The sequence below is a fragment of the Trichoderma aggressivum genome (assembly GCF_033847375.1).
Source record: "Trichoderma aggressivum f. europaeum strain CBS 100526 chromosome Unknown scaffold_036, whole genome shotgun sequence".
Taxonomy (NCBI): domain Eukaryota; kingdom Fungi; phylum Ascomycota; class Sordariomycetes; order Hypocreales; family Hypocreaceae; genus Trichoderma; species Trichoderma aggressivum.
Window position 1 is genome coordinate 258 of NW_026946402.1, and position 67935 is coordinate 68192.

Consider the following 67935-nt stretch of genomic DNA (forward strand, 5'->3'; position numbering starts at 1 on the left):
CGGGTATGGAGAGATGGGAAGTAGGAGAAAGAGAGTTTGGCGGACGAGATGATATATAGGTACTTCTCAAGCTACTATACACCGTGTGTTAGTGGAACAAACCATCTCCATCCTGCTAACAGCCCAGCTCAACAACTGTTTCGCCCCCCCTTGCCCGGAGCGGGGGCCATTAAGTCATTGTGGCCCCTCTTCCCTCCTCCTTAGCCGCAAAGTTCCCAAAGTTCCCAGCAGCATTTGCCGGGCCTCTCTGCCTTTGTCACCATCGCATAATTAAAGCCTGAGGTCACCAACAGTCCGAAATCCTGCCCGGCCGCTGTTTTGCCGGGGTCCAAGCATACAGGCAGGTATCGACGGCCTCGCCATCGAAAAAACGTGGCCAAGGGTCACAGTCACCCGTTTCTCTTTCCACGGCCCTTATTCGCCTCTTTCGCCTCCACCGAAACCCCCGGCGGGAACTTTGGGGAACCTTTTGGCTGGGCGCCATTTGGCAGTTCAAGCAACGCTGTTTGTGTGTGTGTTTCCGGGCTCCCAGCGTTGGTCCAGTACAAGTATGGAGGTGATTACGGCGCAGCTCGCGGGTTGCTCCGTTGCTGTAAGGCTATGCGAGGCCCTTGTAGCCTATCTGTTGCCGGATCAGCATCCGGCCTCGCCCGGCCACGCTCGTTTTTGTTTTGTTAATAAGCCATACATAATAAGAGCCAGCTGACCAACGGGGCGTTTGCCAAGTTCTCGTTCCGCCCCATTTCCATGGCCTTCGAACAGAGAGGTGGCCGTCATTTCTTCAGAAATATTACGCGGAAATGGTGGGTTAAGAGCGCACATCACGGGTTGCGATTTCGGCATATTCCGATGGTTTCGGTTCCATCACCGCGGGATGCTGATCATTACATCCTAGCTTTAGTAGGTGCTGCCGTCACTTACACGCGCGCGTATACACACACATATACCTCGAATGCTCGTGGACGGAGAATTTCCTCATTCGTCGTTCCCGCGACAACAAAATCTTCAATTTTTCACCTCCATCTCTTCTACAGAGATTAATAACGGGGAATACAGTTTCTCGCTTTATGCCGTGTAAAACTATGAAAAATGACCTTTTCCTTTCCTACCCAGACCAAAGCCTGCACTCTTTTAGTCCTCAGTGATATCACCATACTCCCACATGCCTAGCCTGTCCTGCTTCGCCTGGCTCTCAATCTCTCGCAGGCGCTTCAGGTATGATTCAAAGGCCTTGCTGCGCTCCCACGACTTGAGCTTCTTGGGGACCATGCCGTACCCGCTCGACACAATCTCCTTATTGATGGAGTCGTTGGGGCCGGGCAGAGAGCCGTCTGCCTTGGTGTCGTACAGAGTGATGTAGCTGACATTCTCCTTGTTGTCGACAAAGTCAAAGTTGCCGACCAGTCGCTTGTTCTCAGTCAGCTCGTAAATGAAGTCGATGGCCTCCTTGAAGTAGTCGGCGCCGGTGGGCAGCTGGACAAATGACAGCGATGCGTCAATGGCTTGGGCCTTGAGTCTCTGGACACCGAACTGGCCCTGGTCTAGGCTTCGCAGATTGGACCACGCCACCTTCTCGCTGTTGCCATAGTCCACGTAGATAACCTCGGACACCTTGGCTGTGCGGTCGTTGCCTCGGACTCGGGCACGGTACCATTGCCCATCGGCAGAGAACTTGGCGGACACGAACTCGCCAGTCTTGGGGGCGTCCGTCAGGGGCTTGTTGTTCTTGGAGTCGATGTGGAATTTTCGGAAGTCGCTCATCAGAGACTCCAGAGCCGCTGTGCCCTTTCCAATCTCCTGAATCTTGAGCTTTCCGTTGGCATCAATGTTTGTGATGATGACGTCTCGGTAATCGGCCGGCTTCTTGTCCAGCGTGACTTCCGCCTCGGGAGCGTCTGCCTCGGCCTCCTCATCGACTTGCTCGTCTTGTGAAGGGTCATAGTCGTGCCACAGGCCCTTTCTGGCCTCCTTTGCCTTCTTCTCGGCTGAGAATAGCTCGGCAGAGTTGCCCGACTTCTCAGCAGAGTAGGCGTGCACTGAAGACAAGCCTTCTTCGACGAGGACCTTGGCAAAGTTCTCACGGCCAATGTACAAATCACCAATGAATCCACCGACCTTGTCCATGTCGTGGATATCCACCTCGCAGTCTCGCTGGTTGCATCGTCGGTTGGCCAGGTCGAGAGCCTCCTTGCCAAACGGCTCGCCGCCTTGTCCATCGGCGCGAGGGGCTCTGGGGCCACGAATGCCGCCCAGAACCAGTGTCAGCTTGACGTTCTCGCGAGGAATCAGAATGGTGAATCGGGAACCAGCCTTGCAGAAGTCAACAATGGCGGGCACCTTCTTCTGTCGCTGTAGGGTGGCAAGCATAATCTTTGCCTTTTGTGTGTTTTCTGAGAGATCCAGGTACTGCTTAGCCTTTTGAGGCTTTCCAGACCACATGCCCTTCTTCTCCTCCTTGGCCTTTTCCTGAGCCGCAAGCAGCTCGTCGTAGTTGGAGGCTCTGTCGGTGTCTTCTTTTCTGTGCCTGATAACAGAGGCCAATCCAGCCTCCACCAGCGCAAGGCCGATGTTCTTCCCCTTCTCGGTGACTGTGGCCACGTCTCTGGCGTCGAAGCCCTCAGTAGCGGGCTTAGTTCCGTCAACGCTTACCTTGACGTGCTTGCCAATAAGCTTTGATCGCACAAATTCCTTGGACTCGTCTCTGAAGGGGCTCTCGGAAGGCTCATTGGTACGAGGACCTCGAATGCTGCTGAAGCTGATTCTCTTTTCTGCACTGTCGGCCTTTGCCTTGACCATGATCGTATCGCCGCTAACAACCTTGGTAACGGTCATCTCCTGGTTTCCGGCTTCCGCCTTGACCACATGGTGCTTGTGCAGGCGGATTTTCTTGGACTGAGCTTGCTTCTCGGCAGCTCTCAGAGGAGCCATCTTCGCTCCCAGCATGGTTGAGTGGAAGTCGTTACACCTGGCCAGTCCCTCCTGGAGCAGAAATTCAGCAATGTTGCCTCGGGGGTGGATGACGTTGGCGACGAGTTGTCCCTGGGCGCTGGCGCCGACAATCTCAACCTTGACCTGTCGCTGGAGTAGCCTTGACTCGACGAATGCCTTGGCCTCGTTTCCAAACTCCTCGGCAGGCTGTGTGGCACCGGTGGAAGGAAGCGTACGCTCGGTGGACGGAGTTCGAATACCGGCAACAAGGGTAAGGGGCTGCACATGCTTCTTCTCCGAGAGCAGCAGTCGGACCAACAGGCGATCACCGCTCAACACCCTCTCGACGATGCCATCCACAGTCTTGCCTTTCCACTGTGTCAAGAACTCGGGGCCACCCAGGTCGTTCTGTACCTCTATGGTGCCGTTGACGCCTGACCAGAGCCCCTTAGAGGCACCCTTGGCCTCGGACTCGAGAGCACGAAGCTTCTCGAGTTTCTCAAGAAGCTCTTCCGACTCCTCTTTGCGGCCAGCATCCTCGCGGACCTTCAGCCAGCCAGCCTTGATGAGCTCATCAGGAAGGAGAGTTCCGTCCTGGAGTTGGGCAGAACCAAACTCCCTGCCGGTCGTGGGAATCGTATAGAGGACTGTGCATTGGACTGGCTTTCCGACGACCAGGTTTCGGAGATATTCACGAGATTGGAATGCGAATGGCTCGTCTCCCTCTCGCTTCAGGTGGGGAGCTGATACATAGGCAAGGGAAAAGGTGCGTTCGGCCGCGGGGTTGTTGGGGCTGGTCAGGATCAAGGTGTCGCCGCTCAAGACACTCTTGACGTTGCCGATAAAAGTCTTCGACATGATGGGCCGGTAAGGGGGAGACAAGGGGAGACCTGATTGGATCGATTCTGGTTAGCAAAGGGGTGCTGCCTTGGAGAGAAACAGCTTGTATGCAATTCAGGTGCTATTCTGGGTGTGGAGTGTGTATTTTGAGAAGGGACGAGATAGTGGGGTGACAATTGCCACGTGTAAGTGAAGTTCACAAGTGATTGAGTTGACAATGCATGTACACGACCCTTTGTGATCTTTGAAGAAACACAAGTAGCTTGGGAGTTGTCACCGCCATGCGGAGAAAGAGGGACAATGGCGAGGAGCAACAAGCGGACGGGGGTTGGAGCATCTTGGGCGTCAAACGTACCTGAGCGGAAGACCAAAAAAGAGATGGGAGGATATCTGAGGGTCTACCAAGCTGAAATCGAGCTTGGAGGGATGAATTGAGTAACAAAGGAGCAAATTGCAGAGCTGATGGAGGAAGCAACTTGAAGATGTCGTGTGCCTTTTGGAAAGGTGTCAAGACTCTTAGTACCGAGTACCTGCTGCTGTGTCAGGTTGCCGGCCAACGATGCGGTAGCTCGAGTTAGTCCGGCCTTGCTCCAGGTGGCTTCATTGTGGGGTCTTTGGAGTCCAGGGGATCTTTTGCTGGTGGACAGCGCTGGAGGGCCCCGAAACAGGCAATTAAGCGAAAACGGAGCGCGGGGCTGGCGCAACGTGTTGGGACTGGAGGGGCAGCGGAATTAAGCCCAAGGCTAGAGGTAGCTCTGGGTAACAAAGCTGGCGACTTGGAGGCAAACGAGCAAAGACCATGGCCAGAATCTACCTGTCCAGTACCTTGATATGGAGGTTACACAGCATTTGGAGAATATAACGCGGGCTGGCATCTTTTGAAATGGCGGCGATGAACCACTGCAGCCATCCGCGAGCTAGAAAGCAGCAGCCCGAGGCAAGATCCAGTTCGATGTGATGTAATTGCGCTTATGGGCATTACCCCTCCATCGGCACCAGACTCGCGATGGAGCTTGTGTACACGATCCAGGAACGCTTCTCGCAGGCTCTTTTCAATTTCTTGAATTGTTTATTTGGCTGTTTACTACTATATGACTATAACTACCTAGAGCACATGTCGACCCGAGCTGCATACATTCAGTCGCTCTTTAGATTTGTTTCAATCTGCAAGGAGCTTGGGTCAAGCATAGCTACAGTGCTTTTTGACGAACTTAAGCAGAGATGCCGATAACACCTAAGTAACACCCGCGTTAGTATTCGGACAGTCCTTGAACCACATCCAATGGATTACGTACCGCAAGCAGGGCGAGGGCCAGCGTTGCCAGTCTTGAGGGACTCCTCGTTGTCACCCTTGCCGAGATCGTCGGTGCCGGCGTGGACGACAACGGTGCGCTAAGCAGTGGATGATTAGCAGACTTTCGCGGGACAATACTGAAAGGACGCTCTCTTACGCCAATGACGCTGTTGGGGCCAATCAGCTGGACAAGAGAGTCGGTGATGGTACCCTTGGCGTTACCCTGAGCATCGGTCTCGATGTTACCGAGGTCACCAACGTGACGGGCCTCATCAGAAGGAGAGCCGTGAGTCTTGTTGAAGGGGTTGACTGTCGGGTTGGTTTGGCGAGTCAGCAAAGCCGGTCTGATTTGAAGGAAGACACTCCGCTTCGGGGCAACTTACAGTGAGGGCCGGCAGAGGTGCAGCCGTTGGTGTTGTCACCAAAGGTGTGGATGTGGAAGCCACGCTTTGCGTTGGCGTCGTTGCCGGTGATGTCGTAGGTGATGGTGGTAGGGGCACCCTCCGAGGCCTGCTCGAAGATGACGGTGCCGGAGACCTTGGCGTCTCCTCGGAGGACAGTGACTGCAGCGAGCGATCAGATTAGCCAGATGCGTCGTTGACGGCACGAATAGCTGGGCTATCAAGGGACACGCCAGCTTCTCAATGGACGAGAGCCAGGGCCGCCGTTGTCCATCAAGGTTGCGGCGCGGCCCGCGCTCCATCGAGGCCGTTTGAGCACAAAAACCCCCTCAAACGAGCGCAGGAGGAGGCGAGGCACGGCATGGCGCCCCCCCTTGACTAGCGACAGCTATTTACCTATATATATTCGGGGCAAGGCGCTGGCTGGCTTTTGAGAGCTGGGCGGGCTTGGGTGATGTCTTACCGGCTTTGACCATTTTGGCGGTGGTGTTTACAATTGCTTCGTTTCAACGGAGAGCTACTGATGACGATGATGAAGAGGTGGAGAGGACAGAGTTTTGGAGAGGAACGGACCAGCGAAAAAGGCAGCTTTTGGCCGCTCCGGAGTTACGAAATCAAGCTCGTTCCAGGGTGGGGGGAGGTGCTCCGAGTCCGAGGCACTTCCTTTGTCTGCCGTTTGCATTCTACTGCGAACTACTACTGGCGCTGCTAACAATTCCGGGACCCGTCACAAGTCCCATATTGCTACTGAAGTGTCCAGTAAAGGCGTACGGAATTGGTGAGGGGGAAGTATTTGGAGCTTCTCGGGAAGCTCTGGCAGCTCCGTTTCTGCCCCGCCTGCGGATTGGCGTCATCCTGACTTGCAGACGGTGTCACTCCAAAGCCGAACCGCTAGACTAACAAATGCAAAGCCCGCTGACAAATGACGACACGGCGAGCGATTCCGCAATGCGCCCGATTTTGAGCATCATTATTAACGGCGGGTAATCATGGCCGAGGGCAGCGGTTCCGATAAAGGAAGCAGAAGCGCAAATACTGGACGCAGATGGGCGTCTGTCGAATCAACATTTGATGTCAACCCCTCCCTCCCTCCACTTATCCTGATTGGACGAGAGCCAAGGGAAATACTGTAAACGTACGGGCGGTTTATTAACATCCATACAGCACGGAGTGCATAAAACTACGTTTCAGCTGCAGCTTTACTGCCCAAAGTTCACAATTGTATTGAATGCAATGCTTATATTCATTCAATCAGATACTCGCCCCGCTATGCTTTACGTCTCGAATCACGACACCACTCTTCTCATCTCGGGGCCGTATCAGACAAGGAAAACTCTCGGGATGACTCGTCAATCCACCGGTCAACTCAACCACTGGTATGATTTCAGCGCCGCTCGCGTCCTTTTCCCTCTCGATACTCATGGTGCTCAACATAACTGCGACCACAAGCCATATCGTAGCCTCTGCAAAATGTTGACCAACACATACCCTTCTGCCAAAGCCAAACTGCCCATTCGGTAGCGGCTCTCCTCGGCCACCTTCCTCCAAGGAAAAGTAGCGATCTGGGTCAAAGTCATCGGGATTTTTATAAACTGCCTCGTCGTAGGCCATGGCACGAGTATTGGCATAGACAAATGAGCCGGCAGGTATGAGATAGCCGCGATAGAGATCATCTTTAAGTGACCGATGAGGAACACCCATTGGGCTCACAGGAGACCATCGAAAGGTCTCCTGGACGATGAAGTCGATGTATTGCAGATTGGGTCTATCGTCAAATGTAGGCAGTCGATTTCTTCCCACCACTTGATCCAGTAAGCGCCGGGCTTTGCTTTGGACCTCGGGATGTAACACCATGCTGAGTATAAACACGACCAATGTGCTCCAGGTGGTATCTTGGGCGGCTGCAAATACAGCAGCGCCGGCACCCTTTACGTCTTCCTCGGATACATCAGGAGCCCGGCCCTGCTGTACTTGGCTTTCCCGTTGGTCTATCATCTCTTGCACTAGAGATTGTGCTCGAGTCCTTGAAGCCATGATGGTCTCGTATGGTTTATCGCGCAAGTTGGCAATGGCAAATCTCCATTGGTTGGCAAATTTGAGAGATCGATCATGAAGGAAACTCGGCAGATGCCTGAACAATGGAAAGAAATCGACTGGCGTCCCGGCCGGAGCTCCTCCATGACCCAATGCATAGCTCGCGTCCTCCGCAAGTTGAATAAAGGGGTCCGTATCCGTCTCAATCTTGATACCAAATCCTACCCCAAGAGCAATGGCCGTAGAAAACCGTCGAAGAACCATTTCCCATTCTGCTGGCTTGTCCATGACTCCTCTGAGCAATGCCATTGCCTCTCGCTCTTGCAAATAGCGGTATTGTCCAATGTTGCTTTTTTGAAAGCTCCTTTGCAGAATACGACGGTGCAACCTGAATGAAGAGCCCCATCTGAGGAAAGTGAGCGTTTTATGCCATCCCATGACTTCAAAAAGAACAAATCGAGGGCGGTCGCAGTAGTTGGCTCCACGCTTATCGAGAAGGTCGGTGGCTGCTTGGACGGAGTTGAGGACAATGACCGGCTGACCCAAAACATTGAACGATAGGATATCGGATTTGTACTCTTGGGATAGTTTCATATAGAAGTATTCTGGATAGGCGGTAGGTATAATGCGCAGATGGCCTAGAAACAATTCTCCTGGAGGTCCCGGGGGTAATGGGCCGAGTTGTTTCCTCATTTGATATGCCATGATTTTGCCAGCAATAAAGATGAGGAGTAATATTAAGGAAGCCAGGCCGAGAGGGCTGTTTAATAATAATTTCGTAACCGCCATTATGGTTTGCAAGAGTTCTCCCTGAGAGATATAGCCGTAATGCGAGGAAATGCAAGCATAACCTAGCCCGCCGTTTTGTCTTACAGGTCGTATTTGGAGATAGGGTTAAAGATTGTAATAAGCTTAATTAGAGCCTGGTAAAACGAGATTCAACGCATTGTTCCTTCTTGAGAGACCATGAGAGATTGATGTAGAAACAGAAAGAGAATATCAGAGCTACATAGGTTCGTTTTTGTATCCAACTAAAGCCCGGATCTTCGTGACAATTGACGTGGCAATCCGTGAGAGGCGGAAGTTGCTATACGTGTTACCTATTAGAGGTCTGAGACAAGACGCAACGTCTTGACAAGTAGTTCCCGTGGTCATGCATAGGAAACGCTGCACTCAAGACAAATAAAACCGGCAGTGGTTCCATCAAAAAACAACCCTAGAACCAGACACCGCTTCTTGGTGTTCTCTAATGTTATACTGTCTTTATGGCATGCTGCCCGGCCATTCGCCAAGATCTGGCAGCACAGATGTCATAATGGAAGCTCAAGAGGCAATGTATACAATTACTGGTATAGGAAACAGATGAGTAATTCGCAGTCTGTATCATTGAATTCTTTGGTCGAGATCCAACTGACGAAAGAGGTGGAATCGGAACCCGGCATCGCCCCGTTTTTCCTTGCCTGCGGTAAGCTGATATAGCGGGCCATGCATCCCATCATAATGAGCATAGAAGATAGTCACGAAAACGTTGATAACGGTTCGCGAGGATGTGATTTATAGAATATGACCAGACCATACGAAATTGTTCTTGCAAAAGATGACTTCTATATTCTCCTGTCGAATGCCATAGGGAGACTGATATCTACGGCGTACATCGGCACGGAGCGGTCCGGGTGGGGCTGGAACTGGAAGCCACTGTCTCTGCTGGGGAGAATCATTGCACACGCAAGATATTGAAGTTATAGTAGTAATTCAGCTGCTGTTTTGCCTACGAATACACACACATCGCACAAGTGCACAGTGATTTACATCCACTTCGCAGAGCGATACATACCTGGGTGTCAAAGCCCGCCAGCTGGTGGATGATTAGACCTGGAGGCGCTGTATGACATCAGCAGGCTGTGTGACGGGCTGTGAACATGATTCCGTCGAGGCAAACTGTGTTGCCTACATAGCATGCGTCCATTGCTTAATCCCGAATGAGACGTCGGTGACGCAGGTAGCATTGTTGGCTACACAAGCGTTTACTTACGGTATGCATCTTGGCCGTGAGGGCATGGTGTTGTCGCAAGATATACCCGTGATGCTGAGATAGTGTCTGAGTCTGCAGGGGTACGGCAGGTGAGTGATGGGGAGAATATAGTACGGAGTGGTCACGAAGCAAACAAGTTCTAGTACTTGACTTGGGTTCAAATGACCCGGAGCACTATCGTTATCGAAAATTAACCACCGGCCCTCTTTGTTGAGTTTTTTCACCGAGGTTTTCTGGGGGGTCACTCAGGGTAGCATAGCATCCTCGTATTGCTTGGGCACCCTCCATCCCAAGAGGTCACGGACCCTGTAATGGCGTGTTCCTGTTTCAACCAAGTTTCGACGCCATATTACTAGATTGGAGAGGGAGGGAGGCCTTCTGCTGTTGGGGCCACGAGCCATTGGTCCGGTCCAATGCTCCCGCAGAGGCTCACCCTGTCGTATTGTATATGTAGTAATAGCGAATATGGGACTACTAATGTTGTTCTTCTCTTAAGCCATGATGAGTATAATCTCGGCGCTACAGGATACATGTAGGCACGAGTACGCATTTCTTGGCGCAATACGCACTGTCCTGCTTGCTGGATGTGCCTGAATGTGTACAAGTGACAGCGGTGCTGATCCTCATCAGCCGCCACTTTCGGGCCCTTACTTGCTCGTATATACGAAGTACCTGGTGCCTCGTACCCCATGGCAAGGCGCTGGTGATACAGTGCCAATTAAACACATCCGGTGCTCCCCCTCCAAAACTTCAGAGGCAGCCAGATACTGGCTCGGCGATCCGAGGCCTGAGAGCGACACTTCGTATCCAGTCAACGTGTTTCCTCTCTTCTTTTGCAGAGAAAGCGCGCTCCACGTGTTTCCATTGCTGCAAACCGCGGTTTCCATCGTCGAAATGCCCTCGTCCGCTTTATAGCAAGGTGCCCGTAAGCGATATTTAATTTTAGTCGATCCGTGGATGTGCGATTACCGGCAGCGACACCAGCCGGGGGGGCTCCGGCGTAGGGTCATACAGTATTTAGCTATCCATGGAAGTGTTGAGGTTGCTGCTTCTCCAGGGACTATCTATACCAGCAGACTCTGTACGAGTACACATAATTCGCTAGCTTCAAGTGCCCGTAAGCTTTTTATAGAAGAAGAAGAACAAGGGCCCCATTCCTGGTCTGGTGTGCAAATGCATGTCAAAGACGCTACGCTACGCTCCATGCAACCAAGAGCGACTCTTCACCCAGGTTTCACATTGATCCAATCGATTTTATAGCGCCTCCAGCGTTCTCCAGCCGGTCCCAGGCCCCGTGGTTCCCAGGCTTGGCAGCTGTCTCCAGCGCACAACCACCCCCAAGGCGTTTTGCTGTCAATGTAAGCCTCCTCTTTTGAGGCTTCATCGAAGCGCCATCTTCCCGCAACACGGCTGACTGGCGTCGACGGGTTCCTCTCTGTGTCAGGGCCTATTTTTGATTTCTTCCCAATCCTCGCGCCCTGCGATCGGCATTGCGAGAAGAAGCTCCAGCGCCGTGGCTAGTGGCTTTGGCTTCTCATTCGCATTAGCACAGCCAACAGAGCAGAACCTCTTGCGACTCAGCCCAGCTTCGCGCAAACTCCACCTGTCGGGCTGTCCTGTCAGCCTTTCGGAGACAACGGAGGGGAATTCGTTCGAGCAGCCTAGTCGTCTGCTGCTGCTTTGCATTTGATGCCGCTCCTTGCTCGCTCTGCCACGTTATCGCGATAAAGTTGACCCGTGAGGCTCGTCTGGTCTGGTCTCGTCTCGGACAGCCCACCCCCTCCAAAAAAAATCAAGGCGTCAGCTGCTGCTGAGCTCCCGTGTCGCCGAACGCTTCCCTCGACTCACCACCAACAATGTCCTTTCGAAACCACGAAGGTGGCCGGTACGGGCAAGTCCCGCCAGTCCAATATCCAGTGGCAGGCCAGCAGCCAGCGGAGCAGCACGGCATGACCCGCCAAGCCAGCTTCAACTCGGGCGACGATGGCACCTACTATGAGGGCCACGGCCATAACCATTACAACCCGGCCATAACGCACCGGCCCGCGCCCAGCGAAGATGATCTCTTCATATCGAGCCCGACCAACTACCCGCCCGGCCGGTCACCGTCTGGCTCTGGCAGCGCCCTGTCTGGATACACTCACCAGTACCAACAGGAACAGCCGCCGCCCACGCCTTCGCACGCTGCGTACAACCCCCAGACGTTTGCCCAGCCTTCCAACTTCCATCGTTCTCAGTCGACCAATATACCACTACATCAACAGACCATGTCGTCGCGATACTCTGCGTCTTCGTCGAGCTCGAACAACACCTATGCCAGCCCCCCGTCGAACAACTACGCCCCTCAGACATACAACCCCGCCGCCTATGCTTCCGCGGCGCCACAGCGACATCCCACGTATCACGGATACAACAACAGCCATGATCAGTCCTATGGCGCCGGAGCTGGGCAGGTATCGCCGTCCTTCCCGCCTCAGTCTCCTGGCGTGCCATATCCTACGCACTCTCCAACAAGAGCGGCCTCATACCAACAGACCATGCCTACAAGTCCATCTTCATTCGCTACTCAGTCACAGTCCTCGGTATATGCCTCTCCGGGCTACGGTGCTGGATACGGTTCCAACGGTGGCAGCCCGAGCCCCGCAGCTTTCTCTTCCAACTCTCAGGCTCCGTATCCCACGACCTCCCACATGCCGGCATACCCCACGAATGATGGCGGTGCCTACTTTAATAACAGGCCCGGTCGGTCGGACTCACAAGGCTCCTCCTTGGCGTCGCCATATATGCAACCTCTTGGATCTCCCGGGATAACGAGACACCCGACAAATGCCCCTCTGCCGAATCGACCTATGGCTGACCTGCCCGAGGAAGCAACCCCATGGGATGCCAATGGCCGGCCACTGCCTCAACCTCATTACCGCGACGATGAACCCTATGACCAGGAGAGTATCATGCAAGAAATCGAAGCTGAACTAGGAAGGGGAGATGGCCGGTCGGAGCCTCGGCCACTCCCTTCGCCACTCGCTTCCAATGGCCAGATGACTCTTGCCCACCACCCATCAAGCAGGATGGCGGCCCAACCCGTGTATGAGGATGGGAATGACTCTGATGATCTGGAGGGAGCTGCTGGCGTCCTGGCAATGCAGCAGGCTGAGCTAGAAGAAAGACGGTTCAGTGGAAGTACCTTCATATATAATGATGCGCCCACCATTGCACACCCCCCACAATCCAACCCGCTTCCCCCGCCACCCGAAGAGCAAGATAATAGCAGCGATAGTGACTTTGGGGGATTCATGGACCTTGGGGGCCTCAGTGGTGGTTATGCGGGCACACTTACGTACGGCAACGATATTGGAAACTACACAGGCTCTTCCTTCTCACAAGAATCATCACGGCCTCTACCAACGCCGGGTCAAGCCCGACCTGCGCAGGTGGACTATGGAGACACAGGTGGCCTACAGGCACCTCGTGCCAAGCGGCTCAGTTTCGACGAAGGCGACGAGAGAGTCTCCATTCATTCACACCTCAGTGGAACCGACTCCCCGTCAAAGGATGACTACGAAGACCTATTTTATCACCCTGGCCTGTCGAACCGACCGCTACCATCCCTCCCTCCAGCTCCGGGATCTGACACCAGTTCCATGACTTCTGGGCAACTTACCAGCCGCCCCGGCTATCATTCCTACTCTCGAAGTCAGCAGCTTGATAATCCAGAGAACTTTTATGCCAATGCCAATAACTCTAGTATTTCGCATCAGCCCGAGCGATCAGTTTCCCTGGCGGGATACAGTCACACCCCACAGGTGCAAGCACCTGCAAGATCAAGGACTGATGCTGCTGAAGAGCGGAGGAAGATGGCTAGGCAACAACAGACGACCCCCGGAATGCCAATTACCGAGCACGATGCTGGCATGAATCCTCCCGCGGGAGGCTTTGACAGCATTACCCTGCCCAGCGGTGGTAGAAAGAAGAAGTTTATCCCATCGAAACTTACGCCGACAGATTTCAAACGATGCCCCGAACCCTGGGCGCTTAGTGGCATCGAGGCTTGGATCCGTGAGATGGCTGAAGGAGAGCTTGACCTGAGAGAGAAGCTTGTCGAGGAGGCGCTGACCATGTTGTTTACGTACAAAGTTCCGACCATGAACGTCGCTGATGCTGAAGCTCTGAGCACCGCCATACTGTCTCAGATGCTCAAGTCCGGCGTCCTTTTGCCAGACGAAGAATGGATCAAGTTCGGAAATGGTCACATCTCGGGAGTTTTCTTCCAGTTGGCTGGGTCTGGATGCTACGCGCCCAAGTTGCATGATATCGAGATCAGTGGCCGTTGCTATTCCAGCCATTGTATGCGTACTCTCAAAAAGGTGGATCTTGAAGGCTTGACGGAGAAACCGGCGGACGACTGGCACGTCTTTTATAAGCTGACCAAAGAAGACATCGATTCTCGGTCAAAGAAGGAGGTGGAACGCCAAAACATCTTGCACGAAATTGTCACTGGTGAGGAGTCCTATATCAAGCAGCTGAAGATCTTCCGTATGCTGTACAGAGACGAGTTGCGCAATAAGCAACCGCCTATTCTTAACCCCGACAAGCGCGACAAGTTTCTCACAGCAGTCTTTGGAAAGCTTGATACGGTATTACGCATCAACAAAGATCATCTTCTGGCGCAGCTCAAGTATCGTCAGCAGGAGCAGGGCCCCTGGATCGTCGGCTTCAGCGACATCTTCCGGGAGTGGATTCGGAAGGCCAAGACTGACTACATTGAGTATGCGACCCAATACCCTCGTGCTGCGTACATGATACGCAGGGAGGCTGGCAAAAATCTCTTGTTCAAGAAGTTCTTGGAAGACAAACAGAAAGACAAGGCAGGTCTGAAGCAAGATTGGACTCACTTCCTCATCACTCCGCTGCAGCGTCTCCAACGTTATATCCTCCTGCTGGAAACAGTGGAACGGAAAATGGCGGGAGAGAGCGAAGAGATGACGATTCTCAAGAGAGCCATTGAAGAGATTCGTGTGGTTACTTTGGAATGTGATGGCAAGGTCGCCGAGACGAACAAGAGGGTGGAAATGACGGAGCTCGACAGGATGCTCATATTACGGCCGGGATTCCAGGCTTTGCTGAACCTTGACCATCTCGGCAGGGTTCTTATAATACAGGGTGACTTGCAGCGGTTGAGCTCAAGCGGCATCAAATGGGTGGACACTCATGCCTTGTTGTTTGACCACTATCTCATTTTGGCCAAGGTGGTGGTCTCTAGAGATGGCAGAGGAGAGAAGAAGTATGATGTTTCCAGAGAAGTAAGTTTGCCCGCCCCCCCCCTCCTTTTCCAACTTTGAAGACGAAAATGCTCATCGCAGTAGCCTATACCAATGCCTCTTTTATTCCTGGAAAGCATGAACGACGATCCCGTTATCAAACAGAAGGGAATCACAGCTCCTCTGGCCAGGACAACAGCCGTCGGACCAGCTGCTGGATCGACCACTCAGCTCAGCTCCCGGCCAGGCCTGGAGCACACTGCGACAAACTCTACGACTGGCTCAGCAACGACGCTCACGCCAACACAATCCAATGATGTTGAGGGCAACATTCTTTACCCCTTCAAGATTAAGCATCTAGGTCATGAAGTGTACACGTTGTATGCGTCATCCGCTCGGGATCGGGCAGACTGGTGCTCAAAGATTGTTGAGGCGAAAACGGAACACGCCAAGGGGTTGTTCTCTCAGAATGCGGAGCCTTTTAGGCTTCGTGTTCTTGCCGACGCTGCATTCCACTACGACATCAGCTCTCCTCATGCAAGGTCTGCCGGCGTTCCGGTTGTCAAGGGCACACCGCTCGACCGGGCAATCGAGGAACTAGAAGGCGTTCTTGGTTCTGCACAGGGCGTCGCTCCCGTATGCCGTGCCCAAGTGAATTGCGCTACGGCCTTTTCGGCGTTTGGCAAGGCTGTTATTGCAATAGGAACTGACTATGGCATCTACATCGCCGACCCTTCGAACCCGCGAGGATGGACTCGAGTAAGTAGATCCGAAATTTTGTTTATTCCAACGAGATGAGTACTAACAATGAGAAACAGACGGTCCAAATCGCTAGGGTCACGCAAATCGCCGTCTTGGAAGAGTTCAACGTGTGCGTTGTGATTGCAGACAAGTCATTAATCTCCTATCCGTTGGATGTAATCGCCCCGGTTTCAGAATACGCTCCGCCGGTCAATGATAACCCCAGACGAGCTCCCCAGAGGCTGGCGAAGGATGTTACATACTTTGCAACGGCCAGGATGAAGGACCGGACCCTGCTCTTCCACAAACGAAAGGAAGGCTTGCACACCATGTTCAAGGTCCTCGAACCCATCCTTCAGAAATCTTCGGAAAAGAAGTCGCGATTTTTTGGTAGAGGCAAGGGTGCCTCCGGAAGTGCCGAGTCATTCCGTGACTTTGACGAGTTCTTCTTCCCCACGGAGTGTTTCTCCTTGAGTCTTTTCCAGACCTATGTCGCCGTGTCCACAGCCAAGGGTATCGAGATGTTGACGCTCGACAAGAAACAACCCATCTCCATCCCGGATCTCAAAGCACCGGCAATTGCTAATATTGCCAATCGTATCCGAGAACAGCACCCATTGGGCATGTTCCGGTTGAACGAGAACGAATTCATCCTAACGTATGAAGATTGCGCTGTGTATGTCGACAAACACGGTGACGTCAGTAGGACTCTCATCATGGAATACACGGGCAAGCAGAAGAAGGCCAAGGGCGCAACCATGTACGGACAGTACCTGATTCTGTACAACGATGACTACGTCGAGGTTCGAAATGCCGACAACGGGCGGTTGCGGCAGATCATTGCTGGGCGGGACGTGCGACTGATCGACTTTGGGGTCCGCGGCCCGACTGGAGACAACGCGGCCCAGGCGTCGCAAGTGTATGGACACAATGGCGGGCTGTCCACGGCGGGTGACGTTTCTAAGGGAACCGTCAAGATCGCCATGTCGCACCCGGAGCTGTCTGGAAGACAGATCATTCTGGAGATGCTTCTCAATGACGGACACGTCGAGTAATGAGATACGCGCGGTTAATGGACATGCAGAGGGACGCTGTACGGATGGAACCATGTCGACGTCCCCTGTTCTTTAGCCCGTGAAGAACCAGCATGGTTGGTTTTCATGGCAGCATTATTTGCCTTGTTCTTCGGGCTTCTTTCGGTGTTGTCCCACCCCCTTTGGCAGGATGCGGTTGACAGAGGGGTTAAAGAGGGCTGCCCACCATCCGAATGATGGGATGTTGGCCGGAACCTCTTTTTTTTTTTTTTAATACAGGCTTCTTCTACAGTTTTTTCTTTATCCATTCCCCGCGGGGGTTCAGGATCATTAGATTCATGACCCCTCCCTCTTATTTTACTCTTTTTCTTTTTCTCTTTTCTCTTTTTGCGTGGCGCTGGTGGGAAGACGGTTTATGGGGTGGAAGAAGCACGTCTGTTGAGAGAAGGACGAGGCTTCTGAATGGTCATTTCCTCTTCTTCATATCTTTTTCTTTGATACAAAATGTAGGAGATCTGTCTAGGTAATAGTCTGCTGGGAGAGTCGTGCCTTATACCACTATACATCTTTGGAATATATGAGCAGTTTGTCATGACTTTGTCACATCTCGAGGATAATTTACGAGCTTCTCGGAGAACTTGCACATGGAAATCACTGTCGGATAGGGCATGTGTAATTGCTTCTAGCGCCCTACGCAGCTATCCGATCCAAAAAAAAAAAAAAAAAGTTGTCAAAGAACAAAGTAAAATCCCGATGTTGCCAATCGGTGAGAACACAATAAAGAAAAAGCCCTCCTCTAGGCGATAAAAGCAAAGCACGTACAAGCAACCCTTATAACATTGCCCCTCGGAAAATAGCGCAGGTAAGCCTGCTCTGCTCCCCTCTATGTTGTTTTCGTTGGTCGAGAAACTCTTTGCGTGATGGTGACTATCAAGCTCGAGACTTTGTTTTTCATGATATCGCGAAATGATGTATTAGGTATACCAACCATGCTTTCCCCCTCCACTCTCAGTATTCATCTCTCAGGTTCAAAAACACCCCTCCATCTTTAAGCCTTGGCCTTGGCCTCGACGGCAACCTCTTCGCCATCCTTCTTGGACATGTTGTGCATGGTAATACGAGAGATTTGCGCAATTCCGACCAGAGCGAGGAAGAAGTTGACGGCAGCAAGCCTATACCAGTGAAGGAATTGTGTCAGTGATCTATTCCGCATCATATTCCCCTCTTCGGAGAAGGGAGAAGGGCGAGCATCGGAGATTAGGACAAACTTACAGCACGTTCTTGGGCTTGATGATCAAGCACCATCGCGTCCAGATGAGACCGGTGCACATGAGGGAGAAGTTTTGCGCAAAGGACAGCTTCTCGGCAGGACGGGCCAGATCGGAGATGCCAGCCAAGACGAGAGCCCACTGCGGGAGTGCTTCAAGTCAGCAACCACATTTCGGTCGGCCACGGACATAAGGGGTTTATGTATGGGCACGTCCAAACAACACAAAAGCAAGTGCACGTAAACGGACGACAAGATGATATCGCTGCAGAGCAACAACAATAACCGGATGACAAAAAGGGCAAACGGAAAGACAAGTAACAGATTTCCTTGCTCACCTTCATGACGGGGGCCCAGAAGTGCACCGTCCTGATGCCGACCTCGCTCTCCCACGCCTTCTTGAACCAGCTGGTCGACTGCTGCTGCTGCTCCGACGCCGTGCTCTGCCACCGCTTGCCCTGCTGGCGGAACTGGTTGCGGAACATTTGCTGCGCCTGGCTGTTGAAGAAGGGCGAAGGGCCGGCGGCGCCCTGGCGGAAGAGCGGCCGGGCGGCGCGCAGGATGTTGCTCGTTGGGGCCATGGCTTTCGGTTCTGCTGGTGTTCGTTATCTCGAGTCAGCTTTCTTTCTTTCCTTTCCTCCTTGATCTTGATGACTGCTTGGCCATCTTCTTGTGTTCGGAATGAAAAGGACAAAGTAACTCTTTCTGCAAAATGAAGCAAAAACTCACGGTGAATGTGTCGGTGACAAATGAATCAACGAGGGAAATCCTGCGCGTAAGCCGAGAGAGTTGCAGCAAGCCAGAAAGATGAAAAGAGAGCAGAGCCGAACGGACGTGTTTCTGGTTCCCCAGCAGCTCCGAACAATGGCGACCGGGATTCACCCGGCCGCAGCGACACCGGACTTTACTTTATGCACCCGAACGCAAAGCATTTATGTACATACGCCAGAAATTGTGCATTGACTAGAAAAAAGTTATGCAACAAACCGTGCACAACGTTACCAAAGCAGCTACACTACATACTACATACTCTCTCTATCAAACTGCCATCTTGAACGCAGCGCTTCCAAGAAACAATTCATTCCCAAAACCTCCCACCTCCTCCCCAATTCAACGCCTCCCCCCCCCCCCCCCCAAAAAAAAAAATGTCCGCCAAGTTCGCCTTCGCAAAGTCCCTCAAGGAGGTGCGCTTCCTCTTCTGCCAAACCTCCGAGCAGAGCGCCGCTGTCCGGTACGCATATAAACCCTCCCGAAAACTCCCTCCCCAGCCAAAACACCTTCATTCGGCGACAACCACGACAGTTGCAAGCGAATTCCTTGGCCAGATTCCATAATATAGCTGTTCAATTGCTGCTATATAAGCAGCTAGCTAGCCAGCTCAAGCTTCACAACCAAGAGCGCATTTTACACTTTACACATACACACGCCCTCATGGTGGGGGGGAGAGAAGATAACAGAAGAAAGCATTCATTATACAAAAGACTGACCGGAAGCTTTCACATTCTAGATCTTTCCTCACAAAACAATACCCCGCCATCAAGCAGGCAAACCCAAACACCCCGATCCTCCTCCGCGAAGCCGCCGGCACCCTCCCCAAAGTCTACGCCAGATTCGGTACGTTCGTCGCAATACTTTCCCCCCTTCCAGCGCCAGAAAGACGGGCTCGATATAGAAACAAATGGAAGGAAAGGGGAACAATGGAACCATCTGCTAACGATGGACGTTACTCTAGATTTCGGTACCGAAAAGTCACAGTCTTTGGAAGGTCTGTCAGACAAGCAGATCGAGGATACCGTTTCAGGGCTGGTGACAAAGGCATAAATGTGACAAAACACTGTATATATATATATATATAAAAGAAGAGCTTGTCTGCATAGCTTTGAATGCGTTCGAGGAAGAGAGAAACAAAGATATCAAATGGCGTAACGGTATATGCGCTACCGTGTATGAGTCCAAATGCATAGATGAAAACTATACCAAATATCTCAATGCAGTTCACCAAGGAAAACGTGTCTATCGATAATACATCTCACAATATGTACAAAACACTGTACATGAGAACGCTAGCAATGGAGTCAGACAAGAACTTTGAACAAAGGTGCGAATAGAGTTAAATATCAAAATGTATATGCATCTAAAGCTAAACAAGGCTTCCTAATGCTAATAACACAACACAAGCCACACACTCTAATATATGATTATATGCTAAAGAGCATGCAAGGAAAACCAAAAGATATAAACGCGCTCCCTATTATTAACAAAGAAAATACTCCTTTCGTATCCTCCAAATACGTATCGTTACTCAAGAGTAGCAGATCTCACTCGAGACACGGGCAATGCTGGCCAATCCTGTGTATCGAGGCCAACATTCTTCTTTCCACCGTCCTTTGGAGGCGATGTAGTATTCGAATTTGTCAATCTGACGTTTTCGCGCTCCCGTTGATGCTTGTCTTTGGACCAGTCACGCTGGATTTCATTGCGATTGTTCTCCTGTTGCTTGGTCGGACTCTCAAAGCCATCAGCTCCTTTGGGGCCTTGGTTGAGCTTTTCTCTCAGCTGCGGCGCCTTTGACGGCGAGTTGTTTGTTGTCGCTGGTCTTCGCATAATCTTAAACTTAGAGGGGGGCTGCATTTTCTCGAGAGAAACCTCTGCCAATCCCGCTCGAGAAGAGGCTGCTCTAGGAGAATACGAAACGGCCTCAGTGCTTGCTCCTGTCGTAGTGGGTTTGCGAGGAGACACAAAAGCTGTTGCCAGTGGATTCAGGCGACTCTTCTTGGAAGCATCAGCTTCACCTGCGGGTGTTACCGAACTGGTTGCAATCGCACCCTTGATGTCAGTTGTTGGCGTCGGGCCACCAGCAGCATCTCTCGATTGTGTCGATACGAGCCTGCCGGTTGTCGATGCTTCAAACGTCTTTGAAGTAATGGAGGGGTACTTGTTCTTCCGCTTTTTCGGAATCTTCAAAGAGCCGCCCGCATTGCTCCTGAAATCCAGTCGACCGCGCGGTAGAGTATCATAAGGATACTGAGTTCTATTGCCCGTCATTGTCTGCTCCCTAGGCCCCCCTAGCGGTTCAGTTGATAATTCATCAATCTTTTCAGAAAATTGAAGAGAGTGGGAAGTGGGCCCAGCAGTTGCAGAGCTTGGTATGAGCGTATCATGGCTCGTTTGAAGCTTTTCTTTCGCAGGCACAGCAGATGTCCCCAAGTCGGACGGCGACACCTCCTGGCTGCCAGTTTCCTTTTGCAAGTCAGCCTGCAGTGCTGAAGCCAGGCGCTTCTTGGCCTTTTTGTTCTTGTTCCACTTCGTTTTCGGTTTGCTTTGGTTGTTTGCCTCAGTACTTGCTTTGCCATCATCAGTGGTCAACACCATCCCGGGAGTCGTCAGAGTATCCTCAACTAACTGCTCTGGCGCCCGATGGATTGACTCGGATGGTTCTAGTTTAGAAGAAGAAGAAGAATCTTCATTCCTGAGAGCAATTCTCGGCTGTTCATTGGGCGCGCAAAGCCTTTGTTCAAGGTTAGACCCTTCATCTTTCACAAGCTTCTGAACTACATCTTCAACTGCCTCAGTCGATTCCTCAACTCTTTCCACTGACTCATCGAGTGTGATTTTGTCCACTCCTGAAATATTTGATGCCTCCAGCTGAGCCCTCTCATCTACACATGATGCAGGAACTCTCGTATTCTTCATCACATCATTTGAGACCTCCTTCTGAGTTTTTTGTGACATGGGCGGTTGACCGGATGTGACAGACGTTCCTAACTTCTTGGATTTCCGTAGATCCAATGGCATAGGAATCCTAATCCAGGCCTGTTTTCGCTCTCTGATTTCATCTTCTGTGAAGATGTTCTCGGAGATTTTGGTTGTTGGTGACAAATCTGCGCCCACCTTTGGGACAGAATTCTGTGCCTTCTTAAAGTGACTTGAGACTGATGGTTGATCTTTCTCCGTCTTTGCATCATTCTTCACCCCTGTTTCAGTGGTGCTAGTGTTTGTTGGGCATGGAATGCCCACCTGTTCGGATGTATGCGTCTCTTTAGCTTGTCCTTGCTGGTCCTTGGGCGTGGAACTGCCATCTCCTGTGTCTGAATGAGGCGCGGCGGACGAGCTCGCTTTGCACTCTTCTACTGAAGCGCCAGCTAGCATCACAGGACTGCTTGGTAACGCAACTCGAGCCTTCTTAGACAAAGAGCGTCTACCATCTTCGCCTCCCAGAACCTTTTCACTGCATTTACTGTCTTCTCCGCCAGCATATGCTTGAGGCAGCGGCTTTGATTGCGAAACCGTCTCTTTTTTCTTGGCCTTTTTTGTTTGCACGGAGAGTGCAGCTCGAGTGGACGCTTGTTCAGGCTCATAGGGCTCCTCATCCTTCACCGATGTTGCCCGGCCGCGGTTATCAGTAGACTGCAGGGCCTCCCTTGGCTGGTCGGTACCTGGTCTACTGGCAGTCTCAACAGGCAATGTAGTCTCCTGAGCTACAGTTGGATCTGATCCTATTTCACAGGGCAAAATTTCAGTGCCCTTGCAGCTTGACGAGTTTGCAATCTGACCTCGTTCTGGTGTACGCGTAGGTGTAGCCGACGACGAAGGACCAGGACCTGCTGGATGAGCGTTACCAACGTTCATGCTTGATGGAGTTGATGCGTCCCACGCTGGCTGCTGGTGAGTAATTGGTAATGGCGGAAGCCTCCTTGTTTGTTGGTGTTGGTGATTATTCACCCATTTGGATCGATGAGCAGGCCGAATGATTATTCTGATGCCTTTCTCTGCAAGCGTGCCTGCACCAAATGCGAGAGCTTGCGGCACGGATGGCTCCTTTGCGAATCTATTGCAGGATTAGTATAAAATAGCAGATAGCAGGGATGATAAAGATACCTACCGCACGATAAACGCATCTTTGTTTTGAGATGGAGCTGGGTAAACCTCTTCCACTTGACCGAACCTGCTGCCAATACCAAACTTGAGGGTCGTTTGGACGTCTATATTCGGCGCGAAGGTGTCGTGGAAAACCCTCACCCATATACTCCTATTGCGTTCATTGCAGCCACTGCAAGGGCAATGAGTATATTCCACACCATGCGAGCCTCCGGGATTAAGGCACCAAGAGGCCTGTCGAGTTCTATCCGGTTGGGCGCTTCGTCGCCACGATTTATTCAAGTAGGGCTCGCGCGGGGTAGGATGGTGGTCCAAATGAGCCTGCTGTCCCGAGTTCCACCCATGAGTCTTTTGAGCAGACGATCCCCGACGCTGTCCTACTTTATTGTAGGGTTGGCTGTCATTTCCGTAGTCATTATGCATCGAGGATGTTGAGGAGCCATGCAACATTTCAGACCGAGTTGATTGGGCAAGCTGAACACTTGCATCAGACCCATTGGTAGCAGTACTACACAACTTGGAAGCTGCCACAGCACCAGAATGCGTCCCATTAACTAGCTGTTGGAGAGGCATAACTTGAGAGCTTCCAGAAATGTCTCTATATGGAGTAGAATGAGGCACCGGCCTATTGGCAGTAGCGTAGAAATGGCCGCTCTGATTTGGGAACCCATTTTTCGATGAAGGGTGCGGAATGAAAGCTTTCTCCGGCTGCATATAAAAAGGAGTCGGCTCCGGCGACGCTTTCACGGGGGCCGCGAGATTTTGTCTCGTGAAGTCGTCCGGCGAATTACCAATGGGATGTCTTTGATCTTGCGGCAACCTGTGAAATCTTTGGGAAGAATGCCATTGCCTTGTCATGATTGTAGGGTCGTTAAAAGGCCCATCTGTGCCGTAAACTTGATTATTTTCAAGTCTCGCGGCTTCATGTAGTGGAAATTGGCCTTCGCTTTCCGGATGGATTCTACTCTCTAGTTGTCGAACGTTTCCTGAGTACTAATCAGGTCGCTCGATAGCTCGAGGTTGGTAGAGATGGTTCCTGGCGGATGCGAAGATTACTCTCTTATCAAACGGTTGGTCGACCGATGTATCTTGCTTATTGTGCTCTAGCTCGGCGACTTCTCTGATGAGTTTGTTCACCGTGCTCTCTCCGCCTGCTTTCTCGGAGGGCAACGGGTGGTCCGAGGAGATCTTGTTGGAAGTTGATAAAGATGCTGACTCGGAACTTCGTCTCGCTTCTGTGACAGAAGCATCTCCATTACCAGAAGCCGGCAAAACCGTGTTGTGCTTTGAATCTAGACCGGAGCCTAAAGCTGCAGGTGATGACGTTTCTGGCATCGACGCAATTCTTCGAGGATCACTCTGATCCTGAAACTCACTAGCTTTCTTCTTCTCGGCTTTGTTGATGGAGCTTTGCAGTTGTTTCGGCAAATTGCTACCATTGACGATGACCACACCAGATTTGGTGGATTGTCGCGATGGTACAGCGGCCTCGGCAGACTTCTGCAAAGCTTGAAGAGCTTGTATAGGTCCACTAGGCGATTCCATAAGTGGGAAACAATGCTGTGGGAGAAAGTAGTGCTTCCCATTTTCCACAATGCAGGGAGCTGGCATATTCGGCACCGAAGAACCGCGATGGGGTTCAGACAGAGGAGGAGGAGGCAGGCCATTGTTATCAAAAACTCGCTGGCCGGCTGGGAACAAGTTAGCTCTCGAGGTCACCTGGATTCTATCGTCAAGGAACTTACTAAGCCAGTTTTCAATGCTGTTTGTCCGACATGCCGTCATCAAGTCTGCAGGCTCTTCAGCTTGCTTTTTCTCCTTGTTGGAGAGAAGAAAGCTGCGACGACCTCTCAACGCGCTTGCGATCAGCGGCACCACGTCATCGTGTATCAATCCCAGAGAGTCATGGTCTTGATCATCGAGAATGCGGAAGATGGGGCCGTGAGATTCTTGCCACTTGGCCAACTTGTCCTGGTTTTGCTCTCGCTTGAGCCACTCATCCGCCCAATGACCGATGTGAGCAGCTACTTCTCGCCTCACATCGACAGATATGAGCGTATTTTCATCCCAGAGCGTGTTGACGACGTTCCAGAGATTCATGCAGCCATTATGGTAGAGGTCGTGGGCGTCGAAGAATGTCCACAAGTCGTCCCAACAGTGTGGCTGCTGCATGTTCTTCAGCTCGTTCCAAAAGACCTTGCGGAGCGAGTTGCAAATGCCTTGGATTTCGTCTTTAGACCACAGGTGAATGCGACGCTGGGGCAAGATATGATCCAGCTTTCGAAACGGTCGGCTTCCATTCGAGGTTGAAATGAAAGCCCTTGCCTTGGCCGGCACATTGGTATAGAATCCAACAGGAAGATGGTCCTCCAAATACGTCTGAGCTACTCCCTGCGAATGCACCCCATGCATCATCTTGTATGTGACGGGAATTCCATATGGATAATATTTAGCAAATGCTGCGCGGTCTCCGTGTGGATAGTTCTCGGCATGGACACGAGGGAATCCAGGTGCGTAGAGAACAGAATGGGGAGCCGGTTGTAGATTCATCTTGATATTTTCAGCCATGATGGAGGCTCTTGACAACATTAGAGTCAGTACGAAAGTTGAAAGGACTTCTGAAACGATAGTAAAATCGAGATCCAAAACAACAACAAGGCAAAAGAAGGTGGGATGGATCAACAGAGCGAGGGGACGCGAGCATCAAAAGGTTGCTCGCACGTAAGAGAGCAAGGCGCTCAAACAAAACGCCAAGTATGAAATCCAAAAAAACGTGATGAAGAAGATAGAGAGGGATTGTGATGATTGGGGGAGGAAATAAACAGTTGCGGATGAGATTGCGAGATTGCGTACCTCAAGTGCAAGCCCTCCTTGTGGTCGAGGAAGGTGCAACTAGGCCAACGAGCGACTGTCCTCGCTTGATTCCGAAATATCGAGATGGCGATTGAAGGGAGGCAAAATCCAAGTTGAAGAGGTAATTGGTAAGAATTACAGCGGTAATTCTGTTGGCGTATCCAACGATCGATATTCTGCCTTGGCGAGAATGAGGCTGCTATGGAGAGGAGAGAAGGTGAAGAGAGGGAAGGGTTTTGCTTTCGTTTGATTTTGTGTGTTTTAAGTGAATGTGCTGTGCGCAGTGGTTACTAATGATTTCATCCGATCTTTCAAGGGCAAACGGAAGAGAAATTGCGGACGAGGTGAATCGGCTTGGCAGGCCATCAGAACCTATTTGACAACTGGGTGACAGCTGTTGGCGACAGAGCTCCGTTCAGCGTACGCAGACGGCACACTCCGTTGAACAAGTGCCTGCCAAGTGTTCAGCCAAGTATTCAAGCAAGCGTTCATTCGAGACTCTCATCCATGTCATTTCCCCTATAGATGTTATACACGACTAGGTAGGTAGGTGGCAGTGCTGCTCAAAGGAAATATACAACAAGCAGCTTGTTGCGTTGATGCCTGTCGGCCGAAGCGCAAAGTCCACAGTTTCAGAGGCTTTACGAGGTGAGGCAGCATCAAGTTCAGCAAATATCACTCGTTGATACAGTATCGAATTGCTGTGCAGCACAGGGCTTCGAGAATCCAAAGGAAACCACCAGAATGTAAGAAGATGTAAAGAGCAGTCTTGTTTTTTTCCCTCCCCTCTTCACTACCGTCTATAATGCCCAAATGTCCATGGTAAGAGTGGGGTATACATTCATAAAAGATACAGAGCCAAAAGCTGTTTATACATGATTTGCTATGGTGCTCACTTTTGAGCATTGACGAGCTTCAAGATCTCGGACTCGTTGTCTCCTGCAATCGCCTTGCCATTGCTCCAGTCAACAGTCTACAGAGGCATTAGTTACTAGATCCCGCAAGCTGCCTTTCATCAAACCACTTACCAGCGGCCGCAGCAAATTCTCCTTGTTCTCCTTGAACTTCTTCAGCGCATCCTTGTCGTCTCTCGCACCCTTGACGACCTGAGAGGCGCCGCTCTGGCCAACGTACTCCAGGATTGTCTGCACCTGGTCGACCGTTGGGGCGTCTTCGGTAATGTTCAGCTCAAACGGCTCACGGCGAGTCTCGGCGTCTTGCGTGGCGCTCTTCTGGGCACTCGTCGATGCCTGCTTGAGCAGATTGGAAACCCGCACAGAGGCCGGGGAGCTGGCCTTGTGGAAGAGCGTGATGATGTCGAGCGTCTTGTGCTATAGAATGGACCCTGGTTAGTAACAGCTGCTGCAGAGGACAATCAGGTACTTAAAGCTAGGATGGCCTCATTGACGTACAAAGCGGAACATGTTGGGCAATGCTGCAGGCAATTTGCGGAATCTCAAGCTGTAATCGATGTTGCCGTGAATGACGTTATTTTCGTTCAAGAACTTATCGCGCGCATTAGCACCGGTAGAAGCTCGAGTGGCCCGTGCGGACCTCCAGCCAAGTACATGCAGGTACCTGTTTGCAGCGGCGCCGGTTCTTTCTGGCCGCCAAGTACGAGTGAGGCATCAGCTACCAGATGTACCATCCACGCTTGGAATGTGGTAATTTCTGGGTAAATTACCACAAGGCAGCATTCATGCGTTTCTTATTGATCCTATTTCCATAATGATAATTCTTCTCGCCATGAGAATTCTATATGCCGGTTCGACCCGAGGTCAATTTTCCACCCGCCCTTATTCCAAAACGCCATCAACGTCTGCAATCACATGCAATCATATGCCATGAACAACCCAATGCATCAACCAAAATACCGAAACCACATATAAACCAGCTCTGTGAAGAACCCTCCTCCATATTCAATAGCCTTCATCATCGAGCATCCTCCATTAGGCAACTATTGTGCTGCTAGGATCTAAAAACATCAGGTGTAGTTACGGCAATGAGGATTGAACTAGACTCTGCCGTGCCGTCACCCTCATAACAGGGTGCAATTTTACGCCTGCTTCTTAAACTTCTTCCGGATATCTTCTTCGGAAAACTTGCGCGTCAAACGCTTCAGGAACTCGACTCGTCCCTCCATAGTGAGATCGGCCTGGGCTCCGAGAGGGACCATACACTTGGCGAGGTGCTCATAATCCTTGACCATCAAGCGGTAGGTGATCATGAGAAAGTCAATGTTGTGGAACAAGATTGCCGCTTCCTTGCCGTAGGTCTTACGCTGCTCCAAGAAGTGGATTGGGTGATCACGCCAATGCCTGCGCGGGTTGAGATGGTGGGAAGTATGGTAACCATCGTTGAAGCAAAATCGGTTGCTCTATAAGCTAATTAGCTCCTATCCAGAGTGAACATGAAATGGAAGATTGGGGCTGTACTCACTGCAACGTCCACCAAAGTGATGCTGGATCGATAGTCGGAATCCGGCTCATCGGGGTCAACAAAGGCATGCTGGCCCCAATTGCCCGCCATCAATCCCAGCCGTAGCAACAAGAAGGGGACGATGTACACAAAGATGGTGGCCTTCTTGTTCACAAAGGTTGCCATGGTATAATAGAACAAGTAGGTTCCAAATTCACAGCCCGCCGCACGCACAGCCACTCCCCATCGACCCTTGCGGGCAAAATACATGGGAAGATCTAGCCAAACGAGGCAAAAGAAACGGCCCACGTAGTGAAGAAAGTGGGAGATGTCGTCTCGCTGATAGCGGATTGTTGACGACAGGTCGTCTGGACCGTTGCCCTCGATGTGATGATGCTTGACGTGGTGGTAGTAATATGAGTTCCAAGTATGTCCCATCAAGGGATCCGTAATGTATGGAAACAGTTTGTCAAATGTGGCATACTTCTTGGCCAAAACCCCACGCTGGTGAATGTGCTGGTGCATCATAAGAGTGTAGGTGCCGACATAGTAGACTTGCATGATGGCATGAAGGATTCCGTGAAGGAGATTGAAGTTTCGGAACAGGAGAATTGCGCTTGGTACTGAGGTCGTGAAGTAGAGTATCAGATGCACAATGAACACCACGTCCGTCTCATAACGGGCTGTTTTCCGTGCCCAGCTGATAAACGGTTGCAGAAGTAGCTTGTTGACTGACTTGGGTAGACGACTAGGAAGATCATCGATGGATACGAATATGGTGGGCTCAAAGTGAGCATCTGCCGGATTTCTCATGGACTTGAGGAGGGCGATGTCTTTAGCAGCTGAGTCCACCTCGCCTCCCTGCTGTGGCTCGGTTTGAGACTCGGATGAGATATGGTCCCAGTCGCCGTCGAATTTGCCATCTGAGTGAGAATCTCGTCTCTGGGCAATGTCGTTTTCCAGATTTTTCAGCACAATATAGTCTGCGCGGGTGAGACCGCGGTCGTAAACTAGGGCACTCGTCATGGTGAGGTTATCGCAATTGGACAGCAGCCAGAGCTCACAAGACGAAGCCAAGCTTCAAGGGAAAAGCGCACCAACGATATTATAAACAAATCGAACCATGGCAGGAAGAAAAAAAAACCCCTAATATGGCTCAACCGCTTCCTTCGGACATGCCTGCCAGCGCATCCACCTGCGAGATTGCATGGGGCTCCGCATTTTGGTATCCTTCACGCCCACGGCAGATTCTGAGCTGCGAGGCCTAGTCTGGGCTAAAGCATCTCCGCTTGCCATGGCTTGAACCTACAATGGAAGCAATGGGCTATTTGCGGTTTTGCTTCATTTGCATGCCTGGCAGCTGCTAAGCTTTGCTCAATTTCGCCAAAGTTTGCCCGGCCGCTCGCCCGGCTCTTGCGTCTCCGTCTAATTGGCTGCCGGCGTTTGCAACAAGAAGAGATTCTACGTTTGCCGTGATCAAGCCGGAAAAGGAGGCCAATGAGTAGACGCTCGTTACGACTCGGTAGATTATTTAGTAGCTAGTAGATCAACTTGGTCCCCTAATAGTGGATCTCCATGTTGGCCATGTTGCGGTGAATCTGTACCACATACGGGGCACCAGCGTCTTGAAGTCGTACTGCAGAGCGGGTACTGGGGCCTATTGACGATTGTGTTGACTGGCAGTTTCATCTCTTGGAGCTGATGGAATCATTCCTGTTTTACGGGGTATGTCTTGCGTCTCTATGGAGATTTCTTTAGTGGCTCCATTCGCTTTATACATGTTTGATTGTATGTAGTTGTGATGAGCCACCCCCGTCTCTTGTTCTTGATCGTCCAGAGCTCTTTAGCTCCAAAAGCTTCAATCCAGGTCCAGTAACAAGCGACGACTAATCTAGTGCCTGGGCTCAGCTGCTCCTGAAGCTGCCCACTCAGGCGTCGTTGGGGATGCATGTAGAATCAGGAGATTCTAGAACCAATGGAAAACCGAATTCCATTCACCTCAAAGTGCTAGAGGCGCATCTCAAAGGGGGCAGGACATGGGCCACTAGCGCTATTGCTGCTGGTGCGCATAATCATATGTCACATTTTCGATCCAATCATGTAAAGGCTCCCAAAAGCGTGGTACGATATAGCTAGGCTTGAAAATTCGAAAGGAAAAGGTAAAGGGAAATCTAGATCAAGTGTGGTCGAGTATCAAGTGTCGCGGAATAGAGCAAAATCGTGTTCAAGACGGCTCGACATCTACATATATAGGTCCATGCAGGGTAGTCAAGGTCAACACATCCAAGCGTCAGAACTCTTCACATAGAAAAGTGTGAATGCAACAGAGCGCTGCATGTAGGAACTACCTATAGAAGCCGCCGATGCTGTGATTGCTGTGAAATAGAGCAAACATTTCGAGCCTCATACTACGCATGCAGGTATATCACTTGTAATATAGGCGTGGCGTTCTCTGGGGACTCTTCCTGACACGGATTAACTTCACTGTATTCACAAGTTCCCTTACTTTGGCGTAAGTCACAGAGATTGCCAATCTATCTATGACGTTAAGTTTCCCACATATTAGCTGTCATGTCTATCATTGTGATTCAACAATCATGACGTAGGATGAAGTCACATATTATGTGGAGAATCTTGTAAGCCATTGTCTGAGGGCGATGTATATAAGTGCAGCTGAACATCTAGTTGGATCGGTAACAACTCTCAATAATTGTCGTACGCGCAGCGAAGAGTCACGACTAGCAGCTTCTCAACTGATATCCTGATACTGCGAAAAATAGCTACCAACCATGTCAGGGTACTCCAAAGTCGGCACATCTGGTGTCTATGAGGCAGGTGACCAGAGAAATGTCGCGAGATCCGAGATGCCGCAACCAGAGAAGTACAACGAGGGTCAGCATGCATCACACATTGGACTCGATTCAAGTAAATGCCTTCCCTCAATCACATTATACTGGTGTTTGTACTGACCCAAGCTCAGAAGATCAACGCTCCATAAAGAATAGGCTGGCCGCAGAAGAGGTAGGTTGCTTGATCTCGCCAGCGGAATAGTATCTGATCTGTTTAAAGCGGAGAGAAGAGCCTGACGATGACATTGAGACGTCTCTATCGAAGAAGGACCCGACATTACCAGTCAGTGCTCGATTCCCATACCATGAGCCATTAGCTAACAACGCAAAGGCCAAGATGCATGGCAACGAACCATCCAAAGGGGCCAAAGTAGACGCTGAAATAGCAGCAGATGAGGAAGAGTATCTCAGACGAAAGGGCAAGGCTTAGTTGGATTCGGACGGCCGATACCATCTGCATTCTTAAATCAGGATCAGAAATGAATTATGAGAAAAGCTGTGGTCTGCTTAGCAGAGAAGGAGTTGATAATGGTGGGAAAGGTGGATGGAAACATTTGGCCATGAACATGTCTCACTATGCCTAGCCAAAGATAAAGACAAAAAAAAGCGAAGCTTGATTGCGTGCATCATCAAAAGTTCACGATTGCAGAGGGACAAGTTGAAGCTTGAATGAATAATATTGTATTTGGATTGAAAGCTATATATCATCTGTAAAAATTCTGTCAGCCATGGCTCAAGCCAGACAAAGAATGAATAATAAACGGGCATAAAGAACAAAGGCTCAGAATATGTAAGAAAAAGTTTCTCATTTGTTCATTTGGTATAGCATCCCCGGCGAGGGAGCCACCGCATGTGATCAACCGCAAATTACCTCATCATAGTACCGATGCAGGATAGAGAAGAAAAAAGTTCGTTCTTACCTTGACCATTATAGAGAATTTTGGATTGATTCCTGGCTGGGAATCCTGCATTTTCGACCTCCAAAAGTCTGGCAAAGGTGATTGACGAAGAGCTCGAAAATTTTAGTTCGAGGTCGGAAAGAAAAAGGAACGGCGATTGGTCCGTGCGCCACCTTGGCGCGAGCGGCGTAGTCAGCAAGGCAAAACAGAAATTCCGAAAATTTTCAATTAGGGCAAATGGATATTTTCTGCCCGCACACTCTTAGATAGCCGAGCCCTCAAAAAGTCGTTGGAGCCTCCAAGGTGAACGCTGCTCCAGAGAACATCCACCCGAACGGCAGATAATCGTCGACATCTGGTATGATACACGCGCCTCCCTCCACTTCATTCACACACCGAATGAATTGCGACTTCGTCGAATGAACCTGGCCGACTAACACGAACATCGAAATAGATTCCGTCACAATGGGCGAAGCACTGATTGAGGGATCCAACTGGCGCCTCGTTGAGGTTGGCCGTGTTCTGCTGATCAACGGCGAGCACCCCTACAACGGCCGTCTGGCTGCCATCGTCGAGATCATCGACCACAAGCGAGTACGTTGACGTGTTTCCTCACTGGAGAAGCGCGAATCTCCCCCGGAACGACATGGCTAATCCGATGACATCTAGGTTCTCGTTGAGGGCCCTTCCTCAGACCCCAAGCTCAAGGTTCCCCGACAAGCCTTGCACCTCAGCAAGGCTCTCCTCTCCCAGTTCGTCATTGAGAACCTGCCCCGAGGCTCCCGACAAACCGCCCTCACCAAGGCTTGGGAGAAGGCCGAGATCGATGCCAAGTGGAAGGGCAGCAACTGGGCCAAGAAGCGCGAGCAGATTGAGCGGAGAAAGGCCCTGACCGACTTCGACCGCTTCAAGGTCCTGCGCCTCAAGAAGCAGCGACGATTCGAGGAGCGCAAGGCTCTGGCCAAGATCAAGGCCTCCGCATAATTGGGTTGTTCGCTCTGGAGTCACGGAGAGGTTGATCGGATGGTATTAGAATGAGGGGACATGGGCCCGGGCAGGAAACGCATTTACAGCAGCAAAAGAACTGCTGGATTCATTTTTGCTCCCGTTCTGGAAGGGCTGTATGTTGTCACATATCATCGTTTATGATGAACGGCGTCAATACGGAAATTCAGACAAAATGAATTCAAAGCTTATAGGGAGGATTCTCATTGTGGATCACTGTGATTTCGTGTAGTAAAAAAATATCTATGAAATGCATGTAAATCAAACACTAGAATTCTCCTCTTCTTCTGCTACACATGCGACTTTTGTATCTTGTTTTTGAGACTTGCCGTTGTACTGCCATACTCGTATATCGCAAATGACTGACTTGGCTCACATCTTGCGACCAAAAGAACTTTGATTACCTAATTTGGGTTAGCCGCGGTCATCCACCCAAACCCTAGAAATTCGCAGTTCAAATCTACAACACAAATCGGCATTGCGCAGCGTCACGTTGGAGTAACAAATTAGATTAATCTTCAGGCTAATCGCATAAAATGTGAGTCTCGATTACTGCAGTCTTTTTTTCTGCCCTCTACGAATGGCCAGGCCCGGCATCAGGTGACAGAGAAAGCTCGTCCGGCTCCATTTCGCTGTGGAAGAATATTTTCGTGCGAAAACGAAGAGGGGGACACAAGCTAATCCCGTTATCCCCCACCACAGACAACCAAAATGGCCAACCCTCGAGTTGAAGAGCTTCCCGACGACGAGACCAAGACTAAGCCCACGGTCGAGGAACAGGATTCCAGCGATGAGTCCGATGCTGAAGAGCTCGGCGATGGATCTCTCCCCGCCGGTTCTACTGCTGTAGTCCACTCTCGCTACGAGAAGAAGGCACGCAAGGCCCTGCTGGAGAAGGGCAACTTGGTCCGAGTCCCTGGCATCACCCGAGTCACTCTCCGCCGCCCCAAGAACGTAGGTCTCGAAATTTGGAAGGCGGTTTGCCTGAGCTAGATCTGGAAAATGGAGACTAAACGGATATGCACAGATCCTCTTTGTCATCAACAACCCCGAAGTCTACAAGTCCCCCAACAGCAACACCTACATGTGAGCAAAAATCTCAGCCTGGGAAATGGGGTAATATGCATCTAACCTTCTTGCAGTGTCTTTGGTGAGGCCAAGATCGAGGACATCAACGCCACCGCTCAGCAGGCTGCCGCTGCTCAGCTTGCCCAGGCCAACGCCGAGGCTGAGCACGCTGGCCACAACCACGACCACGACCACGACCACGATCACGACCATGACCACGATCACGACCACGGCAAGGAGGGCGAGGCTGAGGCTAAGAAGGAAGAGGAAGAAGAGGATGACGGCGAGGAGGTCGACGCCGAGGGTCTGGAGGATAAGGATATTGAGCTCGTCATGACTCAAGCCAACGTCAGCCGCAAGAAGGCTGTAAAAGCACTAAAGGAGAACGACAATGATATTGTCAACTCCATTATGGCATTGAGTATCTAATGACGTGGATATGGGCAGGGTGCTTGAAATTATCTCATTAGTCTGCGCAACTATATGCGCCTAGGGATTTGTATTATTGTTCATCCAAGAGCTTTACTCGTCCTTAAAAAGAAAATGATGGCATGAAAGACGAGATTGTCTATGTTTCTACGAGCAATTGTGACATGTCTTTTCGGCGCTCATGTAAGTGGGGAGCAGCGTGAAACTGGTGTTTACGGATGGCTACATATATGGAAGTCAATTTAATCAGGCAGTGCTCTCTGATGCATAGATTCTGTTATTATATAGCATGTACTCGCTCAATGAGTAGCCTGAGCTCCTCCTAAGCTCATCCAAGAGGGGGTATGAGACGCATCCAGCTCGAACTCGCATTGGCCAGCTACAAAAAAGTCATGCGTAAAGTCACGTGATGCGATTTTGTGCAAGCGGCCCCGGCTGGGCAAGTTCGGCAAAGTCAATCAACCTCCGTTAAAGATCTCGCTCTCTGATCCCCAAACGAGACCTCACATCACATCTCAAAATGGCGGCCACGGTTAGTTTGTTCCTCAATTGGCGCAAAAAAAAATGTTTTGATTGCCGAGCATCGCACGGAAGAAAACGTGGCGGTCGAAGGGGGGGAGGGCCGGATCAAACATGCGCAACATTTACGTTCCCCGGCGGTTTTCATGAGCTAATTTTCATCTTCTTCCGAAATAGCGAAGCGCAGCTCTCAAGCTCGACTGGGTCAAGGTCTCCTCGTCCCTGGGCCTCCGCGGCCAGACCGTCGCCTCCCTGCAGGCCTTCAAGAAGCGCAACGAGGACGCCCGCCGCAAGGTCCAGCAGCTGACCGAGCAGCCTACCGCCGTCGACTTCGCCCACTACCGCTCCGTCCTCAAGAACCAGGCCGTCATTGACGAGATCGAGAAGCGATTCAAGGCCTTCAAGCCCGTCACCTACGATGTCTCCCGCCAGATCAAGGCCATTGACGCCTTTGAGGTCGAGGCCGTCAAGAACGCAGAGGCCACCAAGCAGGCCGTCGACCTGGAGCTGAAGGACTTGGCTGCTACCCTGAAGAACATCGAGGAGGCCCGGCCATTCGACGAGCTTACCGTCGACGAGGTTGCCGCCGCCGAGAAGTCCATCGACGAGAAGACCGCCGAGCTGGTGTCCAAGGGCAGATGGATGGTGCCTGGTTACAAGGTATGTGCATTTCTCGGGTTTGTTGACATGTACAGCGCTAATACTCCCGTGCAGGAGAAGTTTGGCGATCTTGCCATGGTCTAAGGAGTTCATTTTACCCCATTTCAACTTCCCTATGTGTACTCTAGCATTGTAGATACAAGAATTCGGGGCAGGGGCGTCAAGTTTCTGCTGTTTCTCCATCTCCTGCGTCGCCTTATGTATTTGTGCACTAGAAGAGAAAAAAAATTACAAATAAATATCGAAGTGGCGATAGACTTAAAATGGGGGGCATTACTGTATGGGAGGAGCAATTATAATAATGAATTTCTGAACACCAAGTGTAATGTGATGATGTAATGCGCCAGTGGTATATCTGTCTGCAAGACCACTTGTACTATCTAAAACATACACCATAGAAGCGCGGACAGTAACGCTTGCGGCTCATCTCGAAACAAATTTGAGCCTTCTAAAGTATTTGCAACCAAGCCAAAGAAAAAGAAAAGGAAAAATAAAAAGAATAATCTCTCAACTCCCCCCATAATAATGTTCGTACCCCGTAGCAAGCCCCTGTTTTGATATCAAAACTTATCGCAGGTCTTGGAAATATATACTCATATATCTCTCTCTTTTCTTCCTCTTGCCTCTCGTCTTCCGATTCTAAGTCTACGCCTTTGCATATTTCTCTGTCCACTCTCTTGCCGTTGCTATGGCTGCCGCCTCGTCTTCTTTCCAGCTCTTAGCAACATCGGGGGCAAGAGGATCGTCGGGGTTGGGAGCGCCGAGGAGGGCCTGGATGGAGAGCAGAATCGTCCGGATCTGCAGCGCAGGAGACCAGTTGTCTGCGACGACGTGTAAGCATATTTGTACAAGGTTCCAACCACAAACAAGATGGCTTTCAATAACGCACTCTTGAGAACATCCAGGCAAATGCGGCCCAGCTTGTCAACGTTGGGGTGGAAAATCTTGGTGAGGAATCGGATCTTGGGCGGAGTCATGGGATAATCATCTGGGAGAAAGAGCTCGAGCTTGAAAATGCCGCCTTGTGTTTTCGTCAGTACTTGATCTCCCGCTTGCGCCATCTTTGAGGAACCCGCCATATACCTTCGTATGGTGACGATGCGGGACCGTGGATCTCGACGTCAAAGTACCGCAGGTTGTCTTCGTGAGGCACGGCGCTGATTCCGGGAACTCTACAGCAAGCAGGATGTCAGTTACATGGACAGGCGCCGACATGACTGGGAGCGTCTGGATGGAGGGGCGCACGGTTCGGCCATGAGGCGTTCGGTTTCCTTGATGATGCGTTTCGGGAGAGCCATCTTGGCGTATTCTCGTTTGCTTTTGAGGGGGGACACAGATCTATTCAGAGCAAGGAAAATAGAGGAGAGACAGTGGTATGAGACTCTTCTGCTGCCGACACAGATCGCAGTTGTCGTTGGTTAGCGCAAAGGCTGAGTTGTGCAAGGTAGAAAGACGAGGCGGGGCATGCGACACTGAAGGGACAAGCCCGGCAAAGGCAGCAGCAGGAGGGGCTGTTTGCGATAAGAGGCGCGGAGACAGAGAGCAGAAAGAAGAGCAAGATTTGGCTTATGCTTGCTTCTAAAAGTTGCTCTGATTCAGCGGAATGTCTTATTTACTTGATGAATGCTCTCTATGATTTTCTGCTTGCCCTGCAGGAAACTGGATGATCGTTCGTAGTTGATCAGATAGAGTTTTCTATGCTGGACGGCCCGTTAAGTGCTCGGTGTTACCGGTACTGCACAGTTCGGGACGCCGTATCAGAAGGGAAATGCTCGCCAGCACCTCAACTCTGCTATCCAGCACACCATGTCACCATTTTTAAACTATTAACTGATGAATAATAATATCAGAATTTACATATAGAGAAATATAGCTATAGTAGCAGATACTAGAAAAATATAGCAATAGTAGGAGAGCTGGGGCGCTGGCTTAGTACCTTAGCATTTCCCTATCGGAAATGATGCACTGGCTGTAGCGTGCAATACGGTACAGCACCTTGATAGGCGTACAGAAGGGGAAAGTCTAGCTCAGGTACCGATGCAAATTAATCACCTAGCCTAGTGACCTGCTGGGTACTTGTAACGTCAACGCCCCTTGCCGTCAAATCATGGCGCGCATTCAGCCTAACTCAACCACCATCTCAAGCATCATCTGACGGCGCTCAGCCCATTGAATGCCTTCTAAAGCCAGGACACGGCTTATTTTGCTCTTATGAAGTTGAATGAATAATGCGAGCTGCTCATAGCTGTTGGCAGCAACACGACTGCCACCTCAGCTGGGACCGACACTCTGCTTAGGGCTCGCAAATGAGCCGCGATATGCGAGAAACATTCAATCTACAGGAGAGAACAGAGGACGATGCCGACATTTGACCAGCTCTCTGATTCGCCCAAGAAGGGCCGGATCATCAAATCGGCGTACGACAGTGAGAGCTTCGAGGCCGACGGCTCGATCCATGTCGAGGGCGTCGTCGGCTCTGCCACCATTTCGCCTTCGGGGCGAGACATTGCGCTGGCGTCGTAAGTTGTGAGAACGCGTCGGAGAGCATCGCAATGAGTGCTGACAGCTCCCCTTAGACCAGAAGGACTTGCAATCATCGATCTAGACTCGCCGTACAGTGCACCGCGGCGTCTGCGAGGCTCCGGCCAGCCCTGGCTGGTTGTCGACGTGCAATGGTCTCCCTTCACAGCTCGAGACTATTGGGTAGTCTCGACAGCAAATCACCGCGCGCTGGTGTGGAATCTCAATCTCCGGGATGATTCAAGCACAGGCGCAATTGAGCACTCTCTCCAGGGCCATACCAGGGCCATCACCGACGTCAACTTTTCAGCCCACCATCCCGATCTCCTTGCGACTTGCTCCGTAGACGGCTATGTGCATTGGTGGGACCTGCGCCGGCCTCGCCAACCCGTACTTACTTTTTGTGATTTCTTTGCTGGTGCTACCCAAGTCAAGTACAATCGTCGCGATCCTCACATCCTAGCTTCATCACATGATCGTTGGTTGCGCATTTGGGACGAGCGAAAGGTTTCGGAGCCTGTCAAGTCCATTACCGCACACACATCCAAGATATATGGCCTGGACTGGAATCGAACCAAAGCGACCGGTCTGGTCACATGCTCCTTGGACCAGAGTATGAAATTCTGGGATTACAGCAATGACGGCAACGAATTAGAGCATGTTATTAAAACCGACTATCCGGTTTGGAGAGCCCGCCATACACCGTTTGGTCATGGCCTTCTAGCGATGCCTCAGAACGAACCTGGGGATCTATATATGTATGATCGCCTATGGTCCAATGACGAGTCCATCGAAAAGTCACAGGAGCCAGTTGCCGTGTTTCCTGGCCATGGAGGCCACCAAGCAAAGGAGTTCCTATGGAGAACTCGAGGCGGGGTTTCAGAAGATAACATTGACGAGCGAGAATTCCAACTTGTATCCTGGGGGACGGATAATGAACTAAGACTTCACTGCATCGACCCTAATATCCTCTCAGCAGTAGGATACAAGAAAGGAACCCCAGCTCTGGACGGTATCAGCGAAACTCGGAAAGGAGCAACGTACAAAACATTCCGCACCGTTGATGATGCATCCAACCTTGACAAACGGACGAGTACAATGAAAGATTCAAGGACTGGCGCTGGTCACAAGCAAAGTGCTCTTACGGCTGCTGCGCGATCTTCTGCTGCCTTTGGTCGTCAGATGAGGCCGGCGTGGCGTGGACCATCAATGAAAGCCAAAAGTGCATCGGGCAAGAGGTTGGATCCGAGCCAAGCTCAGATTGGTTGGATGAAGGGCATCAGTATAACGAAGAGAAGAGGTTTAATGGATGGGCCTAGACGGCTCATGTCCAAAGACTCCGGCATCATGGGCCACGGCTATCCTGACGATCAATGGGGTGAGCCCGACACAATTCAAGAAGAGCTCCTGCGTGTTAGTACTCAGATCCCAAAGGTCAAGTGGGACAATATCGACATGGACAACTTGACGCTGAGTGCCTCGCTCAATGGCCCATGGGGGAAGGACGGAGAAGCCATCTTCATCAAGGTGAAAATTGATATACCTTTGGAGTATCCCAAGCTCAAAGCGCCAAAATTCATCATTGAGAAGAGCTCATTTATGCCGGAAGAAATGCACAAGCGGCTTAACCGAGAGCTGCATGAACTCGCAGAACAATTTCTACGAAGAAAGCAAAACTGTCTGGAAGTAATATTCACCTACTTACTGGGCGAAGTTGATCTCGAGTCCAGCACTACTTTCTTCAAGAACGTTCGCGATTTAGACGACGATGATGATGGGCTGGCCGACGACAGTTCAACAGATGAGGAGGAAGACATCCCAGCAGGCGGTTCGGCCTCTATGTCTCAGGAGCTCCCTCCTGCCGACGCGGACCTCGCAATTGCGACTCCTGCCCGTCTCATTATTCCACCACCTCCTCTGACCTGTGGAGCTCGGTTCTCGCATGACGGCCGACTTATTTGCTTCTTCCCGACAAAGGAAGAAAAGGCGCGGGTCCTATTCCAAACAAGTGCGGATGTGAATAAGGACCGCCCTAGGATAGATCAACCATACTTCGCAGGCTTTGGTCGCCTGACACAGGATCCTCTTCCGCGATACAAGTATACGACCGAGGAGGCTTCCGCTACGGAGGACCAATCAGACTCTGAAGAAACTGACGAGTCTTCGTCTTCATCAAGCGACTCTGAGTCTACGTCAATACATAAAATGAGCCTGTGGTATCATTCAAGCCGCCATCTAAGGAAGGCTTGGAGCGAAGACCGATCAATTCGATCTAGCGGCGGTGGAACAGGAACAGGAGTAGGTACCGGCACAGGCACGGGCACAAGCCGCCGACGGATCGGCCGGCCTCGAAACGTGATATCAATCCACGATCTACGGCCTGATCTACCTTCTAAGAAGGAGTTTGCACAAGAGTATGCCATCTTTGGCGACGGAGCAGATGTGTGTGAGCATAACGCAAGAGTTGCAGAGAAATACGGCTACACTGATCTTATGAATGTATGGCACTACTTGGCCCTGCTGTTAAAGAAGGGCATACCACTCGAAGTCCTGGCCAGCAATCAGAGACGGAGCTCTATCCTTGTCATCGCTCGCGACGTTGTGTCCAAGACTCGGGTATTAGACAACGACCAAGGCAACACTCCAGCAGGAGACAGTGCCTTGCTAGGTCGAGTGAAATGGGGCCGGCATCCGCTGGCCAAGGATTTCATCCAAGAACTCTTTGGCTACTTTGAGATGATTGCCGATGTACAAATGCTAGCGATGCTTTCATGCATCTTTAGCGAATCATCCGCCGACGACAGCGTTGCCTACGTGGAATCACAACTTCCATCCCAGGAAACACCGCTTCCTCTCAAGGCGCCATCCTTTTCCCTAGACTACTTCCCTACAGATGCCACTACGTGGAATATCTATGGAAGAGGTGTACCACATTCGAATGTGACCACACCCGGTACTCTTCACACGCCGCTCCCTTATGCTGGCTCACATGCGTCCGATGATGGAATCATGTGGGCTGGCGAGCCTGGCACAAACTCATACTCCTGTGGCGAGACACCACCATCGAAAACGAGACCGCTGACCGCTGACCCGGACCCCTCCTCAACAATGCTATCGCGATCTCCCTCCAACCGACCTCTCTCAAGGGTTAGCACCGGTTTAAGTTCCGCATTTTCAACAAACTTCCCACGATCATTCACGGGGGCGAGCTCGTCATCACCACCCGCGGGACAATTGAGGAAGAAACCAAGCCCAGCGGAGATGATCTTGAATACGCTGACTCCACGTACTGGATATGCCAGCGCGGGGCCATCTTATCCCGTGGGAGATTCCAGTGGAGGCAGGAACTCCGTGTCAGACGACGAATACCGCCGAGATGATCTATCATCCCTCGTGCCGGTGAGCGTTTCAGTATTCGTGGAAGATCAAACAATATTCGACGATGATGGTTGGCTGAGCGAGCCTCTGCTGGAGCCAAGCCGAGCCAACATTTACGCCAACTACCGGTATGCATATGCAGAGATGCTGCAGATGTGGCGACAACCGCTCGCTCGACTGGAAGTCATGAAATTCAACGTTTTGAAGGACGAATTGCCTTTTGCCGGAGTAGAGGGAAGCTTTCACGACTCGTTTACGCTCCACGACGGGGCCAGCGGGAATGCATCCCACCTCAAGACGGGCTCGTCGCCCATCATTATGGGCAAGAAAGATCAGCTGCAAATCTTGGCCGCCTCCGGCCGCGGGTTGGATGTGACGGGCATATGCCTTGTTCACGAGACTCAGTTGGACCCCTTGCGGTATACCTCCTCCGACTCCAAAGTTGGTGGAGCAGTGGGCACCTGCGATCGTTGTCATCGCATCCAGAACCAGCTCCGCTGTGTGTACTGCTTGGAGCCCGTAGACGCTCTTTTTCCACCGTGCCTGTCATGCGGGTGCGCGTTTCACGAAGACTGCCTTGCAGAGTGGCATGCCGCGGGTGAGATGTTCTGTCCGGCTGGAGATGAATGCAACTGCGTCGAAGAAGCCGTCAGAGGTCAGGTAGAGTCGTGGGCGGCCCTCCAGGGCGCCGTGATGAAGACACAGTCAAAGACGTTGCTGCTACCGGGCGCAGCAATGGATGGCAGCGATGGAGAGCACGAGAAGCATCAAAGAGCTGGCACCAACGGCGACTGGGAACGAGTAGGCAGAAATGTACCCAGTAGGGCACAAGGTGCAACGCCATCGGCTGGATTGAGCCTCGTGCGCTTTAAAACGCCTACAGCGCCTTGGTCAAGGGCCTCGAGCCAAAGGAGAAATGGGAAGAGGGGGAACTGAGGGGAGTAATGGTCTGGGGTGACGGGACAATCTGTACAATTCCAGATGATAGCCAGTGCAGTCAGTAATTTAGAAGGGCGTATTGCCAGTCTGTTCTTGTCATCTATCCGCAAGGATGGAAATAGATAAGGATAGAAAGTATCCACGGTGCTAAATGCTCGATTCGCTCATAATGCAACCAATGTCCCTGCCCGGGAACCATTGATTATGCTTTTCAATAGTTTATCACATCTGTACCTAAGCAAGGCTCATGACAGCAGAAACAGTTCACAAGTCGGCGGTGGTTGTCGTTGAACCCCCCCGGAGCTGGGGAGACTGCGGAACTCGGCGGCGGGCCGAAGACCGTAAGTTTTCCGTGCCGCTCCCGACCAAGCCGTTCCGGAAGGGGAGGGGCATGTTGTGCCGCGTCTGTGAATTGCAAAATTATTGAGACTGCGTATTACAAATGGATGAGAGAAAAGAACAGCCTATGTGATGACCATGTTGAGTATTTTTTTTTCTTTTTTTCGGATATGCTGGAATCTCGTTGAGGATAAAATCGGCAATGATTACGTGTATCTGGCCGTTTTTTTATCTCCGTTTTTTGTTGACTAAATAAGATTCCGGCGAAGAAGCTTCAACGGCAAGACGGTTTTGTTTGACTCGGGTAGGATCCAGGTGTTAAAATCTCACAAGAGCTCGCTCCAGTTTAGACTCAGGTCTAAGATCTCACAACATAGAGAAAAAAAAAAAAAAAGGATCTGAATAGGGAATAAATCACAAATTCGGGAACTTAACCTACACAGCCCTACCAGCTTCTACTAACTGGGCGGATGCTGAGAAAGAAGGATTAGATCAGCCCACCCTCATCTTCGTTAACGACTTTTATCCAATGAATTATATCGGCGTCAGAGTTCTTCTTTTTTGAAATGTGATGTAGTGGTGCAATGATTCGTTGACGCGGGTGGATCGGGAGGCGAGGCGAAATACGCTCCGGATTCATCAGCCATTCCTACACGAAGCTATTCTCCGATCCTTATCGCCTAAAGCTGTATTAATGCAGCAGTCCTGCTGTAGCAATTGCTGATGGCGTCTTGAACCCCGACGTTGGCATGAACTGGGCCGGAAAGGCTTCCGTGTGGCTTCAGTCGGGGTGAATGACGTGCTTATTGAGCTCGTCAGGGTTATATAACAAGGAAGCTCTGAGAAAATGGAATGGGAATGAGGGGGAGAACAGAATAACTACATAATAGATCTGATGAGAGCTCCCTTTTTTTTTGTGTTGCTTTTCTCATCTCATCATTTCTTTCTTCAGCATTCCTTTCCGTCTCACTCTTTGCCCAAGAAACTTAGAGTTCACTAGGTCTTATACCAACGAGGCTTGAAACTCCAAAGGCAAAAACGAAGCAATTAGATAAATCAAACACACAACAAGCTATCCCCCTTCACTCCCCCAACCCCTTCATTCATTCCTTTCAAAAATCCTCAACATATCAAAACACCGCCAAAAATGCCCATCACAGCAGACGACAAGCTCCTCATGCACTACCCCTTGCCCCTCCCCGACGGCTTCCTCGACACCATCAAAAGCCGCTACCCCCAGCTCAAAGTCCACGTCGAAATCGCCCCCGTCAAAAACAACCGCATGCCAAACGCAGACGAGCTGCCAGACGAGGTCTGGGACGGCGTCACGATGCTCTCCGTCCTCCCGCCGCCCAGCGCCGCCAGGATGAAGGACGTCAAGTTCGTCCAGTTGGGATCCGCGGGCTGGGATCTTTGGCTCGAGCATGAGGCGTTTCTGAACAAGGACGTGGCGTTTTGCTGTACGAGCGGCGTTCATCCGTAGGTTGTTTTCCTGCTTGATTCCCCCCTCCTTTTTTTTTTGTCAATGTGATCAAGGACCGGTGTTAACGGAGCATTGTGTAAATACAGACCTCAGATTGCCGAATGGGCCATTGGCGCCTGGTTAGCCCACTCACATCACTTCAAGAGCTACATGGAACAAGCAGACAAGGGAGTCTGGGAAATGGGTCTCACCAAAAACCCCGTCACCGACTCCGTTGGCCTCCGCATGTAAGTAGCCAGTCCATCTCCTCTCCCGACTCAATCTCCAGCTCATGTGTACCAAAAACAGGGGCATCATGGGCTACGGCGCAATTGGTCGACAAGTCGCCCGCCTAGCCCACGCGCTCGGCATGGAGATATACGTCCAAACCCTGAGCCCGCGGCCAACCCCGGAGTCCAAGAAGCTCCGAGAATACATCGTGCCGGGCACCAGCGACCCGGACGGCCTCCTCCCCACAAAGTGGTTCTCCGGCTCCGGCCCCGAAGCCGTCAACCACTTTCTGAGCCAGGACCTGGATATTGTTCTTCTCAGTCTTCCCATGAGCCCCCAGACCAGACACTGCATCGGCGCAGAGCAGTTCAAGATCCTCGGCAAGAAGAAGCCATTCCTCATCAACGTCGCACGAGGCCCCCTCATCGACACGCCCGCCTTGATCGAGGCCCTTGAAGGAGGACTGCTCCGCGGAGCCGCTCTGGATGTCACGGAACCGGAGCCCTTGCCGGAGGGACACCCGCTGTGGAAGGCTCCAAACGTTTTCATCACGCCACATGTCAGTTGGCGGTCTACCAGGTTGACCGAGAGGATAACAGATGTAATGCTCCAGAATCTGGAGAGGTGGGATAAAGGAGAGCCTCTGCTTAATCGAATCAAGAGATGAAAGAGTTTGGTATGCCAAGGACATACTAGGAAATACGGGAGACTGCAACTGAGAATGCGGGTGATTGTGATGTTTCCCAATGCATAGACGTAGACATACCAAATTAAACTAGCTTCTCACTGTGAAATCACAACAACTATCAGGGTTTCTGCACCGAGTCATCTTAAACAGGTACGATTTATACAAACAAGCAAAGAGGCACCTTCATGAAGCATTTCCCTCGTTGCAGCATCAGCTCATTAAACTCGTACATTCGTCCCTGCGAAGGGCTTATTAGTCTGCTAGTTCTCCATGCCTGATCTTAGCCTGTCCAAATGACTCCTATATTTCTCCCTATAGAGTGACTGTTAAAAACTCCTTTCCGTAAAGAGCCATCTCCTTTCCCTTCCAAAAAGTCCAAACATGTAGGAAAACCTCCGGAAAAAAAAAAGAACAAACTGGGCGGAGAAAAACAGTAGAAGAAGAACGAAGAAAGAAAGAAGAGGAAACAAGAAAATGAAACAAGAAAAAGAAAAGAAGAAGAGGATCAGAGGCAAATGCGAGAAATCACAGTACCTTCACATTGTCAACCCCGCGAGTCCATCGTTTAATTTCGCCTTTCCATTTGTTGCATGCAGGTCGCATACATTCAAGCACCATAGGCTCTGGGGAAATAGAATCGCTAGTGCTGACGTAAAGTGAGAAGTAGTGGTTCCCAAGTTCATCCATCGCCCGGTGAACGCGTATCGACCGTCATGTGCCGTGCCGATGCATAAATCGTCACCAGGATGAAATATCATGTCCGGTCCGGCAGTTCAAGTGTCGATTCCACAATGTTCTTCCGTTCGAGCAAAATTGTTAGAGGTCGATGCTTGCCCGGCTAACTAAGTGATCTAAGCCGATGATGTCGTATAATGAAGCCTCTGGCAAATAGCCGGTCCCGACTTTGTGCTTTACAGCGGAAAAGAATAATTAAACTGAGGCTGACAAAATGATGTACCAAGCGGTATCTGTGAATGCTGTAATGACCGGCCGGTTGAAATCGCGTGTATTTCCGTCTGTGCCTCCCAACTCTGCCCCATTTGTTTGAATGTCTCCCGAAAGATAAATGGAGGTGTTCTTTGGAGATGTGTCTCCGAGCGATTAGTACACATAGATCAAATATTAGTGTGTTGTGTTTCCATTGAGGATATGCCGTCATCTCGCGGCTGCAATTGAAGTGTAGAAGCTCGTTATTGCTGAGCGTGTAACTTTCCGATAGTGTAAGTGGTATAGCTCCAGGTGGTGCTGCGAATAAAACAGGCCCTTTGAAAAACTCATAGAAACGCTGTCGTGTAGATTTTTGTAAGCCGCCAGAATGTTGAGTTGAGGAGAATATGCTCTCCCCTCCCCCCCTTTTTTATCTCGTCTCATATACCATCCGTCGTGCTGGCATCTCCGGCGCTTTTCGTCGAGCTGAAGTCGCTACCTCGTCATCAGGGCCTTCCCATCTTAGGGAAAAGGTTAATATCCTCTCCACGATGATCCATCTCATTCTGTTTTCTGAGGTGTCTTTCTCGGTGGCCTGCGCCATCTTGGTAGACCACGGCATGATGCGTTGCCAGCCTTCGGAGCCTTCCATGACGCGATACTTGCCATCCATGAAGATAACCTTGGAAACCATTTTAGACCGGCCGTGATTCAGCGCTTGGCAATCCTCCTTTCCGCATCGTCCTTGCCGCAAAACAGCCTTGGTCTCTGGCTCATCCAGATCCAATGGCGCAATCTCGACAATGTTTTCATCTATCCAGTAACGAAACTGCCGGGCCGTCTTTCTTAGACGCACGTCGTATGGTAGGTTCTGGTCCACGCCAACCATCCAGGACCTGTCCACCTCGCCAATCTTGACAATCCACAGGTCCTTGAGGTTGGGGAACCAAAACTTGTCAAACTCAACCTTTCCTGGCCGCTCCTGAGGATACCACCTTTCCAGGTAGGCAGAGTAGTGGTTAAGCCCCTCGATGAGCCCATCGTCAGGGAAGCAATCCCAAAAGGCAAGCCTCTCGACAAGCGGGGCCAGCTCCTCTAGGGGGGTGTTTGAGCTCTGATCAGAGATGTTGGGGTCACAGACCAGTATGTCTCTGGCGAAGTGAATGTGAGATCCGCGGCCTACGGGCTCGTAGCCTTCTCTAGTCTCAATGCGAGCTTCCGCGTTTAGGCGAGTGACAACAGGGATGGGATACGATTTTGGCTTGTGGACAAGATCGTCGAGAATGACGATACGCGGCTCCACTGAGCAGGACCATATCTTGAGACGAAGCTCAGGGGGCAGATGAGAGAAGCCCGAGCCGGCGGACGAGACGTCGTCGTCGAAACTGGACGGGTCATCAGCCTCGCCGTCGGCGGCGCTGGGGAGCGAATGAACCGGTATCATTGCGAACCAGGAGTCACAGCAAGCGAGGTGCCGTACGTATGTGTGTATAAGAAGCGATTATGTGTGGGCGTATGCGCGTGTATATGATATGTGTGGGCGCGCGCGCGCGATGAGGGTATGATGGATGGGCGGCTCTGGCGGGCGAGGAGCAGGAGGTGTACAAAGAAGATACGAAGATGCTGGATATCGAATCACGACTCCAAGTCTCGTCCGGACACTATCACCAAAAGGACCCGAATCACGCGGAGGTCAGAGAAGCTAAGAGAGCAGCCGCAGGGCCTCCCCGTCCCTTTAAGAATGTAAGGGGTGCGACAAGGCCGGACGTCGGGCGCAGCGTCCTGTAGGTTGACGGAGCACGTTGTTGGGGAGACGCCATTTGCGGCGTGGCAGGCACAAGTACTGTACAGTACGGGGGGAGGGTCTGGTCTTGGGAGGATGGGATGGATTGGATGGATGAGTGGGATGAACAGGATGGACTGACGGATGTGCGCGTGAGAGACACAGACAAGAGGCCAAGGATGTGCGCAGACGGTGGTCATACCGAGCGAGCAAGGTACAAGGCAATGCGCATGCCAGTAGTAGTACTACTACTGTGCTTGTGCTTGGAGCCGCTCCGTACATGTAGGTACCTTGGCACCAGCCCGGCAGCCGCAGAAAGGGCCTCGAGCTCGAGGCAAAGGGAACGGGGTGCGTCGTCTGGGCGCATACGAGGCCTTGTCCATGTATGCACGAGTAATACTCTGTACATGTGTGCTCGTGGCTGTTATGCATGCGGTGTATTACGAGTCCCTGAGGTAGCACCACCAGCCAATGTGCGGATAGGTAGGTGCAAGCATGAGGCTAGGGATCCCGGGGGCGTGGGATTGGCGAAAACGGGGCCACAAGAACCGAAAACAGATCCATCCCTCGTCGTTGTCGGGTCCGTACCTGGCTATTGGATCCGGCGCCTGAGACCATCGCGGGCGTGGGTGGATATACAGTACAGGTCGACATGGATGGCTGTACGGAGTACAAGTATCCAAGTTGTATCGGTATGCCTAGCAGCATACGATAGTACGAGTCTGGCATAGCATCGCAGCGCAGTAGCACCGTCCGTCCGTCCGTCCAGAAAGCAAGCGTTTGATCATGGTCATGGCAAGCGAGCGAGTGGCGGCGCCATTTGGGCGAATCCTGGCCCGGGCTTGAGCTGGGAAGGACGGACGAGCTGAGCTTTGCTTCTCTGATGCGATGCTGCTCCGGGCTGCCACTGCAGCTGAACAGAGCAGCAACTGACTAATGAATGGCTCGAGGGCGTTTCAGGCAAAGACAAACGACGAGTCGAGCCCGTGGGCGGAGCTCCCCGGCTCGGCCAGTGGATGGAGACGGCGACTGCGGCTAGAGACGACTCGGGAAAGGCGACGCAGGGCGCAGACGATGCAAGACGATGCAAGACGAGACGAGACGAGACGAAGCAATTCCGATTGCATGACATGACATGACATGATTGATTGATTGATGAATGGATTGATTGATTCATTGGTTGCGAGAGGATGACGGCTGGGCTTTTGCCTCTTGACCGCGGGCCGCCTCCACGGGGAGCACAGACGCGGGTAGGGGCACAGCTTACGGGTGTTACCTGGAACATTGGAGCACAGCTTAGAAGAGCTCTGGGTAGGTACGAGTAGGTGCTACCTGCTTAGGGTATTACATAGAGGCAGTTACGGAGTTAGTACAGAATGTACCTTGGTGATACACCAGAGGTAGGATTGATGGACATGGAACGCTGCTGGTGTGGGCGGGAGCAAGGACGGGAGGTAGGGACAGGCACGGTACAAGACGGGTGGTACCGCACCGCGCATTTCGAGTTGCGCTGAGGCAGGACAAAGTCGCGCCGAGTTGCGACAGGTACAGGTACAGGTACCGGCCTGCTGATGGAGCTGCGCCTGCCTCCCCTATGTCATCGGTCAGGTGCACCGCACCACAGGGAGCATGTACTAAGGTCTGGTACTACAGGTACCGGCAATCGCAGCAATTGTACAGAGTAGGTACCTCCTTCCAGCACCAGCTCTCCTCTGGCTTCCATGGTACATACCGCAGTTGCGCAGGTACTTGTACGTATTCGTACGAGTTACTCGTACCTCTGTGCTCGTGTGCACTCACTCGCGACTGCCCTGGCCGGCTGACCTGACTTGGGCGGCGGAAAGGGCCACTGCAGGTAGGTGCAGTGGTGCGCTACCAGCCTGCGAAAATAGGAAACAAGGCCTGAGAAGAGGGGACGGGGAGCAGCAGGATTGGCCAGAGTCGAGGCAGCAAAAGGCAACCACGGCCCGGCAAACCCAGCCCCTGCCACACCACCCATTTCCATAGGTTTGCTATCAGTTCCATCAATTTGCTAGACTTTACAGTACTCGTACATTAGTGCAGCTCGCCAGGGATGAGATCAGGGATGCTGCCATTGGCCCTCACCGACGGTCTGTGACGGCGGCTACGTGCAGGCCTCTGTTCCCTAGGCGCTGATCACTCGCCCGTCAGGCAGGGTGCCGCTAGAGCCTGGCGCACGCTGCAGTGGGTGAACGCCTAAATACATACTAAAGGCTGGCGGCGCTGCGCTGGAGCAACCCCGCCGGCAGCGATGCGGAGCTCAACCGGCCTCATCAGCTCGGCTGCCAATGGGGTGCAGCTGTAATCTGTAATATATCATCAATCCAATTGATGGGACGAGCCTCAGCTTGCCAGCATCAGCACCAGCCGCGGGCGCACCAACACGAGGACGGGGATGGAGTCAAGCAACAGGAGAGGAGAGGAGAGGAGAGGCCGCACGAGTACCAGAAGGTACTTTGACAGCTTGTAGGTATTGTACGGAGTCACAATCAGACGTGCTGCAATGGAATAATACTAATGTCGGCTCCAAGCCAGTCCAGTCCAGTCCAGCCCGCGGATGCTCAAAAAGTTGGCATTTGCCTCTCTCTCACTCTCTTCCTTACACCCTCTCCCTCCCTCTCCTCTTTGTCCGGTCAAATCAAATCAAGTCCTGTGCTGTCTCGTCTCTCTCTCCCTGCCTTGCCTTGCCTTGAACGTTGCATCTGGATCTCATCTTTGCCGCCCGCTGCTCCGTACATACGATACGATACGTGGACGGAGCTGTGCTTGGGAGCACTACTTGTACATGCCTTGACGCTGCTTACCTTATGTAGGTACCATCTCAGAGGCGTGCAGCCTGCGTCTGTCGTACCTCATCATCTGCATCTGCTGCGTGCGTGGGCCTCGAAAAACGCACCAAGCTCCCAGGTTTACCAACAACGCAGCAGCGAAAAAGGCAAAACGGAACATGGCCTTTTTACCCGCGGGCGTACTGTACGAATCTAGGATCCATAACGACGGCATCTGGCCCTTTGCCTGACTTGAGCCAGACGGGCTCTCCAGCAGTCAAGATTCACTTCCACACCCGTGCAGCTTCCCAATCGCGACTCTCTCTGGCTGGTTTTGGGGGCCGCGGATGTGTCTTGTCACCCGCAGCTCTGTCTCGTGCGTTTGCTTTTCATTAGGCAGGATTAGAATGGGTGCCGCCAACGGGACCGCCGGGTGGCGTGACGGACGCCAATAGCGGGAACGGCTGGCCCCTATCCTGCACTTGGCCTCGTTTTCTCGTTCGTCGAGAGCGACTGGTCGACCCCAAGCAAGGCTCGCTCGGCTGGATGGAGCGGGCAGGTGGCTGACTGTCCTCGTGAATGAGAGCGGCTGAGGCGGAGGGAGCTGCAAGTTGGTGGCCAGCCGATACTCTGACAAGACGACGCTAAACAACCAACCAATCTTGTTCGCCTTGACGCTTCGCCTGGATCAGCGCCAGAACCAATGTCATGTCGTTGCCCGACGCTCTTTGCGAGACAAGAGACGTCGTCATTGTCAAGCGCCGCTGCAAGATGACCGACGCCGCCTCGGCTCCCATCTCCCCCCGTACTGCCTAATTTTTTTCTCCTTCTTTCCCTTTTCTGCTACCTACCAGTACGAGCACTCGTATATCGCATACGGGCCGACGACTGTAACGCAAAGCCGGGAGCGGCGCTCTACTACCTACCCAACCTTGCCTGCTAGCTCCCTCCTTTGATGCTTACCAAGTGTGCACAAGCAGCATTATGATCACCGCTAGTAAAGTCAAACCAGCACAAAGCACAACTACCACCCTCGGAGCGGCTACCAGTAATAGCTCGTGCTACCCAATTCTCGTCAGCAAAGTGTGGAGAGAGGCACAGAAGAAAGGGTAGAGGCCAAGAAAAGTGAAATTTATTCCGACATCCGTCCTTCGGAAGGACTCTTGCCCCCGTCACATTTGCTGCTGGATTTAGAGAAAGAAGGGGAAGAAGAAAAAGCCCCCTTAACCCTTAATCTTCCTTCTCAAGGGATGACTGTTTATGTGCTCAGCTGCATTGCTGCCATTGCTCAATTCCTGTGAGCTGCAACATTGTTATCGTCGACGCTCGTTGATGATTGGCTGGCTGCCTCACCTCCCTACCTTGAGTACTAATCTACGGAGCACCATGTACAACTTCGCGACAAATGGCCCGTCTTGCATGTGATACCAGCTTCAAAGGGGGAAACATGCACAACGCAACGGGAAGCACGCACAAGGATGCCCGGGGATGGCTACGAGGCACCGCCGCGGTCTTGTTCAAAACCAAAAAATGTTACCATTCATCTACCTGCCCCTGGGCTGGGTCATCATTTTTCTCGTTACATGACGACCTAGCTGATCGCGGCGGGGCTTGCAGCGACCCAAAAGCAAAGAAAGACCAATGAGGAAAACAACTTGGCGTCGCGTCGTCGTCGACAGACGCGACTTGCATGCTCACTAAGGTACGAGACAGGCATCGACACTAGTATCACTCATGCCATGGACGTTCCGGAGCGCTCAAAGCCGGCTGCCGCGACTCGAGCTGCTGCTGCCAAGAAAGTCATTTACAAGCTTCGCAAGCTCGTCGGCGTATTGGTACAGAAACCCATGTCCTGAATCCGGAAACAAATGCAGCCGTGCATCCGCGAAGCTAAGCATCTTCCATATCAGGATGCTATTGTCGGTAGGTAACAGCAAGTCCTCGCAACCTACAGGAAGCGCGGGCGTATCAGCAAACTGCTTCTTTTCTTGTTTTACGCAGTGGCCCGACGGATGCTCGATCCATTGGTTAGGGGGGCCGCCGCTAGAATTAGACTTAAGAGGGGGCCAGAGAGAGAGAGAGAGAGAGGGAGGGAGGGGGGTAGAAGCAGACGCGAGAGAAACTCACCATTGGCGATTAGCACCGGCAGACGCAGCTGGCCGAGCCGGTCATAACTCCCCTCGGAAGCGTTTTTCTTATCCATAAACCTGACAAACGCAAGCGCCTGCTTATGAGCCGGCCCCGGAGGCACTGGTTCGCATCTCACCTCTCCGGAGTCGCTTCTACTGTTGGCGATGCGCTTCCATGCTCGCTTACCCGCCTCTCGACTACGCTCAGAGCGCTGCACAAAGGAGCCCTCCTCGAAAGCTTGCTGTTCCTCCTCCACGGTCCTGGCCGCCTTTAGGCGCTTGAACGCCTTGCCATCGGGCGAGGGTTTAACGCCGTCACCGGAGCTGGGAGTCGTTCCGCAGAGCACCAATCGCCGTACCTGCTCCGGCGCGTTCAGAGCCATGAGCTGCGCAACGCAACCGCCCATGGAATAGCCTAATACGTCAACCTTGCTACCTTGGCCAAGGATTTGCTTGATCACGGCGCTGTAATGCGCCGCCCAACCGGCAAAGGTATCGGGAACGTCGCCCTCGGATCGGCCAACGCCGGCGTTGTCAATGAGTAATACCAGGGTTGTAAATTAGTTACTAAAATTTTAGTATTAGTAACTAATACTAAAAAACTGAAACTTTTAGTATTAGTAACTAATACTAAAATATTTTTAGTATTAGTAACTAATACTAAAGTAAAAATTTAGTATTAGTTACTAATACTAATTTAGTATTAGTAACTAAAAATACTAAAATTTTAGTATTTTTAGTATAAAATAAAATTAAAAAACTAATATAATTATATAATAAAAATTTTTTAAGGTTTACCGCCTTCCTAATTTAGATATTTTACTGGACTTTTAGTATACCGCTTTCCTAAATTAGTTAGTTAAATCTTTGCTTAATAATCTTTAACTTTGTAGTAGTTTTTTATTTATCTTTAATTTTTATAAGGTTATAAATAGAAATAGAAAATAAGATTTATATTATTAAAAAGCTAAGAAAAAGCGCTATATTTTAGTATAATTTATATATTATAATGCTTAGTAATAAGCATAAAGTCTTATACTTTTAGTAAAGTACTTTACAAACCTATACCTAAAATCCAATAGCTATGTATTCTAAGACTGTAGCTTATTGTAATTAGAAAATAGAGCTTATAGCGGTTATTTTAGTGCTCTTTAGAGCCTTATAGCTAGCTTATAGCGCTAGCTATTCCTCTTTCTAGCTAGCTATCCACTATAGCCTTCTATAACCCTTTACCATAAGCTATACTTGAAGCTTGATCTTGCAACCTACCCTATAGCTTAGAATCCTTATAAGCTATTACCTAATTAGGCCTAGCTTACAGCCTTGCTTAATAGCTACTGCCTAATATAGCTTAGTGCTATAAGGCCTTATAAGCTTGCAAGCTTACAGTGGGTTATAGTGCTTAAAAGCACTATAAAGCCCAGCTTTCCAAAAGTTCAAAAATCGGATTCAATTTCTGCAGACCCACTTTTTCAGGGATTCTAGCCAATAAGAAGGCTAGAATTCTGCTTATATAAGCGCTTTTAGCCAATCAGATCGCTTGAAAAAGCGGGTCTTCAGGATCGTAAGGGGGGAGCCTTGCAAAAAGCTCGAAAATCGTCAAATCCACATCTGGGCACTATTTGCAACCAAAGCCGGAAATGAATACCAAAAACAGCTATTAAACACTCAGCGATTTTGCAACTATTAAAAGGAATTAGATTACGTAAGCTATACTAAAATAAAGCGTAAGTTTAGGACTTTCTAATAATAATTTTTTTATATAATAATTCCAATTATTAATTACGTAATATAAAAGTTAAATAATAGTGTTTTTTTTTAAGTTTTTATATATAAGTAATATTAATAAAACAACATATTTAGCAAGCAGTTACAGTAGCATTAACCCTTTTGACTGTTTATTTTACTTAGTAAATTATATTTATAATTACTTTTCTTTAATTTATAATATATAAAATTTAAATATATAATATAAAAAATATATTTTTAGAAACCTTAAATATAATACTTTCTTATAGTTTATTTATTATTTTAAAATAACTGTTTAATTATTATAAAATTACATTTTAAAAACTAAGAAATTTATAAATCAAGTATATTAAAAAAAACTATAAAAAACTAAAAAAAAAGCTATTTTTCTAAATCTTCTAAATAATTTAGTTCAGATTCCTTAAAATCCTTTAACCAATTCTTGACTAATATAATTTCCTTAAATAGATTAGGGTTTAATCTATTTCTTGATTTAGTAATAATATTATTACTAATAGAAAATATACTTTCTATAGAAGCAGAAGTAGCAGGAATTGCTAAATACTTTCTTGCTAATATAGATAATATAGGAAATTTATCAGAATTAAAAGACCAGAATTGTAAAGGATCTTTCTATAAAAAATATTAGTAATTTTTTTAAAAAAAATAATAAAAAAGAATTATTTACCGTTTTCTTTAAACAATCTTCTTTAAAATAAAGAAGAATTTCATCTTCTTTAATAGGATTTGACTTTAAAAATAAATCATTATCAGAATCTGAATTATAATTCGGACTTGATGACTGATTTAAATTATTATCAAATGTATGTAAAGAATTATTTAATAAATCCTTTTTCTTAATATCTTCTTTAACCCTATAAAATATTAATATAATATTTTTTAAAAATAGAAAAAAACTCACAGATTATATTCTTCTTTTAGTAAAAGAAGAATATCTTTGCTAATAGAAGGATAAAAATATAATAAACCCTCGTCTAGGAAATGTAGGTTTTTAAAACGAGGGTCTAATAAAATACTAAATAAATAAGGTTTATATATAGTTAAATCAGAAGGTAACATTTTCCTAGGAAAATATTTTTCTAATTTTACTAAACCCATTTTAATAGCATTCTGAAATAGAATATAAAAATTTGACTATAAATAAAATTAGTAAAAAAATTTATTAAAGAGAATATAAATATAAAAAAAAACTTACAGCAATATGCTTTTCATCAATGCTTTTTTGGTATAAAAGAGAAGTTTTTTCTAGTTTATTAAATATTTCATAAATATATAATAAAGCCATTGACATCGTAATATATAATTGCCCTTGTAATTTAATAGAAGGTTTTAGAAAAATAAGAAATATCTTTCTTAATTCTATTAGGGCATTCCATTCGATTTCTAGAAGAAAAACCTAAAAAAAATTAATATATATTTAAAAAAAAATATAAAAAAATAAAAAAAACTTACTTTTTTAAACTCTTTGTTATTTGTATTATTAAAACAATATAATAAAGCTTCTCTTAAATTAATAGAAGCATCAAGCATATAATAAGTTGAATTCCATCGTGTAGGAACATCTATTAAAAAATTAATAAAGAAATTAAAATAAAATAATAAAAATAATAAAAAAAACTAACCAAGAGGGATTTTTTGAATAATATAATTTTCTAGGATTTTAAAATCCTTTTTCCCTTTAATAATTCCTTCTTTAAATAAAGAATGAAGTTCTTGGGAATATTTCAGTAATGTAACAATTTTCCGTAATTTGTTAATTATATCTAAAAAAATTATTAGTAAAATTAAAAAAATAATAAAAAAATAGAAATAAGAAATAACTTACTAGTATTAAAGGAATCAGGAAAAATCTCGTTATTCTCAACATTTATATCAAGATTAATAAAAGAAATATAACTTGATAATAATTTTAAAGTTGTAGAATTCGATATATATTCCTTAAGAATATCCTGGGAAATTAAATTAATAATATGTGCTATACAGCGTATATCATTAATAAAATTATTGTCGTTAATAGCTTTAAAAGTATTTTTAAAAAAGCTTATAAAGGTATTATTATTCCCAGCATTATCTCGTGTAATACTAAAAAAAAAATTAATAAAAGAAGTTTTATAAATATATTTATATAAAAAAACATACCTAAATATATTTTCCAAATTATTTAAAATTGGAAATGGTTTAATAGCTTTTTGAAAAGCTTTGAAAATATATAAACCAGTGTGACTTTCTAAAAGTTCTTCAAAACCTATAAAATTATTATTAATAATAATAATAATAATTAATAATAAAAAAACATACCAATTAATTTATAAATCAACTGAAATTTTGAATTAATAAAAATCAAAATAATTCCTAAATAGGAATCTTGATTATTAGAAGTCCAAATATCGAAAGTAATAGAAAAAGAACCAAAGCTTTGAATATTTAATTCTAAATTAGAATTTAATTCAGATAAAGCCTTAGTATAATTCTCAGAAAGGATATCTTTTATTTTATGTCGATTAATAACCGGTGTATCCCTAAAATAAAATAAAAAATTAATATTTCCTTTATTATATAATATAATAAAGGAAAACTTACTTATTAAAGTAAAGAAGTAAATCTTGAAAAGAAACTGAAGATAAAACATTAAAAGAAATATTATTTTCAATAATGAAAAATAGTATTTTTTGCAATGCAGTATCTTCATTAAAAGAAGTAGAAATATGTCTAATTTTTTTAGAAGAAGAATTTTCCATAGGTTGTAAAGGATTTTCTAAAAAAAAAAATTAATAAAAAATATATAAGAAATATAATAAAACTTACTTCTTTTAAGTGTTTTTTCTGTTTTTTTATTATAAGCAATTTCAGGATGTTTTAGTTGATAATGTTTAACAAAATTCGAAGATTGAAAATTTTCAACATTTGCAATCCCAGTAAAAGAACAACTAAAAATATATATAAATTAATAAAATATACTTAAAGAAATAATAAAGGAAATAAAAAAAAAAACTAACCTTGAGCAAAATAACTTCATTTTTCGTTCTGATTTTAAATCAATGGGTAATAAAGTTCGGGAAAATAAATTATGTTGAAAAATATAAATTCGGGAATGTTCATTAGCTTCTAATACAAAATTTATATTATTATATTTAAAAATAGGAATTTCATTTGTTAAAATTGTAGAAATAGAATTATTATCATTACTTTCAGTAATAAAAGATGAATTTAACTCTAAATCAGCAAAATCTTCAAATTCAGCCATTTTGAAAATAATAATAATAATGAATAATGTAAAAGTAAATAATATAAAGTATAGTAAATCTTATAGTGCAAAAACTAAATCTTTAGGACATCTCCTTATTTTTATAGAATTTTTTTCATTAATTTCCCCTTTAATTTTCTCCTTAATTTCCCCCTTAATTTAGTATATCTTATGTCAGATTTTAGTATGCTTTGTAATAGCTATCCAATAGTGCTTATAGTGCTTATTTTAGTGCTTACTCCCCTGCTCTTTAGGGCCCTATAGCTAGCTTATAGCGCTAGCTATTCCTATTTCTAACTAGCTATCCACTATAGCCTTCTATAACCCTTTACCATAAGCTATACTTGAAGCTTGATTTTGCAACCTACCCTATAGCTTAGAATCCTTATAAGCTATTACCTAATTAGGCCTAGCTTACAGCCTTGCTTAATAGCTACTGCCTAATTAGGCATAGCTTATTCAGCAACCATAAGCTCCCTAGCTTACAGCGGGTTATAGTGCTTAAAAGCACTATAAAGCCCAGCTTTCCAAAAGTTCAAAAATCGGATTCAATTTCTGCAGACCCACTTTTTCAGGGATTCTAGCCAATAAGAAGGCTAGAATTCTGCTTATATAAGCGCTTTTAGCCAATCAGATCGCTTGAAAAAGCGGGTCTTCAGGATCGTAAGGGGGGAGCCTTGCCAAATTGCTCAAAATCGCTTATTTCGTCATTTGTGGCTAAAGGTTACTTTTACACAAATCCTCAACAAAACACTTGTTGAACACTCAACGATTCTGCTACTACTGGAAGGAACAGGACTACATAGGTTATACTATTCGATAGCTAGGAAACAGGGCTATTTAACGGTACTAGTCTTTTACTATGATTCTGGCTGCTTGTGGAGGAAAATGAAATATAAATAGAGGAGGTTTTCCTGAGTTTTCCTATACTGGTAATTACACAGATTGAACAGCAATAACAAGCTATTTAAAGCTATTTGCACCTTATTATACCTTTTTACCTTAATTACTAAACCAGTAATAAAACTAACTACCCTATAGTAACCTTATAGTTTTATAAAAATATATAATAAAAATAATATTATTAAAATACCCTAAAGCTAAGTTATATTTTAATATAAAATATATATTACTAATATTTTAGCTAGCTATATAATTGTTAAGTGTTTAATAATTATTTTTAGATTTTATTTTCATAAGACTTTTATAAGACTTTAAAGCTATAGGGTAGCTAGTTTTATTGTTGGTCTAGTAACAAAGGGTAAAAAGGATCAAATTGATCAAACTTGCTTGTTGAATTCGTTGATTAAATTGAATTACTAGTATAGGAAAACTTAGGAAAAACCTCTTTTATTTATATTCCAAAAACTAATACTAATAGTTACAATTGAGATACATAAAGACTACTGTTCGATAGCTAGGAAACAGGGCTATCTAACGGTATAGCTTATGTATCTTAGTTCCTTTTAACGGTTGCAGAATCGCCGAGTGTTTAATAGCTGTTTTTGGTATTCATTTCCGGCTTTGGTTGCAAATAGTGCCCAGATGTGGATTTGACGATTTTCGAGCTTTTTGCAAGGCTCCCCCCTTACGATCCTGAAGACCCGCTTTTTCAAGCGATCTGATTGGCTAAAAACGCTTATATAAGCAGAATTCTAGCCTTCTTATTGGCTAGAATCCCTGAAAAAGTGGGTCTGCAGAAATTGAATCCGATTTTTGAACTTTTGGAAAGCTGGGCTTTATAGTGCTTTTAAGCACTATAACCCGCTGTAAGCTAGGGAGCTTATGGTTGCTGAATAAGCTATGCCTAATTAGGCAGTAGCTATTAAGATAGGTAGGAAGCTAAGCCTAAATAGGCAATTGCTTATAAGCTGTAGGGTAGGTTGTAAGATCATGGATTAAGTATAGCTGTGATTAAGGTTATAGAGGGTTATAGAAGGCTATAGGGGATAGCTAATTGGAAATAGCTGTAGCTAGCGCTATAGGCTAGCTATAAAGCTCTAAAGAGCACCAAAATAACCGCTATAACTATAGCTATAATACTAATAATAGCTATAGTCTTATAATTTCCTTTATTATTTACTTTAAAATTATAAATTTAAAAATTATATTTTTTTTAAAAGTTTTCTTACATTAATAACTTCTGAATTAAATTTATTAATATAAATACTTAAATTAGACCCACATTTCCTTATAAGGAATATACTCCTTCCTAAATAGGAAAAAATATTAAAGTATAAGGGGGATTTTATAAAAAGCTTAGAAATTAATTTTATTTAAATTTCTTTAGTTTAGACATTTACTAAAAGCTTACTAAAGTAGCTTATTAATATAAATTAAATTAATATATTGTTATATAATTTATATATATATATATTTTATATTATAATAAATTAAATCTTTTATATTTTTTTATAATATAATATATATATATAATAAAATATATTTTATTATTATAAAAAGCTTTATAAAGATTATATAATATTTAATATATTTTTATATTTATATTATATAATATATAAAGAAATTTATAAAAATATTTTTAATAATAATAATTTACTATATTATTAATATACTAAAAATACTAAAATTTTAGTATTTTTAGTATTTTTAGTTACTAATACTAAAATTTTAGTATTTTTAGTATTAGTTACTAATACTAAAAATACTAAAATTTTAGTATTAGTATTCCAAATACTAATTTTTTAGTAACTAATACTAAAAATACTAAATACTAATACTAATACTAAATTAGTAACTAAATACTAAATACTAATTTACAACCCTGGTTACAGATGTACATGTAGATAGATAGATTGACTGGCGCGAACGTCGCACCGCGGTCTGGCGAGACCTGGCAAGCCCGACGTGCGGGAATCTGGCTCGCCTTTGTTCGATGAGCGATGAAACTGCCCAGGCAGGCCACAGCTTCGCCCACAGCTAGTCCAAAAGGGTGCTAGGCGGCCTGTGTCTCTGCTCTGGGCTGGATAGCACAAGGAGTATCGATCGAGTCGTTGCAGGGGGACGTGCGGCCACTATTGGGATTGATCTGTCCTCCAAACTTTCTGCACGGAGCGGTAGCAGTGGTGGCATGGCATGGCAGCAACCGTGCCCCTAAAACCCAAGTACGCGGAAAAGATATGGATGGATGGATGATGCCGTAGCGAGCGTTCTAATGCTGCGGTCGCGTTAAGCCGTAGATGGGGAGGGGACAGCCAGCAAATGGATGGAATGGGAATGCGCCGCGGCCAGCTGCTTCGCATGAGCCCGCGAGATTTCATCGGATCAATGCCAGCCCAGCGTCCAGTCCAGGCCAAGCCAGAGCCAGAGCCAGAGCCAGAGCCAGAGCCAGAGCCAGAGCCAGAGCCAGAGCCAGAGCGAGCAGTGAGAGCACCACCCAGCCTAGCCATCGGGGTCACCTTGGCAACTCGGAGCCAATCTCGTGCGGGCTTCTGGCTAAGGCGGCCATGGCGCTGGCTCGTTTCTGCTTGCCGCCCTCCTGCCGGGCCTCGGGGCTTCTGGGCCATCTGGGCCTCTGGGGTTGGAGCCCACACGCATCGCGTCCGTCGCTGAGCGAAGCAAGGGGCCGAGCTAGGATGCCAGGCGGAGCTAGGCAGAGCTAGGCAGAGCTAGCAGAGCTGGGAAGAGCCCCAGATGGCCAGATCCGCCGGCGGCTGGCCGTGGCACGTCAGTGTGTTGAGCAGCTTCAGGAGTGTGTGGGCGGACTCCACTCGGTAGCAAAACTTCTTTTTCTCTCTTTCTCTCTTCTCTTTTCCAATTTGATGGCATGACGAGGGTGGAGCCACGCTAGGACAGACGCGCCACGGTAGGGGTGTGCTAGAGCTGAGCGGGCTGCGAGGGAAAAGGGAGTCGGCGTAAAGCGGTCCCAGCGTGTGCGCAGTGCGTTCTAGAGTGCGGGTACTCGTGCGTGTTGTGTACCAGTACCAGTACGGTACCAAAGGTGCTCGTGCCTGCGATGGATGGGGACTCAGACCGCATCGCGAACACGCGGCTAGTGTCCGAGCATTTTTCTCACCACCGACGCAATTCATCGTCAGCGAGCATGCGCCCTACATAACGGCGTACCTCGTCCAGTAAGGCGTCAAATGGACCTTTGCGCGTGCAGGGTGCAGGCGCAGGCGCAGGTGCAGGTGCATGTGAGTACTCGTACTTGTACCTGCTGGCACGCACGCCGCGTGGAGCGCGCAGCTGCAGGCCACGGCACTCGACATGAAATGCAACAATTGACGTCGTGTACCGTATCAGTAGATGCTGAGGTACCTGTACATGTGTTCAGGTTGTTTTGCTGTCCACGTCCCTTTTTCCCCCGAGCCATGCCATGCCATGCACCCCAATGCTCCGTGTAGCATCGCTGTCTTGTCTGGCCTGCTCCACCAAACGAGCCCGGCCAGCGCAGAGATCAATCCTACCGGTACCACGACCGCCGTAGCCGGGCAGTGTAGCGTAGCACGCAGCCTCAACAGCAGCGTCAGCAGTCTACAGGTAGGTAGTAGTAATAAGCCACTGGGTGTGCTGTTGGTCTTGGAGCCTCGAGCCTTGTGCGGCAGTGGCGAGGCTTGTTCCATTGCTGTCGGGATTATGGCGCTGCCGATTAGTAGAACACCTAAGCAGCCCAGCTCACATGGATGCAAGCAAAACAATGTTCAGGGTGGCTCGTGGGTTTCCAATCAATCAGCCAAACCAAACGGGGGGCTGGGCACAGAAACACATGCGTGGCACACGGATTATGTAACAAAGGTTGCCTGCAGAAAAAAGGCCGAATGCAAGATACGGCTTGGAGTATCTTGATCCTGAGGCTCCCAAAAAAAGGCCGCCCAGCCCTCCCGCGCTACCCTGACCTTATATTTTAGGCGCTGCAGCCCCGGTCACATGACCGTCGTTCCTTTTTCGTAGTGCCCCCCCTGGCCTTATCCCCGACTGTGGAGCTCAAAGCCAAGACTCTGGCCCCGGTGCCGCTCTTTCATTCTCTGCTCTTCCGTTCACGTCTCTTTTGTGGGGTCTCTCTTTAGCGCCCCCTTCCTGTACTTCCTACAAGGTACTAGCCCCGTCCGATGCACTTTGCTAGCAGCCCACTCTAACTTGAGCGGCACTCCGTGGCAGCCGTCATCTCTGTTGCGAGCGTTTTTATCACGTTTTTTGCTGTCTGGGCCGGCAATGGGAAATGAGGTGCCGCCTAGTGAGGGCGGCTCCGTTCTTACGAGCTCAACTTAGTACCTACTGCGCTGGAGCCCAACACCGAGCGGGTACCTCGATTTCTTTTCCACTATGTTGACTTTCTCTGCCCGGCTGCTAGAAAGCCTTTGGATTCGCACAAGTGGCTGCTCTACGGCCAACAGCGCGGTCATTTGTGCAAACCTGGCTGCGGCTGTTCCTCTTTCAAGACTGAGTGGCTTGCCAGGCATCCCGGCTGGCTCTGGCTCTTGTCACCTTGGCTTGCGAGTACACGCCACCAATTTGTTGGCGTCGTTCTAGTTGACTCGTTCTGGTCAACTCGAGTGCCACCAAGTCGTCGAGTACACCTGCCACTGTATGCCGGACGAGTGAGCGCCTTTGTACCTGAAGCGTGTCACTGCCATCATCTCCATGTGTAGCCTCTGGTGCCACCTCTCATTACCGCCATCTGCTCAAACTAGCGCCACGGTCATTTCGCCCACCAAAACCCAGGCCAAAGAGCTGCTGACAGTGCATACCCACGGGCCAACCAACACATCGTCTCCCCCCCCCCCCCCCCCCGGCAAATACCGGGGGTTAAACTGCCTACCAGGTACATACGCATCGCTACTTGTGTTCGTATCGAGGACTGGCGTCGCCAATAATGAGTTGAAGATCCCCGAGAGCTAGGAGAGCCTCTTGCTGCCGGTTGTTTTACCCGCTGGATCCTCGTCCCATGCTTGTTTCTGCCTCGATGCGCCCATGGAGCCTCAGCAACCGCCGCTGGCCCTGCGTTGCGATAAACCGATACATGGGCTCTACTGAAATACTCACATATGTGAGGACAAGCACAGAACGCAATTCCCTCTTAAGTTGAACACTTTATCAATCATGATTATTAGTGCAGCCACCGCAATCTGGTCGTGTCCACCTGTGGCCGCCTTAAACTGACGATTTACCCCATTTGAGCGATGCGATGCGATGTTGGCCATGTGCGGGATAGCAGCAGTACTTGTAGACTTTAGCTGGGCGCTCGCTACCTATCTCTGCGTACAAGAAAATTGCACCTATTCAGCCTGTCAACAGAGGTTACGCCGCCAAGTACAGCATGACTGCTTGCACCAGCTTGTGGGCCGGCAAATCGACAGCCTCGCCGTCAGATAAGACTGGTCTCTACCTAGGATGCATCCTCTCGGGTGATGAGTGTCTCCGTGCAGGGGAAGTGAGCTCGCCATGGTTCCTCTCAGCCGCCTTACCTGCCTAGCTCCTCGCCTATGTACTAACATGGCCGTATTACCAGTTGCTTTATGCATATACTCGTAGATGGCCTGCAATACCTCTAGTAGGTACTAGAGAGCCACGGCAGCAGCTGCGTCAACTCGGGTGCCCAGGCTCTCAAGTCTCCGTCTCCCCCCCCAGCTTTTTAGCCCTTTGCAGCTCAGAGTGTGTGTGGGCTGCTAGTCGTAGCCTCGGGCACTACGGCGGTACGTACCTGAGCGTGAGTACCTGGGCACTTCGTACCCGCACACCATCTCTCCACAGAACCCTGCCCACACCCCCACTTTACCTACTCGGCAAGGAAGAGCCAAAGCCGCCAAGCAGCCAAAGGCCCCACTGGACCAGGGTGGCCCCGCTCTACCACATGCCACGCCCTCCGTGGCTCTAGGCCTTCCTTTCCCTCCCATTTTGATCATTTTCATGGGTAAGGTAAGTTTGTCGGTTCAGCAGCGCAGGTCCGTCCTCCACAAGACCAGCCTTTTCTCTCCCCATTACCCGTTCTCTTTTTCTCCCCTCCATCACATCTCGCAGCCATAGCAAGCAGCGTCGGGGGTTCGCGGATCTTGACGTGCCTCCACGGTTCAACTATCCAACTATCCTTCTGCGTAGAATTTTAGCCTCATCGGCCTTCCGTTTCGCTTGCATTTCTTTCTACTTTGCATATTCTTTTACTTTTCATTCTTTATTTCGTCGGGCCGAGCTGTTACTGGCGTCATAAATTAAGTGTCTGCTCTGCGCGGGTGCTTCTTCAGCGGTATCCGTCTCCGAGCCATTGGACCGCTGCCACAGCCATCGCCCTTCAATCGACACGACAATCACCAGCCCGGAGATTTTCGCGCCGTCACGTCGAGATTGATCCGTCTGGGCCCGCGCTGTTCACCCTACACCGCCAGCCTTGTCGCGATAGTCCGCTGCCGAGTGCGTCGCGATGGCGAACCATCACCCATCACCCACGATGATGCAGATGCAGCATCAAGCACCCCCTCCCGTGGCACCGCCTCAGAATGTTCAGCCGAATCACTTCAACCCTTCGCACCAGATCGCGGCAATGAATGAGGCTGTCTGGTTGCAGATTGGTATGAACCCTTCCCTACCCACCAGCTCATCACGGCCGAGCTTTGAGACTAATACCCTGAACAGGAAGCTTTTCTGAACTGCTGCGCGTTCCTGACGAGGCCATGCACGCATATGAGCGGGCTCTGCAGGCCAATCCGAACTCTACCGCCGCAATGAACGCGATCGGCATGCTCCTCAAGGGTCGCGAGGCCTTTGACAAGGCTCTCGAATTCTTCCGAGCCATTGTCCAGCTCGACCAGAACAACGGCGAAGCATGGGGAAATCTTGGTATGCCGCGTCACCGCTACACTGATTCTTTGGATTTAGCTCATCGAATGCTCTACAGGCCACTGCTACTTGATGACCGAAAATTTACAAAAGGCATACGACGCTTACCAACAGGCGCTGGTCAACCTTCGGGATCCCAAGGTATGTTGGATGACGCGCTAGACTGCTTGGCTTTTGCTTGGCGATCTGGGTAATAATTGTGACCGTTGTAGGACCCAATGCTGTGGTACGGCATTGGTATATTGTACGATCGCTATGGCAGCTACGATTATGCTGAGGAAGCATTTTCTCAAGTTATGACCATTCAACCCGACTTTGAGAAGGCCAACGAAATTTACTTTCGACTGGGCATAATCTACAAGCAGCAATCCAAATTCAACCAGAGCTTGGATGTAAGACAACACCTTAAACTAAGCAACCCCCTCGCCGTCTTGACTAACAGTTCACTAGTGCTTCAAATACATTGTCAATTCTCCCCCCGGGCCTCTTACCCAAGAAGATATATGGTTCCAGATTGGTCACGTCCATGAACAGCAGAAAGATGTGAGCTTCTCATTTTTTTTTCACCACGGCTGTATGGTATGCTAACCTTGCTTCGCAGTTTGATGGCGCCAAGTCCGCCTACCAGCGCGTACTGGACCAGTCGCCCAACCACGCCAAGGTTCTACAGCAATTGGGTTGGCTCTACCACCAACAAAGCCCAGCATATGATTCCCAGGAACGTGGTATCCAGTACTTGGAGAAGTCTGTCGCGGCAGACAACCAAGATGCGCAAAGCTGGTATCTCTTAGGTCGTTGCTATATGTCGCAGCAAAAGTACCCCAAGGCATATGAAGCATATCAACAAGCCGTATATCGTGATGGAAAGAACCCGACGTTCTGGTGCTCGATTGGCGTGTTGTACTATCAGATCAACCAGTACCGAGATGCGCTGGACGCGTACTCAAGAGCTATTAGGCTCAACCCGTACATTTCTGAAGTCTGGTATGACCTCGGCACTCTTGTAAGTTTCTCTGCTGTCTTCACTTTCTCCTTCTTATACAGCGGATTACTGACTCTGTGCAGTACGAATCGTGTAACAACCAGATTGCCGATGCGCTGGACGCTTATCAAAGGGCGGCAGAGTTGGATCCGGGTAATCCACACATTAAAGCCCGCCTTCAGCTTCTTCGTTCCGGCGGTACAAATGGCGGTCCGCCACCCGCTGCTCCTCAGCCTGCCGACATGCATCCTTCAACGTATCAGACAGGTCCTACAGGCCCTCCTCAATGGGGAGGATCCGCGCAACAACAGTCCGCTGGCCCCCCTGCCGCCACTCAGGCAGCCGGTGAGAGCTGGGCCGGCAGGCTGTCCAACGTCAACCCGCCGCCGCAGCCGCCGAATCCCTACGAGAGCAGAGCCGGTGAACCATTCCGTGGTCCAGCGCCGCCTCTCCGGCAGCCCAGCCCTCCTCCGCAAGAGCCGCCTTCGCGCCAGCCATACCCTGAGCTTAACAGGCCTGGCCCATCGCGTCGTGGCCCATCACCGCCGCCTCAAGGCCATCAATATGCCCAGCCTCTTCCTCCGCCACCACCCCAGTCTCAACCTCCGGCTCCTGCACCGGCTGAGCAGCGACGTGTTCTCAATCCTAACTGGGGTGGCTCGACGCCTTCGGCCTCGGCTCCTCCTCCCAACAACTCTAACAATGCCAACCCGCCTCCGAATGCAATGACTCCGTTCCGGACGGCCAGCAGCCCTCGCACTACCGACGGCCGCCCTCCAGTTCACGACAACCGCATGCCATCCCCCAAGTCGGCTTATCCCCAGCACCCAGCTCCCCCACCACCTCACTATGCTCATCATCCAGAAATGCCACCCCAGAGTGCTCCCGAAAACAACGCACAGCCGCCGCCTCCCCCGCCTGCGGCGATCTCTGAGCCTCCTGCTCAACGCATGGAGGACCGGCCTTCGTCTGTAGGACCCAAGAGACATCGCGAGTGGGAAGAGGAGCCCGTGGCCAAGAAGCCTGCCAATGAGGAGACTCGTGCACGACTGGCCGATCTGGCACACCGCAGGCCCTCTCCAACCCCTCCCCGCGACCCATACCGCCGCAACTCGTCCGAGGCTCGCCGGACGGAGGAGCAACGTCGCCCTGAAGAACCCAGGAGGTCCGATGAACCGCGCCACAAGACGGAAAACTACCACCCGTCCGAGGCCGCTCACCACACGCAGAGTCACAGTGTGAGCTCGAACCACCTGCCGCCGATGCAGCCGGGATCAGGTCCCATGACTGGTGTCGTCCACGAAAAACCTCAGCCACCGGTTGTCCCCAAAGAAGAACCCCGTGCTGAACAGGCGCCCCTAGCTCGCCCTGCTCCTCCATCTGCCTCTGAACCCGAGCGTGCTGCCAGGAAAATGGACGTCGACGAGGACTATGATGACAGCGGGGAAGACGAGAAGAAGACAGTGGTCCTCACTAATGGTTCTGGGCCTCCCGCAGCATCAAGTGACTTGAAGGCTCCGGCGCCTTCTTCCAGCAGCGTCAATGTTGCTTCT

At 49.3% G+C, this 67935-nt stretch overlaps 18 protein-coding genes across 18 annotated transcripts in view; 9 read left to right on the plus strand and 9 right to left on the minus strand.

The window, feature by feature from the left end:
- Positions 1-1131: 1131 nt before the first annotated feature.
- Positions 1132-3786, minus strand: Triagg1_7793 (uncharacterized protein; the record flags this gene model as incomplete). Its single annotated transcript, XM_062902567.1, has 1 exon — positions 1132-3786. The coding sequence occupies one exon, from the start codon at positions 3784-3786 to the stop codon at positions 1132-1134; it is 2655 nt and encodes an 884-aa protein (XP_062753126.1).
- Positions 3787-4979: 1193 nt separating this feature from the next.
- Triagg1_7794 (uncharacterized protein) lies at positions 4980-5939 on the minus strand (the record flags this gene model as incomplete). Its single annotated transcript, XM_062902568.1, has 5 exons — positions 4980-5002; positions 5064-5160; positions 5220-5371; positions 5446-5625; positions 5927-5939. The coding sequence occupies 5 exons, from the start codon at positions 5937-5939 to the stop codon at positions 4980-4982; spliced, it is 465 nt and encodes a 154-aa protein (XP_062753127.1).
- A 775-nt stretch (positions 5940-6714) lies between these two features.
- Positions 6715-8190, minus strand: Triagg1_7795 (uncharacterized protein; the record flags this gene model as incomplete). The annotated part of the gene is made up of 1 exon (XM_062902569.1): positions 6715-8190. One exon carries the CDS (start codon positions 8188-8190, stop codon positions 6715-6717), a length of 1476 nt encoding a protein of 491 aa, XP_062753128.1.
- Positions 8191-11385: 3195 nt separating this feature from the next.
- Triagg1_7796 (uncharacterized protein) lies at positions 11386-16583 on the plus strand (the record flags this gene model as incomplete). Its single annotated transcript, XM_062902570.1, has 3 exons — positions 11386-14829; positions 14893-15546; positions 15606-16583. 3 exons carry the CDS (start codon positions 11386-11388, stop codon positions 16581-16583), a joined length of 5076 nt encoding a protein of 1691 aa, XP_062753129.1.
- Positions 16584-17610: 1027 nt separating this feature from the next.
- On the minus strand, positions 17611-18410 carry Triagg1_7797 (uncharacterized protein; the record flags this gene model as incomplete). Its single annotated transcript, XM_062902571.1, has 3 exons — positions 17611-17734; positions 17835-17971; positions 18168-18410. 3 exons carry the CDS (start codon positions 18408-18410, stop codon positions 17611-17613), a joined length of 504 nt encoding a protein of 167 aa, XP_062753130.1.
- Positions 18411-18974: 564 nt separating this feature from the next.
- Positions 18975-19650, plus strand: Triagg1_7798 (uncharacterized protein; the record flags this gene model as incomplete). The annotated part of the gene is made up of 3 exons (XM_062902574.1): positions 18975-19060; positions 19337-19443; positions 19562-19650. The coding sequence occupies 3 exons, from the start codon at positions 18975-18977 to the stop codon at positions 19648-19650; spliced, it is 282 nt and encodes a 93-aa protein (XP_062753131.1).
- A 477-nt stretch (positions 19651-20127) lies between these two features.
- On the minus strand, positions 20128-25296 carry Triagg1_7799 (uncharacterized protein; the record flags this gene model as incomplete). The annotated part of the gene is made up of 4 exons (XM_062902575.1): positions 20128-22657; positions 22712-23700; positions 23764-24398; positions 24453-25296. 4 exons carry the CDS (start codon positions 25294-25296, stop codon positions 20128-20130), a joined length of 4998 nt encoding a protein of 1665 aa, XP_062753132.1.
- A 1156-nt stretch (positions 25297-26452) lies between these two features.
- On the minus strand, positions 26453-29004 carry Triagg1_7800 (uncharacterized protein; the record flags this gene model as incomplete). The annotated part of the gene is made up of 5 exons (XM_062902576.1): positions 26453-26533; positions 26589-26891; positions 26973-27138; positions 27621-27937; positions 28000-29004. The coding sequence occupies 5 exons, from the start codon at positions 29002-29004 to the stop codon at positions 26453-26455; spliced, it is 1872 nt and encodes a 623-aa protein (XP_062753133.1).
- A 1763-nt stretch (positions 29005-30767) lies between these two features.
- Triagg1_7801 (uncharacterized protein) lies at positions 30768-31257 on the plus strand (the record flags this gene model as incomplete). Its single annotated transcript, XM_062902577.1, has 3 exons — positions 30768-30903; positions 30959-30999; positions 31048-31257. 3 exons carry the CDS (start codon positions 30768-30770, stop codon positions 31255-31257), a joined length of 387 nt encoding a protein of 128 aa, XP_062753134.1.
- Positions 31258-32191: 934 nt separating this feature from the next.
- Positions 32192-32710, plus strand: Triagg1_7802 (uncharacterized protein; the record flags this gene model as incomplete). Its single annotated transcript, XM_062902578.1, has 2 exons — positions 32192-32320; positions 32396-32710. The coding sequence occupies 2 exons, from the start codon at positions 32192-32194 to the stop codon at positions 32708-32710; spliced, it is 444 nt and encodes a 147-aa protein (XP_062753135.1).
- Positions 32711-33442: 732 nt separating this feature from the next.
- Triagg1_7803 (uncharacterized protein) lies at positions 33443-34228 on the plus strand (the record flags this gene model as incomplete). Its single annotated transcript, XM_062902579.1, has 3 exons — positions 33443-33685; positions 33759-33817; positions 33874-34228. 3 exons carry the CDS (start codon positions 33443-33445, stop codon positions 34226-34228), a joined length of 657 nt encoding a protein of 218 aa, XP_062753136.1.
- Positions 34229-34748: 520 nt separating this feature from the next.
- On the plus strand, positions 34749-35491 carry Triagg1_7804 (uncharacterized protein; the record flags this gene model as incomplete). Its single annotated transcript, XM_062902580.1, has 3 exons — positions 34749-34760; positions 34925-35407; positions 35462-35491. The coding sequence occupies 3 exons, from the start codon at positions 34749-34751 to the stop codon at positions 35489-35491; spliced, it is 525 nt and encodes a 174-aa protein (XP_062753137.1).
- A 561-nt stretch (positions 35492-36052) lies between these two features.
- Triagg1_7805 (uncharacterized protein) lies at positions 36053-36705 on the minus strand (the record flags this gene model as incomplete). The annotated part of the gene is made up of 4 exons (XM_062902581.1): positions 36053-36228; positions 36297-36428; positions 36491-36579; positions 36653-36705. 4 exons carry the CDS (start codon positions 36703-36705, stop codon positions 36053-36055), a joined length of 450 nt encoding a protein of 149 aa, XP_062753138.1.
- A 1060-nt stretch (positions 36706-37765) lies between these two features.
- Triagg1_7806 (uncharacterized protein) lies at positions 37766-42241 on the plus strand (the record flags this gene model as incomplete). The annotated part of the gene is made up of 2 exons (XM_062902582.1): positions 37766-37926; positions 37984-42241. 2 exons carry the CDS (start codon positions 37766-37768, stop codon positions 42239-42241), a joined length of 4419 nt encoding a protein of 1472 aa, XP_062753139.1.
- A 1489-nt stretch (positions 42242-43730) lies between these two features.
- Triagg1_7807 (uncharacterized protein) lies at positions 43731-44943 on the plus strand (the record flags this gene model as incomplete). The annotated part of the gene is made up of 3 exons (XM_062902583.1): positions 43731-44062; positions 44153-44293; positions 44355-44943. The coding sequence occupies 3 exons, from the start codon at positions 43731-43733 to the stop codon at positions 44941-44943; spliced, it is 1062 nt and encodes a 353-aa protein (XP_062753140.1).
- Positions 44944-46321: 1378 nt separating this feature from the next.
- Positions 46322-47335, minus strand: Triagg1_7808 (uncharacterized protein; the record flags this gene model as incomplete). The annotated part of the gene is made up of 1 exon (XM_062902585.1): positions 46322-47335. The coding sequence occupies one exon, from the start codon at positions 47333-47335 to the stop codon at positions 46322-46324; it is 1014 nt and encodes a 337-aa protein (XP_062753141.1).
- Positions 47336-52456: 5121 nt separating this feature from the next.
- On the minus strand, positions 52457-52999 carry Triagg1_7809 (uncharacterized protein; the record flags this gene model as incomplete). Its single annotated transcript, XM_062902586.1, has 1 exon — positions 52457-52999. One exon carries the CDS (start codon positions 52997-52999, stop codon positions 52457-52459), a length of 543 nt encoding a protein of 180 aa, XP_062753142.1.
- A 12012-nt stretch (positions 53000-65011) lies between these two features.
- The window catches only part of Triagg1_7810 (uncharacterized protein), a gene marked incomplete at both ends in the record, with an annotated part of 2948 nt that continues 24 nt past the window's right edge, over positions 65012-67935 (plus strand). Inside the window, 7 exons of the mRNA XM_062902587.1 lie at positions 65012-65132; positions 65197-65400; positions 65459-65541; positions 65613-65792; positions 65851-65943; positions 66002-66403; positions 66466-67935. The exon at positions 66466-67935 is cut by the window's right edge and continues 24 nt beyond it. Of these exons, the coding sequence (XP_062753143.1) occupies positions 65012-65132; positions 65197-65400; positions 65459-65541; positions 65613-65792; positions 65851-65943; positions 66002-66403; positions 66466-67935 (2553 nt within the window). The remainder of the gene's footprint in view (positions 65133-65196; positions 65401-65458; positions 65542-65612; positions 65793-65850; positions 65944-66001; positions 66404-66465) is intronic.